This window comes from Triticum urartu, chromosome 4A, assembly GCF_056163025.1.
Source record: "Triticum urartu cultivar PI428250 chromosome 4A, HENAU_Tu73, whole genome shotgun sequence".
In the NCBI taxonomy this organism is placed as follows: Eukaryota; Viridiplantae; Streptophyta; class Magnoliopsida; order Poales; family Poaceae; genus Triticum; species Triticum urartu.
In genome coordinates, this window is record NC_141876.1 from 107,184,136 (window position 1) to 107,256,224 (window position 72,089).

General features: G+C 43.4%; 3 protein-coding genes and 1 pseudogene across 4 annotated transcripts in view; 3 read left to right on the plus strand and 1 right to left on the minus strand.

The window, feature by feature from the left end:
• Nucleotides 1-2,900, plus strand: part of LOC125550947 (calmodulin-interacting protein 111-like) — a 6,537-nt gene extending 3,637 nt beyond the window's left edge. Inside the window, exons 6-11 of the mRNA XM_048714081.2 lie at nucleotides 1-377; nucleotides 779-1,205; nucleotides 1,692-1,772; nucleotides 1,897-2,087; nucleotides 2,180-2,397; nucleotides 2,487-2,900. The exon at nucleotides 1-377 is cut by the window's left edge and continues 81 nt beyond it. Of these exons, the coding sequence (XP_048570038.1) occupies nucleotides 1-377; nucleotides 779-1,205; nucleotides 1,692-1,772; nucleotides 1,897-2,087; nucleotides 2,180-2,350 (1,247 nt within the window). The 3' untranslated portion in view covers nucleotides 2,351-2,397; nucleotides 2,487-2,900. The remainder of the gene's footprint in view (nucleotides 378-778; nucleotides 1,206-1,691; nucleotides 1,773-1,896; nucleotides 2,088-2,179; nucleotides 2,398-2,486) is intronic.
• Nucleotides 2,901-12,105: 9,205 nt separating this feature from the next.
• On the minus strand, nucleotides 12,106-13,038 carry LOC147975007 (uncharacterized). Its single transcript, XM_087520231.1, has one exon. The coding sequence runs from the start codon at nucleotides 13,036-13,038 to the stop codon at nucleotides 12,106-12,108; it is 933 nt and encodes a 310-aa protein (XP_087376357.1).
• Nucleotides 13,039-14,602: 1,564 nt separating this feature from the next.
• LOC125550948 (large ribosomal subunit protein uL16z-like) lies at nucleotides 14,603-17,606 on the plus strand (annotated as a pseudogene). The gene is made up of 4 exons (XR_015600463.1): nucleotides 14,603-14,754; nucleotides 16,043-16,544; nucleotides 16,658-16,739; nucleotides 17,245-17,606. The product of XR_015600463.1 is annotated as a large ribosomal subunit protein uL16z-like (transcript).
• Nucleotides 17,607-28,233: 10,627 nt separating this feature from the next.
• On the plus strand, nucleotides 28,234-33,234 carry LOC125553649 (auxin-responsive protein IAA27-like). Its single transcript, XM_087517934.1, has 5 exons — nucleotides 28,234-28,937; nucleotides 30,435-30,796; nucleotides 32,257-32,374; nucleotides 32,711-32,775; nucleotides 32,865-33,234. Exons 1-5 carry the CDS (start codon nucleotides 28,456-28,458, stop codon nucleotides 32,918-32,920), a joined length of 1,083 nt encoding a protein of 360 aa, XP_087374060.1. The 5' UTR covers nucleotides 28,234-28,455; the 3' UTR covers nucleotides 32,921-33,234.
• The last annotated feature ends 38,855 nt before the right edge of the window (nucleotides 33,235-72,089 follow it).

The following is a 72,089-nucleotide window of genomic DNA, read 5'->3' on the forward strand; positions in this document are numbered from 1 at the left end:
TTGAGTGCCTTGCTTTTGCCACTCATGGATTCGTGGGTGCTGATCTAGCTGCACTCTGCAACGAGGCTGCATTGAGTGCTCTTCGCCGTTATATCAGTGTAAAAGAAAGTTCAACTCAACCACTTGGTGATCGTGCCACACATGCAGAAAAGACTAATATTCAAGAAATTGATGGCCTTTTGGGTTATGAAATAAGCTCATTATCATCATCTCTCTCAAAGTTAACCATGTCAACGGAGGATTATAGCTGGACCAATAGAGGTGATATCATAGAAAGTAGCGAGCTGAATGATAAGAAAGATGAGTTGCTATTGTTGGTGATTAAAGATGACTTTGAACAAGCTAAAATGAAAGTTAGACCAAGTGCAATGCGTGAGGTATCATTTTTACGCACCTTATATGTTCATTTAGTGTTTCTTTTTTCAGATTTCTTCTCTTATTACTTGCTGTGGTTTCTTTCATAATAGTTCTTATCTTGTAAGAAACATTTCTTCTCTCTCTTTTTTTTCCCTTTTTCTTTTCATATGTTTGTGTCAATATCCGCGTCATGAATTCCAACCGACGAGAAGTGAAAACTAGACTAAAACATGCACAGTTCAGGATGATATGAAGTTCTGTTATAATGATCCAGTTTAATGTTAGGTGCTCTTGATTTGGTTGGTTGAGATGCTCTGTGATGTGTTATTATCTTGTGAGAAATAAACATCAACATCAGTAAAATATGTGTGATCTGTAGAACATAGCACAATGATGATACCTCCCATCATTTCCTGTACAGGTAATGCTAGAGCTTCCGAAGGTACAATGGGAGGATGTTGGTGGTCAAGCCAGGATTAAGAAGCAGTTAATTGAAGCCATCCAGTTGCCACAGAAATGCCCAGACGCATTTGAACGCTTAGGGATCCGCCCTCCTAGAGGATTGTTAATGATTGGACCACCAGGTTGCAGTAAGACATTGATGGCTCGCGCCGTAGCTTCTGAAGCAAAAATGAATTTCCTTGCAGTTAAGGGTCCTGAGCTTTTCAGCAAATGGGTCGGTGACTCTGAGAAGGCAGTGAGATCATTATTTGCGAAGGCGAAGGATAATGCGCCTGCAATATTATTTTTTGATGAAATAGATGGGCTTGCAGTAACTCGTGGCCATGGAAATAATGGCATATCTGTTGCTGATAGGGTACTCAGTCAGCTGCTACAGGAAATGGATGGTAAGCCTTAGTACTTCCTTAGGGACTGTTGGTTGATTTCCCTACTTCCTTTGGGAGTAGGTTACTCTTGTGATTATTAGGCCGTCGCTACACAAACCAAGCAGTCAAGCATGCAAATTAGATTAGATCTGACGTCTCTACGATTTCTTTAGGTTCTACTGGTTGATTCCACACATGTGGTTCATTCTTGATACAAGTAACAGAATAATCTTATATAAGAAGCCTAGGTTACATACATTAAAATGGATGTTATTGCTGCACCCAAGGTGTTCACATAACTGAGCACCTAACATTAATGGGCTAACGGTAATTACTAGTCAAAATTGAGGCCCTGGTATCTTACTGTGTTATTAGTTACTTGGTTCTGTGCTATTTGCTTGTCTTTCCATTCTTAGTTGGAAATGCTGATAACCTACGATTTGGACTCATGTTAAATATCTTTGCTGGTTAGGTTTTAGCCATTTATAATTACTCTGATTGCAACAGGTTTGGACCAAAAGATTGGTGTCACTGTTATTGCAGCTACGAATCGTCCTGACAAAATCGACATTGCACTTCTGAGACCAGGTCATCCATCTTAACTACACGGACTATGCACATGTATTTTATGGCCTTTGTTCCTTGCTTGGGTTACATATGAAATGCTTTCTGTATTATGTTGGTTCAACTAAATGAATGATGTATGCACTAGGTCGTTTCGATAGACTGCTTGATGTTCAGCCACCAGATGAAGCTGACCGTGAAGATATTTTCCGGATTCATACACGCAGCATTCCCTGCAGTCACGATGTTAATCTAAACGAACTCGCTAGACTCACAGAAGGCTACACCGGTGCTGACATAAAGCTCGTCTGCAGGGAAGCCGCTGTAGCTGCTCTTGATGTATGCTACCTGCTCTTTGCCCATTCTGGTACATGATGAGTAGATGTATTTTCACTAGAAGCTTGCTGATAGACTATTTGCATTTCCACCAGGAGAACTTTGACATCCCAGAAGTAGCAACTACACACTTCAAGTCGGCAATCGACCGAGTAAGTCCATCAGATATGAAGTTTTACCAAGAACTCGCGGCACGATTCCGCCGACTCGTTGATGACACAGATAAAGCAACAATGCCCGGAACACATACCGAACCTGCCATTTAGTGGCCCATAAGATTCTTCTGTCTGTACATAGCAGAGAGCAGTTCACTGTAAGCCATCCCTCATCTTCTCCATACTACCTCGAGTCATTGAATTCTAACGTGTTGTTTTTGTACTTTATTGGTTCCGCTAATACCAGAAGCTGTATGCACAAGACTGCAATCCTCATTTTTGGTAGTGCCAGCTATGATATGGGATCGGCAAGAGAAATGGGCGTTATTGCTTGGTCTGCAGTCGTTTTCTCTTCACTTGGTTATTGTATCTAAGCCTGATGTTCACAATGATTCTACTGATCTGCTCCGAAGAATCCATGTTGGCCTTGCCAAACAAAAGGAAAAAGGAATCCATGCTGACAGTTGTACTATGATCTTCTCCAGCATTTCATGCAGCTGATTTCTTTTTTGTATTTTTGGTTCTGGTGAAAGCTAGTAGTGCATGTCATGAGTTTCATCCTTTTCATGGATCTCCATCTGATCTAGCAGTACTAATTTTGTAGTGGTAGCTCTTGAAATAGAGGATACTGATCACTAAACAATTGCCTGTGCAATTTCAATAGTCGAGTACCCGTGGAGTGTATAGAATTTTTTGCTGTAGAGATTGCTAGATGCTGGTCGTCACACCTATTCAAATTTGTGCACATTTAGACCTGTTCCAAATGAAACTTTTTTAGGGAAATGTTCCAAATGAAACTGAGCCCACCAGTAATGGCATTGAGTGGTCTTTCGCACGTGAAGTTTTGGCAGGGGGAGTTTGGAATCCCTGCTCGAGATCCCGTGATCGCGGGATGAAAAGGCTAGAATCCTCTGCATTTTGGTTCAAACAAATGGAACAGAAGGAAATATGAAGCAAGTTTCCTTTGATCTCTATTTTAAAGGACAAGAAACACGTGAATTTTACAATTCACTTGCACCTCCTTTTCAAATTACTACGCATTTAGAGTTATTGATTTACGCATCACACATGAACTACTCCCTCCATTCCACAATGTAGTGCTTCCTCTATCCACGTGCTTTAATTTTGATCGTAAATTTAACTACCAAGACCGATTGCGGTGGGAGCAAAAATTATATCAGTGAATTCGTACTCGAAAGAAGTTTTCAATTATATAATTTTTCTTCCGCTGTAGTTGGTCTCGTTGGTTAAATTTATGGTTAAAGTTGGACCTCGGGAAGCGCGGGCGCACTGTATTTTGGAATGGAGGGAGTAATATTTATGGGGCTGGAGACTTTGCCAAAGCATGCACATCTTAGGCCCTGTTTGGTTCATAAGTCCTAGGACTTTTTCTAGTCCCAACTAAAAGGTCTCTAGTCCCTAAAAAGTCCATCCTTGTTTGTTTGCAGAGACTAAAAAGTCACTAGTCTCTTTCTAGAGGTTACTAGAAGAACACCCGTGCGTTGCAACGGGGCCATATTAACTTTAAGAGTTCAATATTAATCATGTTAATAATACATTTAATATTCTCATACATATCAAGTGACACTGGCGACCTTTTTTGTCAATTAGCAACGGGCTCAGTTGCAACGGGCTCTTTATACATATCAGACAACTCGCTACTACTTAAACTACAACTATGGCTATCAATATTTTTTTGTCAATTTAGCTCAGCAATAGTGCCTGGCTTAATAGACTGCTTTGCATTCACCCCCTCAGAAGACAGAGAGAACCAACTCAACATGACAGAAGATTAACAGAAATTTCATTTGTATGGCATGAACATATAGCAGGAACAGCAACACATAGATCAGCAGAGAGCAGAGCACAACATGCACACACTCGGGCCATCTATATCATACACACACAGCAACGCACACACGCATCACGCTGGCATACACATACAGAAAAGCAGGCACACACGCATCATGCGCATTGGCCGGTGGGACGCACGCAGAGCAAGTACGTACGCACGGAGAGCAAGCTAGCAAGCACGCACGCGTCCAACCCCGCCGCTGCATGCGCTGGCAGAAGGTGAGGCAGCAAGGGAGACTGCACATTGAAGCTGTCCATGTAAGGCTGGAGGTGCTGGGCCGGCGACGGCGGTGTCGGGATGGCTCTTGATTCGTTCCCGGTGGCGTGGAGCTTGGGGTGGCAACGTGGTGATAGCTAGTGCTCGGGGATGGGGGTTTGGGGCGGGGGCAGTCGACCCGATGGCTGGCGAAGTTAACGGGCTCGGGCGGCTGAAAATTCGGCGGGTGGCGGCGGCACAACGCGAGGATGGGACAGGCGGAAAACCTAGCGGGCGTTCAACTACCAATACCCACGCCTTTTTTAGGGGAATTGCTTGTGAAAATAACATGCGACGACGACTTAGCGAGCGGATCCCCTTAAAAAAGACATAGCGAGCAGATTCCCTTAAAACTGGTAGGAATGGATACGATTGATGACGTTGATAAATAGTGGTGAATGTTGGCCTAATTTACTATTATCATGCATGGAAACGAATCATCAAGAAAAAGAATACTTCCTATTACTACACTCATAGGAAGCTTCCTAATCTCTGCTATCAAACCGTTTCTGCCCAAACAAGGAAGGAAAGTTATGGACGTGATTCGGAAGGAAACAAACGTTATGAAGATTAATTAATTTAGATTTGATCTTTAGAGATTGATTGTGATTGATTCTTTTACATAAAGACATTACTAAATAATTTGCGTCAGTATGGAAAGTTCTGATCCGTTCATTTTTTTCGTTGTGTGAGAGGGTGAAGTGAAAATAAACCGATGAAGTGGGGGAGGCGACGAAAAAAATCTACGACGGTTAACCTACGAAAAAAACCGGACGAAAGTGGTGGGACAAAAAAACCTGGAAGCGAGACTACCAAGTGGTGGCGATAGCTAGTGCTCGGGATGGGGGTTTGGGGCGGGGGCAGTCGACCCGATGGCTGGCGAAGTTAACGGGCTCGGGCGGCTGGAAATTCGGTGGGTGGCGGCGGCACAGCGCGAGGATGGGACAGGCGAAAAACCTAGCGGGCGTTCAACTACCAATACCCACGCCTTTTTTTAGGGGAATTGCTTGTGAAAATAACGTGCGACGACGACTTAGCGAGCGGATCCCTTTAAAAAAGACATAGCGAGCAGATTCCCTTAAAACTGGTAGGAATGGATACGATTGATGACGTTGATAAATAGTGGTGAATGTTGGCTTAATTTACTATCATCATGCATGGAAACGAATCATCAAGAAAAAGAATACTTCCTATTACTACATTCATAGGAAGCTTCCTAATCTCTGCTACCAAACCGTTTCTGCCCAAATAAGGAAAGAAAGTTATGGACGTGATTCGGAAGGAAACAAACGTTATGAAGATTAATTAATTCAGATTTGATCTTTAGAGATTGATTGTGATTGATTCTTTTACATAAAGACATTACTAAATAATTTGCGTCAGTATGGAAAGTTCTGATCCGTTCAGTTTTTTCGTTGTGTGAGCGGGTGAAGTGAAAATAAACCGATGAAGTGGGGGAGGCGACGAAAAAAATCTACGACGGTTAACCTACGAAAAAAACCCGGACGAAAGTGGTGGGACGAAAAAAACCCTGAAAGTGAGACTACCAACTGCTCCATTAGGAATAGAGATTAAATGACCATATTGCCCCTAGTATATAGAAAAATAACAATCAAACAACACCATAGGGTGGCGGGCCATTAAATGCATGGAGGGGCATTGTTAGAAAAGTTCCAAAAAGTCCCAAAAAAGACTCTCCTTGAGAGTCTTCTTCAATTAGTCCCAAATGTCTAGTTTAGTTCCTAAAAAGTCCCTCCCGTTTGGTAAAAAAGTCTTTAAAAGGGACTTTTTTTAGTCCCTATACAAAGAAGTCCCTGGAAACAAACACCCCCTTATACTCGGGAATTCATTGATAGTGACTTTTGAACTTCAGGGAATGTTTGGGGTTTGACTTTGAGTTGACCATCTTTATCGGAATTCATGTGTTTTTTCCTATTCCTTTGAACCAGTTCAGGGCCTTTGATTCAAAGAAAATCCATCGAACTAGTCAGTCAACAAAGTTGTCCTGAGCAAAGATGTGCCAGTCTTAATGTTTATTCGCATGCCATCCTTGGAAGCAAATCCAGTACTCCCTTCATTTCACAATATAATGTAATCATGCTTTTCGAGATTTAAATTTGACCATAAATTTAACCAACGAAACCGACTGCAGCGGGGGCAAAAAATATATCACTGAATTCGCAGTCGGTCTCGTTGATTAAATGTATGGTCAAACTTAGTTCTTGAAAAACGGGGATGCACTACATTGTGAAATGAAGGGAATACTTTTCATAGAGGCAACAATTTCGGCATATGAAACACCAACAACCCTGAACATCTCCTTTCTAAGGGCCAGTTCTTTTGGGCGGCTTAAAAAATAAGCTGCTTCTCCCCAGCTTAAAAAATAAGCCGCTCCCAAAATTCATGGAGGCTTCTAGATTAGTAATCCCATAACTAGTTCAGAAGCCCCAATAAATAAGGAAGGGGGCTTATGACAAAAACTAGGGAGGAGGCGGCTTAATTTTTAAGCCGCCAAAAGAACTAGCCCTAAATCAAGGATGCAAAAGCACTTGATATCTCAAAAATTATCAGCGGATGTGAAAAATCTTAGGGATGTGGAACTTGTGAGGACGATTCCATCTTAAAAAAAGAGGGTTTAATTGAGCATCGAGGAACAAAAGAATTTAGTCTAAAATACTAAAAAGAAGATTGGTTTTTTTCATTCTTCAAGAACTTCATATCTTGCCGAGATCTTCACCCCTAAGAAAAGTTTTCCCAACACGGGAAGGAAGTCTCTTCTAAATTGGATTTGTTATTGTAAGGGGATTTTTAAGTATTTATCTAAAAGGAGGAACAAACGAGAATAAGAGAAATTTGTTACATTAATCCTCTCATACCTACTAATTGGTGTACTTGAGATGTATTTCCTCTGGCTCCTGAAAAAGACATTAAATAGACCGGATTAGAAGGATCTGTTATCCGAAAATTTGAATTTATTTCTTGTTTCAAATATTCACTTGTCGCATACCATATCTTAACAGATTGGCGTAATTTTTCTACCGCGTGTACAGCCCCATAATAATAGTGTTTCTCCAAAAGAAAACTCTGTTGTTCCGCGTCTTGGACTGAGGCAATCCTTCTCTTCTCACTTCAAGATTGATCATCTCGAGCTATCCGTTGAGGGTGGAAATTTAAAAATAAATATGTAAGATCAATGACTTAGGACTTAGATGTGCAATACTTATGCACATCTAGATGTGCTTTAGCAAAACTGAATTTTGATATGGGTTGCAAACGTCATTAGCCATTTGCAGGCGACATGTGTCATGTTAATTCTGTTGGGTTTTGTCCTGGTCACCACGAAATCACTAATTAAGGAGTACTCATTGCAAAGAACACTCCACTTTCCCAGGTTGCGACAAGTGGCGCACATGTAGCGCGCCACTTGTCGCAACTTGGGAGTTTTCCCTTTTTTCATAGATTCGTTTATTCAAAACGTTTTATCTCTTAAACCGTGCATCCAAATCTCGAACCGTTTTTACCACTGGATTCCTCGCGTCGAGATCTTCAAAACTAGATCTCATGTTGATAGGTTTTGACGAACTTTTTTTTTCACGAAAAAATCAGACGAAAAAAACCGGGTGAAAAAACCGAACATGGAGCACGGTTTTTTCCCTTTCCAAAAGAGGCACGCCCGTGCCTCTCGCGAAATCACAACCGTGCCTCTCGTGAAAACAAAACCGTGACTCTCGTGGAAGAAGAAAAAACAGAAAACGTGTTTTTTTTCGTTTCCGAGAGGCACGGCCGTGACTCTCGCGAAGGCACAACCGTGCCTCTCGCGAAAGCAAAACCGTGACTCTCGCAAAAGAAAAAAAAACAGAAAACACGTATTTTTTCCCCTAGAGGCACGGCCGTGACTTTCGCGAAAGCACAACCGTGCCTCTCGCGGAAGCAAAACCGTGACTCTCACGGAAAAAAACAGAAAATGTGTTTTGTTTTTTCCTTTCCTAGAGGCACGGTCGTGACTTTCGCGAAAGCACAACCGTGCCTCTCACGGAAGCAAAACCGTGACTCTCACGAAAGAAAAAAAAACAGAAAACACGTTTTGTTTTTCCCTTTTCCGAGAGGCACGGCCGTGACTCTTGCAAAAGCACAACCGTGCCTCTCGCGGAAGTAAAACCGTGACTCGCGAAAGAAAAAAAACCGAAAACGTATATTTTTTTTGTTTCCGAAAGTCATGGCCGTGACTCTCGTAAAGCACAACCGTGCCTCTCGCGGAAGAAAAACCGTGACTTTCGCGAAAGGAAAATAAAAGAAAACGCATTTTTTTCGCGCAAAAAATATTTTTTTTTCAATTTTTTTGATCGAAAAGCTAAGAAAGACCGGGGAAAAACCAAAACGTCAAAAAACCCGGGAAAAAACCCGTTTAAAAAGCCGAAAACGTGTGCGAAAAAAAAACAAAATCCGAAGGAAGCGTCCAGAGCGCAACACATGGCGAATGGCTGAGAGCGCGCCAAATGGCGCTGATCGTTGCGATGCTCCCGAAGGAGCGCTCGTTAACTTTTTTTTTGAGGGGTGAAAACCAGGTTTATTCATGAAAATCCACATGGTGTGGGATACATCTGAGGTCATGGGGTGCACCAAGCCATACATGGCGACCCGGTCCTCTCGTAAAAGAAAACTTGGCTAGGCGGTGTGCTTCTACATTAATAGCACGACTCTCGAAAACAAAATTACAAATAAAAGGTGATGATCTAAGGTTTATCTCTCTGATAATTGCTCCATAAGTTCCTCTTGCTCCGATGTTGATATCCGAGACCACTTGTTGACAATCGGAGGCGACCACGAAGCTTTGGATTCCCAGGTCTTCTGCTAGAGCCAAGGCCTCTCGACACGCCATTGCTTCTAGAGTTGGTGGATCTGTGATTCCTTGAACGACAAGTGCGGAGCTACCCATATAGTTCCCATGTTCATCTCTGCATATCGCTGCCGCCGAACCTCCCCTGGTTCCTAGCACTCCGCCGTCCACATGGATTTTGTAGTGTCCCGGCGGTGGCTTACGAGGTCGGGTGTGTATCTGTCTTGCAGTAACACTCCTTACCACAGTTTGCTGCATCTTCTCCTTGACTATGCCAAGCTCAGCCATGTACCGTGTGATGAAATCATGGGTCGCCTGGAGCGACTGGAAAATAGCTTCGTGTATTGCCTTGCGCCTGCGTGCCATATAGACCATAATGCCACCGATACAAGTGCAAATTCATCACGTGATAACAACTCCATCAACGTAAATAACCATTGCTTTGCTTGTGGCTCAACTGTAGCTATTATTTTATGCGTGATTTCCTCATCAATAAGAGCCCACACGCTCCTAGAGGAGGTGCACTCGATCAGTGAGTGACGCCAGGAATCCCAAACTCCACATAGACCGCACTGCGGCGAGTCAGTCATGTGGCGATGAGCACGGACGTCATTGGTCGGTAGCGATTGCTTAGATAGTCTCCAAAGAAACATCCGTACCTTGCCCGGTACTTCCGTTTTCCACAATGTTTTCCAGGCACCTTCTTCGGCCCTCGAGCTGGAAGGACCCGGGATTTCTTCCAACCACGCTTCTCTCCTGTTTCTGATGGCTACTAGCATCTTATAGGCTGATTTAACACTGAAAGTACCATTTTTCTCATGAAACCAAGCCCAAAAATCTATGATGTTTCGAGTGCATATTGGCATACCGAGGATAACTGTAGCATCCATAGGCATGAAAGTTTGTTGGACAAGCTGTCTATTCCATGATGCGGTCACAGTAGTTATGAGCTCTGACACATGTGTTGGTGAATTTGGCGAGATACTCCCGTAGGGACGCATCATCTCCTCTCTGGGTAGCCAGTTATCGGTCCATATGTTTGTGTCTGCTCCATTGCCAATTCTCTTTATCAATCCTTGCTTAAGAACATCCCTTCCCTCTATGATGGCCCGCCATACCTGGCTCGAATGGCTGCCCAATTCAGCCTGGAGTATATCGGAAGACGGGTAGTATACACTTTTCAATACTCGAGCACTCAACGACTCTGGGTCTTGCAACAAGCGCCACGCCTGCCTGGCGAGCATGGATAAGTTGAAAAGTTCAAAATCTTTGAAACCCAGACCTCCCATTCCCTTGGGTTGTGTCATCGTTTTCCAGGAGACCCAGTGTGGTTTACGTTTTCCATCCTTTGCACCCCACCAAAACTTTCGAATGAGCATATTCAAGTGTTCACATAAGCCTCTAGGTAATTTGAAGCATGACATGGAAAATACGGGGACAGCCTGCGCAACAGCTTTGACAAGAACTTCCTTACCAGCCGAGGACATAGTACGTTCAATCCATCCTTGAACCTTGCTCCAGAGTCGGTCCTTGAGATATTTGAAGGCACCGTTCTTTGAGCTTCCTATGTCTGATGGCATACCCAAGTACTTCTCGTTTAGTGTTTCATTGGGAACGTGGAGTGTATCTTTGATCTCCTGTCTGACCGCATCAGGAACCCCCTTACTGAAATAGATTGAAGATTTGGAGTAGTTGATGCGCTGCCCAGTCGCTTGGCAATAAGTGTCCAAGACATGGTGCACCTCAGTTGCCCCCACATTGTTTGCTTTGAAAAACAGCAGGCTGTCATCAGCGAATAGAAGATGGCTTACCGGTGGCGCCGTAGGGGCTACCTGTAGTCCACCCAGGTTGGATGACTCACTTTTAGATTTTAACAGGCACGAAAGGCCCTCCGCTGCCAACAAAAACAAATATGGAGAGATTGGGTCCCCTTGTCTGATTCCTCTTGATGGAATAAATTGTTGTAACTTCTTCCCATTGAACAAAACAGAGAACTTGACTGTGGTGACCAAGCTCATTACAATATCAACCCACCTGTTTGTGAAACCAATCTTTAACATTATGGCCCTCAGATAAGACCACTCCACCCTATTATAAGCTTTCATCATATCAAGTTTGAGAGCACACGACTGATGTTTCTTGGCCTTGTTCCTCTTCATAAAATGTAAACATTCATGCGCTGTGATGATGTTGTCTGTAATCAGCCTGCCGGGAACAAAAGCTGATTGCTCCTCTGATATTATTTCAGGTAGAACTACCTTGAGCCTGTTAGATATAACCTTGGAAGCAATCTTGTACAAGACATTACATAGACTGATTGGGCGAAACTGAGATAGTAGGGTTGGATTTTTTTACCTTTGGTATGAGTACCAAAATTGTGTCATTTATACACTCCGCCGACTCCGTACCCTCCACTATCCTCAGGACCGCCTTGGTAACCTCATCCCCACAAATGTCCCAATGGTGTTGGAAAAAATGCGCTGGGTATCCGTCGGGACCAGGTGCTTTCATTGGGTACATCTGAAACAGAGCCGTTTTCACCTCCTTGCTTGTATATGGGGCATTTAACATGTCATTCATAGCTTGAGTTACTTTTGTTGGGACCGTACTCAATACCTGCTCCATATCGTGTACCCCCTCTGATGTATAGAGATTTTGATAGAAGGCTGTGGTCATGTTCTCCATCTCTATAACATTTTCCGTGACCTGGCCATCCGGACGCTGGAGGGACTTTATTTGGTTTTTTCTCCTTCTTCTACTTGCCCGGAGATGAAAGAAATGTGTATTTTTATCGCCATGCATCAGCCACTCCAACCGGGCACGTTGCCTCCAAAGTATCTCTTCTCTGTGATAAAGCTCGGTCAATCTATCAATTAATTTAATCTCCCAATGATTTGGCCCGAATCTGTTTGGGATCGCTCATAACTCTTGTAGTTGTGCCTTTAGCTGCTGAATCTCACGTCGCACATTCCCGAAGTGGCTACGGTCCCACTGGCCAAGGTCCTGTGCTAATGAATGCATCTTGTCGCTTATCTCCCTCACCGAATCTCCCGCGCTACTCTGCCATGCGTGTTGGATAACAGGGGACAGAGTCGGGTCCCGTTCCCACGCCACCTCATATTTAAACGAGCGCGGGACCCGGCTGCATGCGCCATGCACGTAGCTCACGATGAGCGGGGCGTGGTCACTCGAGGCCGCTGTTCCATGCTCCAATGTTGCTGACGGGAAAGCAATCGTCCAGGCCGGGTTGGCAACCCCTCTGTCCAGACGGACACGTGTATATGTTCCGCCTGTTACCTTTCTCTCAAACGTCCAGTCCGTGCCAATATATCCAGTGTCCGCGAGGCCACATGTATCTAAAGCATCCCTGAAAGCCGCCATCTGTGCTTGGCTTCTGCTCCCTACACCGTCATGTTCGTGAGCGTGCAACACCTCATTGAAGTCGCCTAGGACTAGCCAGGGTATATCGCTTGAGCCAACGATTCCCCTGAGCATATCCCAGGTTTTGTATCTTTCACTGACCTGTGCTTCACCATAGACAAAAGTCACCCTCGTTTTAACATCTACAAGTTCATCAATAATTGCATCAATGTGATACTGAGAATAGCCAACAACTTCAAGCTTTATTTCATCATTCCAGAAAATTCCTAAACCACCACTCCTTCCCGAACTACTAACAGCATAACTTTTATTAAAACCTAAAGAACCAGCCATATTCTCAACTCTGGATCCCTCTATATGAGTCTCAAGAATGCATAATACAGAGGGGGCATATTGCTTCATTAGTTCACGAAGCTCTTGAACTGCGGCGGGTTTGCCAGCCCCGCGGCAGTTCCAGCAGAGTAGACTCATTGCGCTAGGCGCGACCCCACTGGGAGGCCCGCCAAACGCGCATCATTGTTCTTGCTCGTAGCTGTGTTCTTTCCGCTGTTTTTCTCACTGGATATGGAGTTGGTCTTGTTCCTCTTTGCCTCTTGCTTGGATGACGGACTCGGTGGGATTTCGATGGAGGACGACGCAGCAGGGTTGATTGAGTTGTCCACGGGTGCTGGTAGCAGCAGGACAGGATCCGCCACTACAGCCCCCCTCTTTCTGTTTCTGTCTCCTTCCTCCATATATGTGTCCCTCTCCTGCGTCCCATCCTTCTCACTGGTGGCTGACATATTATGGTCGTTTGCACGACCCCTTCCTCTTCCCGCACGGCCAGAACCCCGTCCACCTCCTCGGCCAGTCCTATTTCCAGAGTTGTCACCATTGGTTCTTCCTTCTCCAGGTCCACTGCCCGGGCCCCTGAACCATGATGCTTTCAGATCTTTAAAAACCAATGCCTTTGGATCGTGAACTCCATCCCCACACTCTTTGAACAGGTGACCCATGTATCCGCACACGGCGCACCAGTCAGGGAGACGTTCATACTTCACCTTGTATATTTCCCTATGTATAGCATCTTTCTTCTTCACCACCAATGAAACAACATTCTTGAGAGGCTTTGTTACATCAACCTTCACCCGCACCCGTGCAAAATTGCCCTCAAAATCTTGGGACCGTGGCTCAGCATAGATGAACTCTCCCACTGTTGACGCCAAGGCCTTGATTTTTGAGAAGAAACCATCCGGAAAATCATGAATCTGAATCCACATGTCAACCTTGTTTAGCTCAATGGTTGACGGTTTTGTGAACCCGTCGTATGCCTCCAACACCACTGCTTTACCCTTGAAACTCCATGGACCATCCTCCATCACGCACTCCCAGTCACCTAAGCACTCAAATTGCATTGTGTACAGGTTATCTTCAAGCGGCCTAATCTTCACTTCTTTTGCCAAGTCCCAAGCCACCCGCATATTTCTGTAAAACCAATATTGACTATAGGTCTTCTTAGTATGAACCCTAGCGATGGCCATCCAACGGGTCGCCTCGACTGGCAACTCATCGTCCTCGATCACCACATCCTGGAGTTCGTCCTCCTTCAGGCCCAGCTCGTCCATCATGGCTTCCAGATCTGTCACGCCGCTACCCGATCCCGAAGTAGCTTTCTCCATCTTCCCTTGCCCGAGGGATTTGGTTCCGCGGGCGGTATGGTCCCTAAAACAACCTTGCCCCCGCCAGTCTAGAGGTCCGTAGAGCCCCTAGCGTCGGCAAAGAGGGAAGGAGAGGGGAGCGAGGGACTCTACGGTGGCGCGATCGATCGCCGCCGCCGAGAGGAGCCGAAAACCCTAACGAGAGGGGAGCACGAAAACGCTAAAAAAACTTGTTTGCCTCATGGCACGCGGAAATCCGCTGCCGCACCTGGTAGGAGCGCTCGACTAGTTGCTCCTTGGTCACCAGGAGAGGATTAAATTACTCTGGTCACTGGGCCCGTAAACAGGTCTTTTTTAACACGTTACCCGGCCCAGCCAAACGAGGCGTGGGGCCCCAGGTCCACCGCGGAAGCCACGCCACCCCACGTCCATCCGCATATAAGCCCTCCCCGGCTCCAACCCTACTGCTCCTGTGTTTCCTCTCGCCGCCGCCGTCGCCTCCTCCTCTCCCGCCTGCGTCGCATCGCCACCGCCTTCGCCATGGGGAGACGTAAGATCGCTCGATCCGTCCCATCTCCGTTCCCTACCTCCCTTTTCTTGTAATAATCTCGCTACGTTTCGATCCGTGCGATGTGTGGACGCGGCTGTGAGGTAGGGTTTTGTCTCCCGTGCCTTGGTCTTGCCTGATCTAGCGGTCTAGCCCTGTGTGAGATGTCGACGCGCGCGAGTTCCCTTGAGATGGTATCATGTTAGGGTTACGTCTCTGCCCACCGCTGTCGAGTTTTCGGTGTTTGGCATCTCTGCGCCTATGCGTTTCGGGTAAAATTGGATGGATGCCGTGGTTATTCCCTTTAGACTTGGCAATGCTGGTTCTATTTGCATTTGACACCTTGTAGGTAAGTTGATGCTCTGGTCCTAGAGTTTTTCCCCGTGTTGTATGATGTAGATTGTGTGGCTTTGATCGGCTGTTGTCTATACAAATCTTTTTTGCTATCATCAATATCGTGTTAATGTTGAGCTCTAACCTCTTCAGAACTAGGGCAACAGTATTGTCTAAAAGCTGTTCGTTTGGCATGGTTTCCAGGGAATTTTACTCTCCTAATCATTTCTGTTTCATGTGTATATTGTGATTGCCAATTTGTAACCATGCTACTCTGCAATACCTCTGATTTTTCTTGCATGGGTCTTGTTGTAATAATATGTTAATGTGTTTATAGGTTTCAGATGTGACGTATGATGTTGTTACTAAAAAATGTTAGTTGTACACTGTCTGTTTATTAGGATCCACATCATTTTCTGTGGACTTCGTTAAAACCAGAATTATTGTTGTGGAGTATATGATGGTGTTTATCTATGTCACCCCATTCCATTTTTGTTGCTTGATTTGTGTTAATGTTGGTATTAACTATTACCTTCTGTATACATTTCATTGGTTAAGGCTGTAGGTTCACTGTAATTTGTAGAGAATCTTTGTATGATTTAAATTTGGCCACACAGCCACAACTTTCCCTTTGGGTTATGTAAGAAGTAAATTTCTACCTGTGCTGCTTTCATGGAAAGCCATGACTGCAATATTTTCTATTTCTGCTGCCACCTTACATATTATAAACTGTGTGCTGATTTTCTGAGAAGTTTTGGTTAGTGAAAGCATTTCTGAGGTGTCATTCAAGTTGACTTGTTCCTCTCTGATTGCACCTAGCTAATGTATTTTGTTGATTGATATGAGCTTTACCTCTTCTATTATTCAAATTTTTGTTTCCTGATTCAATGCTGATAATTGAGACCCCTCCATGTGTATTTGGTTTCTAATAATTTTGGTGCTTTGTTCCTCTGATCAGGACCTGCTAGGTGCTACCGCCAGATAAAAAACAAGCCATACCCCAAGTCAAGGTACTGTCGTGGTGTACCTGACCCGAAGATCAGGATCTATGATGTTGGGATGAAGAAGAAGGGAGTGGATGAGTTCCCCTCCTGCGTCCACCTGGTCAGCTGGGAAAAGGAGAATGTCTCTAGCGAGGCTCTTGAGGCTGCCCGTATTGCTTGCAACAAGTACATGACGAAGAATGCTGGAAAGGATGCGTTCCACCTGAGGGTCAGGGTCCATCCATACCATGTCCTTCGTATCAACAAGATGCTTTCATGTGCCGGGGCTGATAGGCTCCAGACTGGAATGAGGGGTGCTTTTGGGAAGCCTCTGGGTACCTGTGCTCGTGTGGACATTGGCCAAGTACTCCTATCTGTGCGCTGCAAGGAGAGCAATGCTGTTCATGCTGATGAAGCCCTCCGCCGTGCCAAGTTCAAGTTCCCTGGCCGTCAAAAGATCATTTGCAGCAGGAAGTGGTATGTCACCTGTCTTATCAAATTATACTGGTTGTTTCATTGTGTTATGGAAAGTCGGAAATTCTATGAGATGACTAGATTGAAGCATTGCTAATCTGCACTTGATTTTCCAGGGGCTTTACCAAGTTCAACAAGGCTGATTACATCAAGTACAAGAGTGAGGGAAGAATCGTGCCTGATGGTGTCAATGCTAAGGTGATACATTTTTTCCCACTGAAACATCTTAATGTTTGCTTCAGTTCTGTTCTACTAGACTATACAATTCGCAAAACTTAAAATGTAATGTTGGTTGCTTAATTCCATTCCACATTTTTACTGCTTGTTACAGTCAAGTCTGAGCTCCAGTTTATTGTTGTGTGTATCATAATATAAATATTCTGATTCCTAATAATAATCTATCAGTGGTACTAAGTTGGTCAAATTTGTTCCATGTTAACATGATGCTTACTTAAGGGTTAATATCAAGTTAAACCTGAATGACCATATGTTTTTTTTAATAACTATCTTTATATTCCTATATACTGCTTGTCATAGTTCTCTTGCATCATATTCTGAACTTGTATAATTCTATGTATTGTTTGCTGGTATATTTTCGTTCCATGTACTTTCATATTGAATTGCTTGTCTATTGTTGGTTCTTATACTTGTAACATTTATCTCACACAGTCTCGTACTGATTCTTCTTCCAACTCTTGTGCAGCTGCTTGGTGTCCATGGCCCCATTGCTAAACGGCGCCCCTGGGCAGGCGATCCTGGCTTGAGGCAGTTGAAGCATGCACAGACCATTTCCTTCGCTAGATGGAACTCATGAGTTTTGTTTTTGCTTTAGCCAGTATATTTCCCCATGCTTGAACGAGTGTTAAGTAAAGATGGCAGCTGGCTGCAGTATAATCTACTTCTGTAGTTCTTTACTGTAGACCGTTTCTCATGGTGGAGGTTGACATATCTGCAGTTGTCCTGTTTTAGCACTTTCTTGAGATTGTTATCTACAAGTGCTGGAATTTTCTGGATCATCTATGAATGATGTATAACTTTTGCCTATGCAAAATCACCTTTCATTGATGTGTGGCTAGTTATGCTTGTTTGTTTGTTCTGTTCTACTTGAGGCATTCAAGTAAATATTGGTAATGCTGCTCAAATTGCACCTAATCTGCTTATAACAGTTTAGTGTTCAAGGGAATGTTGCTACTGCGTTCAGTTGCATTTAACCTAGTTTGATTGTATTTCCACAATGTTCTCCATTGTCTCCCAATTTTCCTTGGCCTTGACAATCAAGCCGTGCCTTGGTGGAGCGCTGGTGCGACAGTCAGGGCGGTTCTGCGCACTTGCGGCAATCTCACGGCAGTTCCATGTGGTGGGCTTCTTCTCCACTAATAAATTTACATGTTCAACTTGCTTTGAAAAAATGGTTTCTATGTAATAAGTTGTTAATATTCAACAACCCTGTGTAAAAAATGATCACATAAATCTAAACAGTTAACCTTCCATCTATAAGGTAGAGCGGTGGCTACTCCTCCAATGCTAAAGTAATTGTGCACCATTCACATAGTACATGTAGCGGCTTCAATATATGGAACTTTGTTTACCCACTTTGAATTGAGGATCCGTTTCCCTCGTTCTCCCTTTAGGGCCAGAAGTCCTATATTAATCGAAGTGCCTCAAATCATTGCTATTTGACTCTGGACTGGTTCTAAATAAGTCGAGGTATTTCAAATAGTTTGTTGACATAGACAAAGGGAAAACCTTTGAACAAATTTCTGTGTTGATCTTGGACATATAAGAATTTTAAATCAAATCTCTTTAGAAAGATGATCTTTTGTCTCATAGTAGTCTGCTTCGTTATCTGGTTAGCCATACACTTCACATAGCGATTCACATGGCATCATCAAATGATATAGATCTTAACGAACGTTTTAGCGGGCGAGGGCTTCAGTGGGGTCATGCGTCATTTCTCCTTTTTATCCTTTGTGTGCTTGCTTTGTTCGTAACTTTGTTAGATGTGCTCATGAGCACCATGTATCTAGCTTGGCCGTGTGGGGTTTCATCCTAAGCTCCTTCTTGGTTTGACAGTTCATAAAACGGGACAAAAGCCTATCTTCCAAGAGTTTTCAAATGCATGTTGTATACATCTAAAAAAAGATCATGTTGTATAGAGAGGATGGCATATTACTTAAATTCGACTTTGAGCGCATTGAACACAGGTACCGTAACATGGCCAACAAAATCAATTACTCTACCTCACTTAAGATGAGTTTGCACAACATCATCATGCTAAGAACAAGATCCAGGCATCCAGCAGTGAAAAAAGAGAAGAAAAACGAGATCCAGCAAATAAATGGGCGATATACACAGGTTACAAAGGAAAGTAGGGTGCTTAAGTACAGATTCACCATCATCATTTTCTGGTTCCCATAACAAGATCAATTGTTTTCTTTACAGCTTCCGGAAACCTCTAGAGAGCTACTACAATCAATCCAGAGTCTAGCGGGTTCATGAACATTAGAAAGAGATGATCAGCAAAAGGAAAATCATATATTTCTCACCTTTTCAAGAGCAGAAACCAGAATATATTTCTCAATTCAGTTCTGTTGAGAAGTCTGTCTGTACCATACCAACATACGTGAACCAATTCAACCGTCCCCTTTTCTTCTTCTGTCTAGCTATAAGTCCAGTATTTTCCAATCATTGTTGTGTGAGGTTAGTCAATCGGTGCTTTCATTGGTGGCAGGACTCAAGTCGCATGCTCACCCAGGTTCAGAATTCTATGCAGGGTTCAGAATGTTACCTACTATACCATCATTGCCCTTTCATATACACACGGACTATAAAAACTTTTGGAAACTGCTCACATCCTAGGCCTCATTAGGTTTGGAGGATTTTTATAAGAAAAACATAGGAACAAGGATTTCATAGGAAAATTTCCTATATATGCATTCAGTTTGTAGGAAATGCGTACAGGAATTTCATAGGAATAATATTCATTTTTTGTATTTTTGGAGAAAACTACACATCTACTCAAAGCTTATTTTTACGCGTAGGAATAAGGCAAGTCAATTACTCAATTCCTCCAAACCGAACGAGCCCCTACTAATTTTCATATGATTTCTTCCATTGAGTTTTGCTCTGTTGAGGCTGTTTGTATCACCGGACGAAGTTGGAATGAACACATCTGTTTGAGCGCCAACTAATTTTGAACAGAGAAAATAAGAAATTTCTGGCACCAGCAGGGGCAAGGTGGATGCATCCTTGGTCTGCCCGGATGTACGTATCATGTATGTATAATCTCGCCGTCATCATCAGAAACACACAGATCTGATCTGAATCCGTGGGCCTTTCCCCTCCCGCGGCCAGTGCAGGCCAAGGGAAGAAAGGCTGCCACGAATTGAAACTGGAATTCAAAGGACCCCATGCATGGAATGGAACCGGTAGGGCAGTCAAGGCGGCCATGATCAGATCAGGAGCCGTGGTGAGTGGTGACCGCCAGTTTTGGGAGCGATTGCGAGGCGGAGGAGATGCAGCAGCTGCCCGAAAGACGTAGTACGCCGCACGGGGCAAAAGCTCGCCCGGCCCGGTTCTTCTTTTCTGGTGGCAGCTGGAGCCTGGCTAGCTAGAGTAGAGGGTTGGGTTGTGTGGAGCTGTGATGATGAGCGGTGGATCTCGGTGGCCCGTGCGCGCGTCCCGGCCGGTCGTGAAGTAGGGCCGTACGTGGTGATTAAGATCGAACGTAGATCGCACTATATATGGTATATGTGTATGTATATTTGTACCCCTGTGCATCGTCTTCGAAGCTTTGCACGATGCAAATAGTATTTTTTTTCTAGAATACACAGAACGTGCGTATCATATATTAAAGACGATGCAAATTATTGATTGATGGACAAAAGCATGTATTGTTTTTCTAGAGTACGCACATATATTAAAGACAATGCAAAATTGTTGATGATGGACAAAAGCATGTACGTATTGCCGTATTGGTTTATAGAGCATGCATGTCACATGTTTTCTGCCACACGCCCTTCCTTCTCTTCAGAGTTTTCTTTTCATATTAGTACATGTCTCATTCATATAATAAAGATCAAGTTACAAGTCACGTAAACACCGATACACCGACTCTTCTCTTCAGAGTTGAGAGGCGGTATTCCTTGTTTAGTTAACTCATAAACCTAGCTAAGTTCGAATGATACGCCTCGTGTTTTCATGACTAATTAGCTATATTTTGTTTCATATTTTTTTAACACAGTACAATCAAAGTCGCTCACATACATAAGCATACAATCCTTATGAACGCACACCTTATCCCTATAAGCACCTCGGAGAGACTAATAAGCCAACATAACATCTTGAGACTAATTAGCTGTGTTTTGTTTCATATACACAGAGCACGGACGGAAATGCACACAAATAAGATTGGGATATACGTACGTATATGCACCAGGAATTTTGTAGTGCATGCAAGACTATACGGTGCCACTTGGAGCTAAAGCAATGCACGGCGGGGGTGGCAAAAAGAAAAGTAGGCCGACCCGACTAGCGTCTCTTCCGGATCTAAACACCGCAATGATGCCAAACATGCCTTTCGCCTTTCTCTTTCGCTTGTGCGTTTGTGTGTGCTGCTGCTGTGGGGTTGGAAACTTGGGATATGGCCTAGCTGCATGCTCCATACATCCATGCCTCCAAACACAGGTACACGTCTTCTCCGGCCGTATGTCCACCTTCAGCTGCCTGGAGGTATACTTCCTGCAGGACGAGGCGCTGGCACTAGAGTTTCCATGTCACCTTTTGGCTGGTTTCTGTACAGATAGGAATTTATTGATAGGGCTCAAGACGCTTAAGGTTTAGCGTTGAGAGTTTTTACGGTACATCATACTACCGGATATAATGGGTGGTATTGAGTTGATCCAATGGCTAGCACAATTCAGCTTAGAATTTGTTTGAGGATAGATCGGTAATTTCCCAACAGGATTAAATTTCTCCTTCATTATCCTAATAATTAATCTAGTTAGTTAACTGAGATAGTCGCAGCTGTATGACGCACTAACGAAGTTCCTTCCGCCGGTGCAGTTGTATGTCCTTCGTCGGTCATCCCGCCGCCTTCCCCCACCAGTTGCACATCCCTGCCTACCGTCGCGCCAAGGCCCAAGAACGAGTCCAAGAGTACCCTGCATACAGGGCGCTGCCTTGAACCTAGAACCGGCGGATCCCTCGTCTGCATGACTAGTAGCACCTTCGTCTTCTTGCCTTCTCTTCTTTTCCCCACACAGACTGCACATCGGTTTTCCCCCTAGTACGTGCATGTGTCCATGCCCCCGGCGACGGCTGGACCGAGGTCGCCGAGCTGCTGTGCAGGGAGATGGTGGTGGGGAGATGAACACGATGGAGGAACGGATAGGGGCGGCGAGGGAAGGGGAGGCGTGAGAGGTCAATACATGGTGTTGCATGGGTGCGGGCGAAGGACGGCAATGGCAGGGCGCCAGACGACGCTGGCTGTAACCCGCCCATTGTAGTGCCGAGAAGATGCGACGCTGGAGAAGAGATGACATGGAATTCCAAATCTCCCCTTCGTCTTAATTCTGGATAGAGCCTGCTGCTGCGGGTGTTTATGACCATGAACTACCCAAAATGCCCCTGAGGCCGAAATATACTACCCGAATTCTGGTGTAGTATTACGACTTCTGGGCCATTGGATCATAAAAATAAACGGCCCAAAATAGTTTGATGTACCGTAAAAGGTCTCTTAGCGTTTCACATGGGATAGCTAGCTAGCTTTTGGTAAACATGTTTCCAGCGAGTTAAAGTCACCTTTTTGCCTGTGTCATGCCAAAATATTTTTCTCTAACTCTAGAGATTATGTGGATAGAACCTATATAGTAGTGCAAGCAATTTTAACATGCTCCCTCTTACCCCTCCTCAACGGCTCAGATTAATTTTATACTCTTACCTCATGTGAAAAGGGGAGGTAAGAGGGAGCACGCTAAAAAACCTCAGTGTGAGCAACTTAATTAGTTGCGGCAAACTGCAATTTACTCCTTTTATTTTTGCCGTGGCCTTTGATTACTTTTAGTAGCAACTTTCAAACATTTTTAATTATGCGAAGGGTCCTATTAGGACATTCGACGATAGAGGAGTATGCACGCAGTGCAAAATGGGATAAAAGCCTGCATAAAACCATTACTTGGCGACGGTGAACATGTGCAAATACTACTACTCCAAATAGTAGCACATTAATACAGAAAGGCTAGCCTTTATGCCACCTTTTTGTCTAATTTCTGGCTTTACCCTTTTATCATAGCCTAATGCATGCCCTAATGGCCCAGCTTTTGTCCTTTGGATCTGCAACATTAAGAAAGTAAGGCAGGCGAGAAAGACGATAAAAGGAACAAAACAAAGGAGAGAAAAAAGGGGGTCACAAAAGGTGGCGAGGAAAGGAAAACAAAGTGATCATCATCATGTTTTCTTGTACGCATGTCGCCTCGTTAATAGGCTCACTCATCATCATCCTCTCATCTCTGGCTCAATTAGCTTAAAACGGGACATGAAGTTAATTACCCAGGTGCTGTGTACATCCTCTTCAAATTTTGCTCATGGTTAAGTACGCATGCGTGACTCAAGCTTTAACTAGTTCATGTGTTTTCCATGATAGCAGAAAGATTTGGCATTATCATCATCGTTATCAGCAAGAGATTAGAGTTCCCAGTTGTGATCAATGCATGCCCATAATTAACCAGGTTCATGCATGTACGCTTCTCGGCGCCTCGAGAAGTAGTTTCTTGACCAGACGTTTGTTGACTAAAATTATGCTTCCAAATGATCACGATCGCCAGAGGTGTATACGATTATGAAGATCGATGCTACTCCCTTCATTTTTATATACAAGGTCACAAACTCAAATTACAGGTACCAAAGTGAAATTTAATACATACTTTATAATCCAACTTCTGTGGACACGACCGGTTGAAATAACCAGAGTGAAATTTCATAGGGACCTACGGCTATGGGTATTGTGCTTAGTGTGGAACTTCTGATGACCAGAGTGGGATAATGACAAGATGTGCCTAAACACATCAATATCATCGACAAAGACAAGCTTTAGCACCTCTTGCACCACCCCCTTATTCCACGCGAAATCTCACAACCAAGGCAAAAATGTGTCGGACGGTCCGGATCTGCTTTATTTTAGTCTCAGACAACCTTCCGAAATTCCAAGCCGCTACTACAACTACCACTAATAATTCACCAACATATTTTCTTGCTGGCCAACATAATATTAATATAATGTACTGAAATTAGGTTATCACCTTGTCGTCCTAGAGCAACCATTTCTTGAGAATGCCTACCCAGCAGACTCTAAAAATTTTAAATGGTGGGGGTGCCCTCGAGCCAATGCATCCATGGATGATCTTGATGTATTTTTTTAAATTTATCTATATTGCTAGATCCAAGTCCTTTTCGGATAAAAATGTTAAGCCATTTCGTAGCAGTGGGCAGACACAGTGACCGTCCACAAAGTAGGATTGCCCGTCCATGTTTGGCTAGACAGTGGGTAGGGCTAGCCTGATGCAGCGTGAAATGCACACGTATGCCTGTGCATGTTTGTGCCTTTCTAGGTAGCTTAGGATTATCATGGCTCAACTGGCATCATTTTGACACGACCGTCTCGAATCCAGGTGATTGCATGCTCGACGCCCCTTTAACTGTGTCGTCGTGTCAATCCATAGTTCTACATAACATAGGGCACCACACGAATGTGCGTGCGTACGTGCATGCATCATTGATTCATGGAGTGACCGAGTGAGCTGGACTAGCAGGCAGAGACCTAAATCCTTTCTCCCCATTTTGCTAGGGGTAGATCGGTGATCGTATAGGTGCCCCGATCCACGGCTAGCTATAGCAGCATGGCTTTGTGAATGCTTAACTATATAGAATCGAATGGTGAAATATTACACCCTCTGTTCGTGAACACAAGATGTTTTGGATATTATAAATTACATACGGACTGAAATGAATGAATCAACAAATTAAAATGCATCTATATACATCTGATTCATAAAAAGGTAGAACATCTTATATTTGTGAATAAAGGGAGTATTTGATTAAACCATGATAATGAAAAATAATCATCATTTGCTATATAAAGATGATTCACCTTGCAGTGCTTTCAGTTGTGAGTCGTAGCACAATGCATGAACACCACAGTAACATGATAAGGAGCATAAATAAGACATGCAGAGCTGAATGAAATGTTTTCCTAGGGTTTGCTAGAGAGGAGGTGATCAGGAGACGACTAGCTTGTCCCCTCTACCCATCGACGGCGTCGCGGGTTCCCCTGGCACCCGTCTGCCATTGCGGCAGCGGGAGGATGGAGGAACCCCTAGTCGAGTTTCCCGGTCAGTGTCTCGTAGGATCTTGGAGTTTGTCTTCATCGGTGAAGTTGGGGCAGCGTCGACAATGCGAATAATGGTTTCTAGACTTTCTCTATATCAATGTTGTTCCTCGGAGTGACATCAACGAGTTGCGGGATGGTGAAGATTGTCGGACACTCAGTCTAGCGAGGTTAGCTTTTGTTCACGACAGTGACAAACCTACAAAGGGGATGACATTGCACTTGTTTTTGTTCTACATTTCCATTTTTGCCCGATGAAGCTCGGCAAGATATGGCTCCGTCGGGTAACTTGTGAGGTTTGTGTCCACCTTCTCTCTCCGGCTGGAGTTGGCATTATCTTCTCGCCCTCTTTGGTGTTGGATTCTCCTTTACGGCAATTCTTTCAGTTTGGGATTGCCAGTGTCTTCTGATTTACATTGAGAACATCCTGACCAATCCTTCTACAAACTTCTGAGTTTCGACAAGGTTGCTCCGATGAGATGGAGGCCGAGAGGTGTCAACGAGTATTTCTCATGCCGCGTCACGCATCGCAAGTGGATGCAGAAGGAGGACAATGCTCATATCTTCAAAGACTGCCTGTAATTTTTTATTCTTCTTGTAAGGAAGTTCTTATAAGATTTTGTTTTATTTAATAGCCTTCGGCCTTTCTGAAAAAAAAACATGAAAGCGGTGATTATCCTTGTTTCAGATGGCACAACGTATACCTCCTAGCTGTATGATTTGCAGCAGTTTCGATCTCCATATATCCTCTAAATCTTGATTATTCCTGCCACGATTCTTTTCACAAGATAAAGTGTAATTTAGGCAGATACCGACCGGCCGTGTTTGGAGGCAAAGATCTCATCCTAATCAAATCTCATCTCAAGAATTAAGTAACCAAAAGGAACACGTGCAATAATCACTGCACCGTATCCAAACCAAGGATCACAAAGGACAATTGATCTTCGAGAACCTAGAACAATATTTTCATATAAGATCGCAATCAGATTACTGCAGGATTAAGCATGACAAGACAAACTTGCGTGGATGCATGCATGCATGCATATTGGGGGTTCGAGCATCAAGAACCATCGGCCAACTACAGTTACTATATTGGGAGTATATATATTTTTCCTTTAAAAAGAGGAGTTATTTTTTGTTTTTGTAGTAGAATGATATGTTCTTGGTAGGCGGTGATTTGAAGTTGATGCGGCTAGCTAGTGCGTATTATGTTGTGTGTGTGTGTGTGTGTGTGGGGGGGGGGGGGGGGGGGGGTGTTGTACGTGTTCCTTTTGGAATTTCCCGGTGCATGCAAAGTAGGGTTGCGAAGCAATAATTAAAGGGAGCGGACAGCAAGTACTGCACCGTGCATGGTGGAGGAGATGATGGTCTCATCCCCACCATGCACCAGCTAGCCAGCCGCACATCCATGCCAAACAAGAAAAATACAAGGTTAGATCCTCCATAGAATGACTTGTCTCAGAGGACATACATGCATGTTTTTTTTTGCGGGTTACATACATGCATGTATGCAAAGGCAAACTGGGACGGATTGTGTATTTCAAATATATGCATTAAAAAAAAACAGAAATGTATCTATAGTATTGTAGGTTCACAGTTTTAACATTGCGTATCCAGAGTTTCTTAAACATTTTTGCTATTAGTTTTTTAGAACATTTTGCTATTAATTAGGTTGATTTTTCCTGTTTAATCAGTCATGATTTTCCTTTCCTCTTTGTTCATTTTTTTTTCATGTGCGTGTGTGTGTGTGCATAGGTTATATGTGTGTGTATGCGCGCACACTCGCGACAACACCATCGCCGTGAGGTGCAATCTATCCGAGTAAAATGCATAGAATCATCATAATCGTTAACTCACAGAAAACCACCACTTTACAAAACATGTCAGAAAAAAAGCTATAGTTAACAGTGGCGAGAAACACTGCCAAAATCTGAATCTCGTTTTGACATGGTAAATCGCCATCGGGACAAAGGTAATACAAAACATTGACTGGTGGATGTTAAAATGGGCAGTGGCAACTTAAAAGAAGAAACCCTAGTGAATCCCTCTACCTCCAGATCCCCAATCCCCCCGGACCTCCATGACCATCGCCTCCTCCAACTGCTCCATCTCCTCCCCTATCGTCCCCTCTTCGCCTGCCACCGGCACCAAGCGCGAGACTGGTTGCTCCATGTCCTCCCCCATCGCCCCCTCCTCGCCCACCCTTGGCACCAAGCGTGAAATTTTGTCTCCCCGCCGACGCCCTGCCCCTAGATGTCGAGGCGGAGGCGCCCAAGGCGGCCGACCACGGCGCAGACACACCCTGACGCCCAAGGAATCCTACCACGGCGGCAATGCCTTCCTACCCATGGATGTCCAGGCCCAGCCTGACATAGCTAGCCACGACACTGCCGAGGCGCTGCCCTTGACCTGAGGCGCCACCCATGGCCAACCATGATGCGACCACTGAGGCGTCGCCCAAGGCCAACCACTTTGGTGACGTCGTCATGGTGGACGCCGAGGTGCAGCCAACGCAGGAGTCAACATTTGTTAGTTGCCACGGGAAGGGAGTGGTCAAACCGTCAAAGAGAGAAAGAAGATGACTAACGAGTGGGACCCACATTTTTTAAACGGCCGTCAGTCAATGTTTTGTATCCCTTTGTCACGTGAGCAATTTGCCACATCAAAATGTGACTCGAAATTTTGGTCAACATTTTTTGCCACTGTCAACGATAACGCTCGACTCATTCTGCCATTTTGTAAAGTGGTGGTTTTTCTGTGAGTTGTGACATAATTGTGGTGGTATTTATCTTCAATGTGGCGAGAGATGATTAATGTGGCTTTGTTGTTTGAACAACCTTGAGTATGAGAAATGTATACACATAAGTTCTACACAATAAGTGTGCAAATTATATTATTTCCCAAATTCCACTATTATATGCTTGTTTTTCCATATTCTAAAATGTGTAGTTTATGTACGTTTTTTTTGACATAGTTTGTTTTATTTCTTTTATTTTGTTTCCTTTTAGGGCAATGTTTTTGTAAATGCTTAAAACATTATATTTTCAAAGTACTCGATACTACTTTAGGCACTCAGCTGGTGCACAAAGTCCGCTCTAAGAAGTGCATGTGATGGCTATACATCTAGGTACACAAAACAACATCATGAAACTACTACTACACTAGCATGGGTACATAGATATGGCATTGATCATATCTCTTGCACATGATACTCCCATCTTTTTACAAAATCTTGTATGAAATCATTGCCCCGCCCTTCTCCCTAGCCATAGCTTGCACCTCTATATATCTGCCTACATATATGTACACCATCTATCTATCCATACCATATCAACCACTACCACTGCACCATCTCTTATATTCTCCCGACATATTAATTCTCTCCTCCACCCATAACACCATCTTTCTGCTCACCAACTCACTCACTCAGCTCGCCGCTCTTCTTCTCACATCTGTTGCCTCTGTCTCATCAATCTCATTTGCTTCTAGCTACCATCTGTCTGTCTTCGTTGGTTAGTTTGCTCCACCGCCATGATGAATCTTATATCGTTTGAGACGCCTCCTCCTCTTGGTAGGCAAGAGAGCACCGCTGCCACTGCAGCCACCGGCATGAAGGTGGCGAAGGAAGCGAGCTCTAGTGGCGCATGCTTCCACGGTAGCAATCTAGACCTCAGCCTCGGCATCTCCTTGTCTCCCGGAGGTAACTGCAGCGCCGCCAGCTGCGGTGGCACCGCCATGGCACGCTACAACGGTCCTCAAGGTGGCGGCGATGTCGATCGAGTGCAGAGCAGTGACATGGTCATCGCTGGTACCGCCACTGCGAACACGCTTAGCGCAGGGCGTGCTGGTAATTGCCATGGCATTGTGCCTAGCAGCAGCTGGGCGGCGGTGTTCATGCCGAGCCCGACCGGCTTCATGCACCCCTGGAGCCTCGCCGCCCGGCAGCAGAAGGCGGCCGCGGAGCAGGACCGGAGCATTGCGCAGGCGTCGGTGGCAACAACATATGGGACAAGGTGAGCCAAATGTTATGTGCTGATAGTTAATTGAGCAACACACATATATGCATATGCATCTACATGCATATTACCTACTCAGTTTTAGCAGCCACTCCTACTCCTGCATGTTTTTTCACCATCATGGCATCCAACGGCTCTAGCTAGCTAAAAATGTGTCAGCTGTCAAAATATGGATTTCCTGTCGTGTAATGAGTTTATAATGCTAACTACTACCTCCTTCCTGGTTTATTGGTCTTCTTTATAATTTGTGTCAAATTTTGATCAAAGATTTAACTAACGAAGTGTTAATACATGTCAAGAAAAAATATATCATTGGACTCGTATTTGAATATAGTTTTCAATGATATAATTTTTGGTGACATGCATGAATATTTTGTTAGTTAAATTTATGGTTAAAATTTGGCATGGAATACAATGGGGACCAATTTAAACAGGACGGAGGTAGTAAGTTTCAGCACTCAGCAATCATGAATTAAACAAACAAGTATATACGAGGGAAAAGTGCGGGATTAATTCACGTTCTCTACGTACATAGGCACAAATGATTGCAATCATGAACATTTTGAACCCCTACCACTCCACTAGAGCGCATTGATTAGTATTTTTCAGGTCCTCGTGTGCTTAGAACTGCGTTTAGAAATGATTGCGAATAGATTCTTGTACGCATTGTATATGTGTGTGCACCAAATGGAGTCCTTGACATCTAGGGTTTCTAATACAGGGAAAACATGTATATATAACCTCCTGATGGACGTACGTGGGTTAATTCTCACAATGCTTTTGCCGGCCGGCCATACGCGGCCGGATAGATACCGTTAGCGAGTAACGTACATAGAGAAGATCTCCTCTGCTCTGCAAGGAATTAAGCGAGAATATTCAGCGCAGGCCGGCCCAGGCAGGGGAGCAGCAATGATGAGTGCAGCATGGCTCTGCTTGATTGTGCATGCAGCGCAGTGCAGTCTTTCCCCCATCCTCCCACAGAAAAGAGAGAAAGAAAGAAAGAGAACTAGTGCAGTCTTTTCCATAAAAACGACTTTCGTGTGTCCGTCCGTGGATGTGTTGCTCCCAATAATTGGGCGGCTGGACGTGCTAGACTGTTGCCATGTGGCCAGATGACCATATGAAATTCATGTCATCTCATTTATAATTTTAGCATCTTCACCTTTGGACTATTATAGTGAGAATAACATAGTTATGACCGTGCATGCCACATAGGTAAAAAAGATGACGTGACAGATAATTAAAAGGAGAGAAACAAACGGAGTAACATCCGCGTACTCCTCTTTGGTCTTAACGTCTTGGCTTCCCAGACCAATAAATCTGGACGAAGTAATCAACAAACACGTTCATCTTAAATACTCTAGGAAAATAATTAACCACAGGCAAGTAAATTGCATTGCATTCATGCATGTATTATTGCACACATTTGCACCTGATCTGCACAACGTATTCATGGGCGCCTAATATTTGCATTCAATTCTTTGTCATCAGCAGCGATGCTAGTGTGGTCTCAGTGCCTTCGGCAGCTGTGGGCTGGCCGCCGGTGCACACCACCCGGCGCCACCTCGTCACCGCCACGCACGTGCTAAAACCCGACGCCGGCGTGAAGCAGGCCGACGGCCCAAAGAACACGAAGATACCCGCCGCGGCCTCGCCAGCCGATGATGATAAGGAGGTGGCTGGGGCGCCGAGGAGCTGTACGGTCACCGCAGAACCGCAGCGGCTGCAGGCAAACATGTTCGCCAAGGTGCACATGGATGGCTGCCTGATCGTTAGGAAGATCAACCTGAGAGCTCACCGCAGCTACGACTCCCTCTCGCGGGCGCTCACCAAGATGACAAGAAACTTCTTCTGCCGTGAGTACCGCTCTCCATTATTATTTTCCCCAACAAGATACTGCTCTCAAATAGTATATCTAGGGCACACATCATGTATCCTAATTAGTGTACATCTAAGTAACTCAATCAAACATAAAAAAGAAAAAAGAAAAAAGAAAAAATACACGCATGAATCTCCGTCTAAAACGAAGGACATAAAGGATGTAGATATGTAATATTTAGGGCACATCTAGATGTGTTTTAGCAAAACCAAAAATATAATTAGTCACAGAAGCCTTCTGCCCCTCGATCTCGGCAAAGAGATTATGAATTCGCCTCCTCTCTGCTTGCCTCTTCGAAAAGAAATCCTAATGTCTCGGCTCCGGCCAGTAGATAGGTAGGCTTTTTTTTTCTTGGCATGAATGACTCTCGAATGGATGGGGAAACTTCTTAGAGTCAGTCTTCTGGGCTTTGATTCTCCTCAAGTTCGTCCATAGGGACGGATTAAACAGAGCTTTTAAGTAGATTCCTGCCATCTCCTTGGAGCGGCGAGGTTATGGTTTCTCGTCATGCATACGCAACGACGAGATTTGGTGTTAGGTTCATTAGATCGATTCAAGGGCTTAATTGTGATGATTGTGGCTCCGAGGCACTGGTTCTTAGGGACACATGCACGAAGACTTCCTGACCGTTATCGACAAGGTCTGTCTGGCTCCGGTATGGGAGCAACGATAGAGGCTTGTCGGCGGCTTTGTTCCAACAGTGGTGGTTTGGTGGTCAATGGAGATAGATATAATTTTTATTATGTTTGAGGGGATTTCTACTTCTAGTGAATCTTTACAGTTCCTTTCGCATTTTTTGTATATTTTCCTACCGTTGAAAATAGGGCCTCGATTTAAAGAAACTTGACGGTTGGTTGACGACGTTAAATAAAACCCATTTTCCATGATAAAACGAGGTACCATTTTGATTTTTATTTCTTTGATGAGGGCGGTAACATATTGAGTATGTTGTGACTTTGACCAGAGTTCAACAAATTTATAACAAGCTCATTAAGCCCAAATGGGAGGTTAGCATTGTCCATGTCGTTCACCTCGTGTGGCCAATTGGGCCCTTGTCCTCCTGGGTCTAAGGCAATTCATCTTAACCGGGCTATCGCTCACCTACCATGTGAACACCATGGGCTTCACGGGGCCCTAGGTCAATGTACTCTTCCAGTTAGAATTCGTTGTGAAATTAGCATGAGTTTTATTTAGATGGAAATTAAATTGACTTTCACAACACTTAACTATTCCCCTCCTCCCCCGCCCCCCACCCGGTAAAAAAGCCATTTCTAAACCTCGTTAAATAAACTATTTTTAAACATGTATTTCTCATTGGAAACACATGGCATGTTAGAATTGTGCAGTATTGTCTCTCTTTTGCTATGAGTGCGATGTCTTTTCATGTTTTTATGTATCAATTATATTGAATTCTTGGATTGGATTGCGTAAATGCAGCTGCAGATTATCAGAGTTTGGATTCTGCAGAAGGCGATTATGCAAATAGTGACGACTTCATATTTCTATATGAAGACTTTGAAGGCGACCGGATGCTTGTTGGGGATGTCCCATGGGAGTAAGTATTGTTCTTCATACATCCTTCTGCGCCATGAATTAACATCGCAAGAGGATATTGTTAATTGTTGTTTTTGGAAAACTTTTAGTTTTTCACTGATATTCTCAAAAGTAAAAAAGAACAACCATCCCCGTATCATAGATGCCCTAATAGTGCGCGATCAAAACAAATAGGTGGCATAACCGACTACATATTATTATTGCTTTTTATGGTGAATTTTGTAAGAAATCAGAGCCGAAATATGAAGAGCACTTGTGCCGAATTTTTTCCTGAACATGCAACTTTAGAAAGTTGTTAGAAAAACTAAAGCAATTATGCATTTGTCGTTTCTTTCAGGTTGTTTCTTGCGACGGCTAAAAAATTATGCATTGCTCGTCATCCAACATCAAGTGATACCAAAGGTACATTTAGAAGAAGTCATTTCTTATATATTGAAATGTTCAATGTGAGCATGCCCATGAGATAGTTTGTTGCTACTCATCAATTTTAGGTCATGACGAAGCAGCAAAATTAGACGTAAGTGTGAAGCTAGCTACGAATAACTGAACGCCCCACCCCGGAAGCAACTTGATTTGAGGCCCTTTCTGGATAATGAAAAAGAAGAACTCTCCCAACTCGTCATCTAAGAATAGACACACTAAACTTGATCAGCGACATATACGTGCACATTGTATATGCACATCTCTCGATCTGCGGTGTAGCACATGTGTATGGGTATTATTGTACGCCTATGCTAGTTAGATGTGAACAACTTGTTGTGGTGTATCAATGTCAGCACCTCTATGATGTTGTGCATATAATTTTGGAACGTTGTGTAAGAATTAATGTTGGAATGCATGTGATGGATAATGTTTCAGCTAGCTATTGCTCATAGGGTCATCAAACTTGATACAATTTGCATAACCACATTTATGCTTATGGAGTTACCTTTTATCCTTTTCTATTTGGGGTTTCATGGCATGAACATCAAGTTTTCACCTAAAGGGAACGAGTCATTACACTATATTCATCGAGATGGTTATACCCCCCCTCGAGATGCACACACTTAGTTGCACCATTAAAGGATGTACGTGCCATTAGTTGCATTTAAACTTGTCTATCTCCTTACATCCCCACAATCCATGTAAAACCCTTGTGCACCCTACACCTTTAGTTTTTTTTATAGTTCTCTAGATTTTGGCATGCTTGCAATGCTTGGTATCCTCACCTTCTAGTGACCCATTTATCATCTCACCTAGAATTGTTGATTCAAGCGACAACCTAATAATGCTCAATGCCCCTTATATTGATTGGATATAGCTTAGTTGGTCATGGCTTGACACCTGAGATACAAAATCCATTATGATTGAGAAGATATTGTGGCAGGATGATCCTCGTGAATTTTAACCAACATTACTATCGTCGATGCTTCATGACGAGGTCAAGAATGCCCCTAGGTCATTGATGATGATTCTTTGCTAGACTACTAGGAAAAAGAATATGTATTGGCTGCCTTGAAGCAAGTCAACCAAGTATGTCATTATGGATTAATTTCTTTAGATAAAGGATAAGATGATTTGCCTTGATATATAGTATATACGTCAACTGATGGTCATAGGTTCACTTGTTTCCTTTGAATAGTTTAGGACTATCTCAAAAATATTCTTGGTTAGTAAAAATGTTTTATGCTGGTTTATAGTAGGAGGGTTAATCAAGAATATGCTTTTTTAATTTATATAAGTATATAAAAAAATTAGTTGGTGGTCGAGCGATGCCAACTTTTAGTTGTGAACATATGGGTCAATGTGAGGATTGGTAATACAAGAATAATATTAATGATGGAAATGATTCTTGCCATCCAACGGATCCAACTACTAGATCTTTACTGAATCGACCATGATTGTCCATGTATTCTAGTTCTTCGCTTTGTTCCTTGTCATCTCTTTCCCGGTAACCTCTTCTCCAACTCTACCTCATTGTCCTATCCATGAAGGTATGCTTCTCCTCCACTTCATAGTGGTTCCTCCCAAGGTTGTTAGAATCGTGATTCTGTTATACGGTTCTACGACTTTACGATCCAAACTACCCCCTATGATTCTATGATTTTAGTTCATAGAATCTACGTTTCTACGATCCCGATAGTGAAGATTCTACGATTTGCGATCCTACCATCAGAGCTCCGATCCGATTCAAAATCGCAATTCTGACAACCTTGGTTCCTCCTCTTTCGGTGTCCTTCCTACACCACTCCTCTTGCATTGCCTAGACACCCTAGATTGATATCATAAACTCACTTCCATAGTGGAGCTCACTTCCATGGTGGTGCTCCAGATGGATTAATCAAGCTTTATCATACTTCGTGACGTATGGAGTTCCATCGAGCCAAAATTATCCTATGGCAAGCTGTGGTGATGTGACTATCATAGAGATGTGGAGGATGTTGGGCTAGAATTTTTGAAAATTTTATGTTTCAAAGGTTAGGTGGATGTGTTGCAAGCACATGTTTTCTTGTTGCGTACACATGAGAAGTGTGTTGCAACAATGGTTTTGAGTGTGTATTGCAAAATAATACTTCTTATTGCAATGGTGCATTTTCATTCTTGCATCGGTATTTTTATTTTTGCTTACATGTTTTCATGTGCATATCTTGTGACCTATTTTGAAATGATATTTCTTAACGAATGGGAATGTGTTCCGTACATTTGTTGTAACGCCTGGGTAATCATGCTACAGTAATCCCACGTTAACAATGTCACGTCACCTCTGTCACTGTAGTTAATCTCGGGTTAGTTCAAAACCGATTCAAATTCAAATTTAAAATACAGTTAAATAATAAAAGTTTTCAAACATTAAAATAAAAATGTTTGATTTGTACTAAATATTACCTAGATAATTATGATGTAGAAGACACAATTTTATAAAATTCCTAAATAAATTAAAATGTTTTAAAACAGGAAAGTAAATAAATAAAAAGAAAACAAACTAACAAAAAAAAGAGGAAAGGAACCCCCCATCTGGGCCTCGGCCCAGCAGGCCGATGGGCCGCCAGACCGGCCCACCCCGGTCCCCCATAACCCCCTCCACTCCTAACCCTACCCACCGACGCCCCACTCCCCCCACGTCGCTCGTTCCCCTCGCCTCCCGTGATCTAGATCGGGATCGTCCCAATCTCGCCGCCTGACGTCGCCCGACGCCGCCCCGCCATTTGTCGGACCTTCCCGTTGTGCTGCCCGACCCCGACTCTCCCTCACCGGCTCCGTCACCCGCCACCTCGCGCTCCCATCCCCCTCTCCTTCGACGGATCTGCTCGCTCCCGAGGACGCTGTCCCCATCGTCGGAGCATGCCGCCATCAATCCCTCCACGAGCACGTTGTTGCACGTCTACAGGGCCCGGTGAGCGCGCCCTCGATCCCCGTTTCACCCCGTCTCTATGTCGTTCGCCGCACCACGTCCGTTGCTGCGCGTCCGCAGCCACCTGCCCGTGCCACGTTCGTCGTGTCCGCCGCTCCACGCCACCTTCCCGCGCCTGAGGCCGTCATGGCCGTGCTTTGCCCGCGCCCGTGCTTGCCCCTTTGCTCGTCTCCCGCCATCGCTGATGTTGCTTGCCGCCCGCACGCGCCCCGCCGCCTCCGGCCACCATCATCGTTGCGCCGCTGCTTCCTTGCTCCCCTCACCACTCCTACGCGCCGCCCCGGCCGTGCCCTCACGCTGGCCGTGGTTGCCGAAGCCCCACCACTGCCGCGGCACCTCTCCCGCTGCATGCTACTTGCCGCGGCTCGCCCGCCTGCTGCCGCTGGCCGCTTCTACTTGCTGCGTCCACGCGCCCGCAGCGCTTGCCCGCACAGCCGCCGCCCTCCCGTTCGTCGCTCCGGTCCGCTGGCCGTGCGCCGTGGCTGCCGACTTGCCCGCGCGTGCCTGGGTCCAGGCGACCCGGCGACCGTGCCCAGAACCGCTGACCGCTGACCGGCGCCCGCTATGGCCCTCTGGGCCACTGACTAGGGGCCCCGCGCCCCCGAAACGAGAACGATTAATAAAAAAAGAATTAAAAAAATAAATAGTAAAAATAAAATTAATTAATTAATAACTTAATAACTTAATTAAATCTGTTTAAATCAACTAATTAAGATTAATTGACCTAACAACTAGTTAATCTAATTAACTCCTGTTAATTAGTCAAACAGTCGCTGACAAGTGGGACCCACCTGTCAGGTTGACCAGGTCAACGGTCAACTGTTGACGTCATGCTAACGTCAGCGTGCACTGTTCTGGATAATGTTGATTTAAAATAATTAAATAAATCCTAAAATGATTTAAATCTTTTAAAATTAATATAAAATAAACCGTAGCCCGGATGGGAAAACTTTGTACATGAAAGTTGCTCAGAACGACGAGACGAATCTGGATTCACAGCCCGTTTGTTCGCCACGCACCCCTAGCATAGCTAACACACAACTTTCCCCCTCCGGTTCATCTGTCTGGAAACGCGAAACACCGGGGATATTTCCCGGATGTTTGCCCCCTTCACCGGCATCACCTCATACCGCGTTAGGGCACCCCTAGCACCGCTACTTGTCATGTCATGCATCACTATGCATCTGTTTGCATTATATTCATTTTTTCTTCCCCCTCTTCTCTCGCTAGACACCGAGACCGACGCCGCTGCTACCCAGTACGACTACGGTGTTGACGATCCCTCTCTCTTGCCAGAGCAACCAGGCAAGCCCTCCCTTGATCACCAGATATCGCCTACTCTTCTCTCTACTGCTTGCATTAGAGTAGTGTAGCATGTTAATGCTTTCCGTTATTCCTATTCTGATGCATAGCCTGTCATTGTTGCTATAGTTGTTGATACCTTACCTGCAATCCTAAATGCTTAGTATAGGATGCTAGTTTATCATCAGTGGCCCTACATTCTTGTCCGTCTGCCATGCTATACTATCAGGCCGTGATCACTTGGGAGGTGATCACGGGTATATTCTTATATATATTATATGTGATACATGTGGTGACTAAAGTCGAGTCGGCTCGTAGAGTACCCGCAGGTGATTCCGATGTGGGGGCTGAAGGGGCAGGTGGTTTCATCTAGGTAGTGGTGGGCCTGGGTTCCCGACGGCCCCCAACTGTTACTTTGTGGCGGAGCGACATGGCAGGTTGAGACCACCTAGGTGAGAGGTGGGCCTGGCCCTGCTCGGCGTTCGCGGTTACTTCAAATTAACACGCTTACCGAGATCTTGGTATTTGATTCGAGTCTTGCCACTGGCCTATACGCACTAACCAACTATGCGGGAACAGTTATGGGCACTCGACGTCGTGGTATCGGTCAAAGCCTTCGTGACGTTAGCGACTGAGCGGCGCGCGTCGGGTTGGACCGCGTAACGCAACTTCCTTTGTAATGGAGGTTGCTAGGTCTGCTCTCTGGCCGCCCTCGCAATGTGCAGGTCTGCAATGGGCGATGGGCCCAGACCCCTGCATCATAGGATTTAGACCGGCGTGCTGACCTCTCTGTTGTGCCTAGGTAGGGCTGCGACGTGTTGATCTTCCGAGGCCGGGCATGACCCAGGAAAGTGTGTCCGGACAAAGGGGATTAAGCGTGTTTGGAAGTGTGTCCGGACAAAGGGGATTAAGCGTGTTTGGAAATGTGGTGCACCCCTGCAGGGAAGTTAATCTATTCGAGTAGCCGTGATCTTCGGTAACAGGACAACTTGGAGTTGTACCTTGACCTTATGACAACTAGAACCGGATACTTGATAAAACACACCCTTCCAAGTGACAGATACAACCGGTGATCGCTCTCTCACAGGGCGACGAGGGGAGGATCATCGGTTAGGATTATGCTATGCGATGTTACTTGGTGAACTTACCATCTACTCTCTTCTTCTGCTGCAAGATGGAGGTTACCAGAAGCGTAGTCTTCGATAGGACTAGCTATACCCCTCTTAATTCTGGCATTCTGCAGTTCAGTCCACATATGTTACCCCTTTTCCATTTGATACCAATGCATACATGTGTAGTGTAGCTCCTTGCTTGCGAGTACTTTGGATGAGTACTCACGGTTGCTTTGTTCCCCCCTTTTCCCCCTTTCTATACTCGATTGCTGCGACCAGGGGATGGAGCCCAGGAGCCCGACGCCACTGTCAATGACGACTGCTACTACTCGGGAGGTGCCTACTACTACGTGCAGCCCGCTGACGACGACTAGGTGTAGTTTAGGAGGATCCCAGGCAGGAGGCCTGCGCCTCTTTCGATCTGTATCCCAGTTTGTGCCAGCCTTCTTAAGGCGGACTTGTTTAACTTATGTCTGTACTCAGATATTGTTGCTTCAGCTGACTCGTCTATGATCGAGCTCTTGTATTCGAGCCCTCGAGGTCCCTGGCTTATAATATGATACTTGTATGACTTATTTTATTTGTAGAGTTGTGTTGTGATATCTTCCCGTGAGTCCCTGATCTTCATCATACACGTTTGCGTGTATGATTAGTGTACAGTCAAATCGAGGGCGTCACAAGTTGGTATCATAGCCGAATGCCTGTAGGAATCCCCTTCCAAACTCCTTGGCCGAAGTTGAGTCTAGTCATTGCAAAACTTGTACTAACATGGTTGTGTGGCTTACGGGCCCACGTCGCCATTGGGTGGTAGTAGGATCTTTTATTCCTCGACCTATACTCTGGGACTCTGACATCTCTTCTATTCGGGTTAAACGATTTTGCTAACTCTAAAACTAGGATCTCGTAACTACTTCCTCCCGTAGAGCCCTTTCATTCCAGATGATGGCCTGATTCATTAGAAGACCCCGATGATACTCTCCGCTGTTATCCCAAGAACTTGGGTTCATCGCGTTTGCAATTCCCCTTCCACCGCCAACCCTTATGGATAACTACATGCACTTGCCATTGAAAGCACAAGTGCTCCCTAGGTGGTTTTGATAATTGATGACAACATATCTCTTGTTGGACTAACACTTCTATCTAGCATGTTTCAGATAAGTTCAACAATGGAGTGGCATGGACTAAAGGTTGTGGGAACTCCTTCAAGATGCTAAGGACAAAGGATTGGCTCAAGCTCAAAAGCTCAAGACTCTTCATTTTATATTTTAGTGATCCAAGATCACATTGAGTCCATAGGAAAAGCCAATACTATTAAGGAGGGATGAGGTGTTGCTTAATGAGCCTCTTGCTTCATGTGCTTAATGATATGCTCCAAAATCCTCAACTACTTTCCCATATCCACATATGACCTAAACCCTAAGCCAAACTCGGTCCTACCGATTCTTCCTATCCGGCGCCACCGAGTTTCACTTGTCATTAGCCACTGCCAAACCCTAGCAATTCGGTTCTACCGATAAGGATCTCGGTCTCACCGAGATGGGCTTGCAAACTCTCTGTTACCCATTGCAATATTCTCGGTCCCACCGAGTTTGTGTAATCGGTCCCACCGAGATTGCAATGTAAACTCAGTGTTTCCCCTTTGTAACTTTTCGGTCTCACCGAGTTCCACTCGGTCTCACCGAAAGAGCAAATCGGTCCCACCGAGTTTACCTGACCAACTCTCTGGTTAGCTAATTACCAAATTCGGTCTCACCGAGTTTGTGTAATCGGTCTCACCGAGATTACGTTATGCCCAAACCCTAACCGAATCGGTCCTACCAAGTTGCATGTCGGTCCCACCGAAATTCCTAACGGTCACTAGGTTTACATTTTCGGTCCGACCGAGTTTATTGATTCGGTCCCACCGAGATTGGAAAACTATGTAACGGTTGGATTTTGTGTGGAGGCTATATATACCCCTCCACCTCTTTCTCATTTAGTGAGAGAGCCATCAGAACACACACATCATTCCAACTCATATGTTCTGAGAGAGAACCACCTACTCATGTGTTGAGACCAAGACATTCCATTCCTACCATAAGAATCTTGATCTCTAGGCTTCCCAAGTTGCTTTCCACTCAAATCTTCTTTCCACAAAATCCAAATCCTATGAGAGAGACTTGAGTGTTGGGGAGACTATCATTTGAAGCACAAGAGCAAGGAGTTCATTACCTACACACCATTTGTTACTTCTTGGAGAGTGGTGTCTCCTAGATTGGCTAGGTGTCACTTGGGAGCCTCCGACAAGATTGTGGAGTTGAACCAAGGAGTTTGTAAGGGAAAGGAGATTGCCTACTTCGTGAAGATCTACCGCTAGTGAGGCAAGTCCTTCGTGGGCGATGGCCATGGTGGGATAGACAAGGTTGCTTCTTCGTGGACCCTTTGTGGGTGGTTGCTTCTTCGTGGACCCTTTGTGGGTGGTTGCTTCTTCATGGACCCTTCGTGGGTGGAGCCCTTCGTGGACTCGCGCAACCGTTGCCCTTGGGTGGAGCCTTGTGTGGACTCGCGCAACCGTTACCCTTCGTGGGTTGAAGTCTCCATCAACGTGGATGTAGGATAGCACCACCTATCCGAACCACGGGAAAAACATCCGTGTCTCCAATTGCGTTTGATCTTTCCAAACCCTTCCCTTTACATTCTTGCAAGTTGCATGTTTTATATTCCGCTGCTCATATACTCTTTGCATGCTTGCTTGATATGTATTGTGTGTGTTGAAATTGTGCGTAAACTCCACTTAAACCTAAAAAGATTAAAAATTGCTACTTTTGCACTAAGTGTCTAATCACCCCCCCTCTAGACACATCTACTTCTAGATCCTACAAGTGGTATCAGAGCTTTGGTCTCCATTGCCTTGGTTTAATCACCATTGGAGGAAGATGGATGTGTCTACTCTAGGGAGTCTTAGACATAGAGTGCCTATTCTTGATGGAAAGTATTTTCATGAGTGGAAAAATGAGATGCTTGTAATCTTCAATCAATATCATTTGAACAAGTATATTACTAGCCCTTGTGCACCCCATATTGATCCCTTGCATCCTACCCTAGATGAAGATATTGACATGATTCGCAATCTTAGAACTATTGAGCTCATCATTAGAGGTTTGCCCAAAGATTTGATTGCTAGTTTGCCTACTCAAAATTGCGCCTATACTATATGGAAATTTCTTGAGGAACGGTTTCCCAATCACTCCTTGAAAACTTTGGATGAAATTCTCCATAAATCTATTACCTTGAGTAAGATGAACTCCAGTGATCCTAGTTTTGGTAAATGTCTTCTTGAACTTGCCAATCTTAAGCATGCTAAAGGAGATGTTGGAATCATTAATGATATCATACTCAAAGCTATAAGAATTCATAAAAGTAACCACTTTGATCATTTATCTAATGAATTACCCTCTCTAGGAAATAATGAGTCACAAGACCATGATGAACATGAATATTATGATGATGATGATAGTGACTCCGATCTTGATAATGCAATGAGACATTTTGGTCTTATGGCAAATCTTCGGGGATATGAATCAGGAGGAAAGGAATGGGTTCTTGATAGTGGATGCACTGATCATATGACCGGAGATGAAGAGATGTTTCGTGAGCTTGCTGAAAACAACGGCCCTCGGAAATATGTCACCTTTGGTGATAATTCAAAGGGTAAAGTGGTTGGCCTTGGTAAGGTGGCCATCTCACATGATAGTTCCATTCAAAATGTCATGCTCGTTGAATCTCTTGGCTATAACTTACTTTCTGTATCTAGACTTGCTGATTTCGGTTTGAATGTCCTATTTACTGAGGTAGATTGCCAAGTATTTCGTCGAGACAATCATAAAATGGTCTTTACGGGTATGCGTAGAGGTGATCTTTACATCGTCGATTTCTCTAAAAAGGCACAACCTAAAACTTGCTTTGTTGCTAAATCCTCAAAAGGTTGGTTGTGGCATAGACGACTAGGTCACGTTGGCATGAGAAACCTTGACAAGCTTATTAAAGGAAATCATATCCTTGGAGTTAACGATGTCATATTTTATAAGGATAGACTTTGCAATGCTTGTCAAGCAGGTAAACAGGTTGGAGGAAGACATCCTGTGAAGAACATCATGACCACAAGGAGGCCACTCGAGCTGCTTCACATGGATCTTTTTGGTCCCAATGCCTACAAGAGTCTCGGTGGAAATTCCTTTGGTCTAGTTATAGTTGATGATTTTTCAAGATTTACGTGGGTGTTCTTCCTCAATGACAAATCGCAGGTCCAGAAGATCTTCAGAAACTTCGCTAGGAAAGCCCAAAATCAGTTTGATGTGAAGATCAAGAAGGTTCGGAGTGACAACGGAACGAAGTTCAAGAACGCAAATGTGGACACCTTTCTTGACGAAGAAGGGATTTCACACGAGTTCTCGGCTACATACACACCTCAACAAAATGGAGTTGTTGAGAGGAAGAACCGGACGCTCATCGAAATGGCAAGGACAATGCTTGATGAATACAAGACGCCAAAGCACTTTTGGGCAGAAGCGGTTGAGACAGCTTGTCACGCAACAAATCGCTTATATCTTCACAAGCTACTCGGCAAGACAGCATACGAGCTCCTCACCGGTAACAAGCCTCAATTTGGATACTTTCGAGTATTCGGCTCAAAGTGCTACATTCTTGATAAGCATCGTCGTTCAAAGTTTGCTCCTAAATCTCATGAAGGTTTTCTACTTGGTTATGGCTCAAACTCTCACACTTACCGTGTCTACAACAATTTCACCCGAAAGGTTGAAGAGACGGTAGATGTGAAGTTTGATGAATCTAATGGCTCGCAAGTAGAGCAATTGCCAATTGATGTAGGAGACAAAGACCCTTCAGAAGCAATTCAAGATTTGTCCATTGGCAAAATTCGTCCAACGGAGGTGAAGGAGAGTACCTCATCCGTCCAAGTGGAAGCTTCTACTTCACAACAAGGTGAACCAAGAATCGACACGGAAGCATCCACAAGTGGGACACACCAAGATGAAGAAAACGAGGAAGTACGTCAAGATGAACATCAACAACCTCCTTCTCCACCACGACAAGAGAACGACGACGCCAACAATGAAGAAGGCCAAGAAGAAGAACAAGATGAAGAAGATGTTCAACAAAGACCCAAGAAAAAGCTCTCACGAGTTCGAGCAAGAATTGCCAAAGATCATCCCGTCGAGCAAATCCTCAATGATATACAAACCGGGAGAATCACTCGCTCAAAAACTCGTTTAGCTAACTTTTGTGAAAACTATTCATTCATCTCTAGCATTGAACCAATGAAGTTTGAAGAAGCATTGGAAGATCCGGATTGGATAAATGCTATGCATGAAGAGCTACATAATTTTGAGAGAAACCAAGTTTGGACATTGGTTGAGAAGCCCGACAACAACCACAACATCATTGGTACCAAATGGGTGTTTCGCAATAAGCAAGATGAAGATGGACAAGTGGTTCGCAACAAAGCACGTCTCGTCGCCCAAGGATACACACAAGTCGAAGGTATGGACTATGGTGAGACATATGCTCCCGTTGCTAGACTTGAGTCCATTCGCATCTTACTTGCCTATGCTAATCACCATAATATCACCTTGTACCAAATGGACATTAAAAGTGCTTTTCTAAATGGAGAAATAGAGGAGGAATTTTATGTCAAACAACCTCCCGGCTTTGTCAATCCTAAGAAACCAAATCATGTTTACAAACTTCACAAAGCTCTTTATGGTCTTAAACAAGCTCCTAGAGCATGGTATAAATGCTTGACCAAGTTCCTCATTACAGGTGGTTTTGAAATTGGTAAAATTGATTCTACTCTTTTTACTAAAATGGTTAATGGAGAACTATTTGTATGCCAAATTTATGTTGATCACATCATATTTGGTTCAACTAACCCTCTCTTTAGTGAAAAGTTTGGAAAGCTAATGTCAGAGAAGTTTGAGATGTCTATGATGAGTGAACTCAAATTCTTTCTCGGGTTGCAAATCAAGCAAACTAAGTAAGGTACATTTGTCTCTCAAACAAAGTACACCAAGGACTTATTCAAGAAGTTCAATATGAAAGAATGCAAAGGTATGTCTACACCCATGCCCACTAGTGGACATAATGATTTGACCAAAGATGGTGAACCTGTTGATCAAAAGGTTTATCGCTCTATGATTGGTTCATTGTTATACCTATGTGCTTCACGTCCCGATATTATGCTAAGTGTGTGCATGTGTGCTCGATATCAAGCTGCTCCTAAAGATTGTCATCTTAAGGCTGTGAAAAGGATAGTGAGATATTTAATCCATACACCAAATTTTGGCATTTGGTATCCTAAGAGGTCTTCTTTTGATCTTGTTGGCTATTCCGACTCAGATTATGCCGGAGAAAAGGTTGATAGAAAGTCCACTTCGGGTACCTGTCAATTTCTTGGTAGATCTCTTGTGTCTTGGTCTTCCAAGAAACAAAACTCGGTATCCTTATCCACCGCCGAAGCGGAATACATTGCCGCTGGTTCATGTTGCGCTCAATTACTTTGGATGACCCAAACTCTTAAAGATTATGGAATTTATGTGAGACATGTTCCACTACTTTGTGACAATGAAAGTGCTATCAAAATTGGTCATAATCCTGTACAACATTCTCGAACTAAGCATATTGAAGTTCGTCATCATTTCATTCGAGATCATGTTGCTAAGGGTGACATCAATCTTAAGCATGTTCGCACCGATAAGCAATTAGCGGATATATTCACTAAACCGCTTGATGAGAAAGTGTTTTGCAGGTTGAGAGGAGAATTGAACATCATTGATGCCTCGAACTTGGAGTAGAAACTCCATTGGATACATGCAAGACATGAGCTTATGACTAATCCATGATATATCTCTTATGATAACTATCTTATGTCTTGGATATATTTGCACCTTGCATGTTGTCTAACCCATGTAGGTGCTTGGTTGAATCTAATTCCATGAGATTGCGACTCACTCATATATTGAGCAATCTCTACATCACCAAGACTCTACACAATAGTGGTTGAAGACAAGGAAGCATAAAACCATTCAAACATATCCTTTGACAAATTCTATGTTAAGCTTCATGATTGTCATTTTTGGATACACAAGTGCTCTTCCTTGCAAGAACTAACCCATGTAGGTAGATGAACTCAAACTCCAAGTGGTGCTCCCAACTCTTGATGAACTACATCAACCTTGAGCACCCACACAAGTTCAACTACATGAGCAAGAACCACACCACCACCCAAGGTATGTCATTCCATCTTAGAGAAGCTTTACTCCAAGACATGAGTCAAAGCAACTCAACAAGATGTGAATACATCAAGATGCTTAAACGAAAAATGGTAACCCCATTTTGAGCTTAAACGATGAGTATGACCTATGATCAAGTGTCCTCACTTGACTCCTAAGTCAATATACTCTAACATAGGTGACTATGTCACCGCCCAATTCTAGATGAAGTTCTCTTGTGTCCTTTTCTGAGTTATTGCATTTGTTCCTTGCATATGTGTTTCCTTCTCTCTCAAACAAAACAAAAAAACTTCATCTAGAAACTTTCACTTTTTCCTGTTTGTTTTTGTTCTGCATATTTCTGCATCAAATTTCTTGCAAATCCTTCAGCTAATTCATTGCAAATCTTTGTGAGATCTTACTTGACTAGTGAGCTGAGGTGACAAGTGTTTTTCTCTGTGTAAACTCGGTTTCACCGACTTGCAAATTTCGGTCCAACCGAATCTTTTCGGTACCACCGAAATGTGCCACTCGGTGCCACCGACTTTGCAATCAGAAAAACAGTTTGCCACTTGTTCTACATTTCTTATGATCCAGCTCCACTCAATGAATCTTGTCCTCCACAAGCATCACAATTTTATCCTCTGCTTTGTGCTGAATCTCAAGGACCAAACCCATTCGACGGATTCCAGGAAAAACCTTCTTGGAAATTGATGTCAAAGGGGGAGAGAGAGATCACATCAAAGCTTGTAGGAAAGAGAGATCACACCAAAAGAGAAAAAGTATTAAGGGGGAGAGAAAGTCTCAAGGATCCCAGATGTTGTTAAGGGGGAGAGAGAGATCTCCAGGGAGAGAAAAATACTCAAGGATCCCAGATGCTTGATGTTCAAGAGGAGAGATGCCACATGTCTTTTTGGGGGAAAGACATGTTCATATGAACTCATTTGAATTAAGTTCTATTCAGCTCTGATTTTCTGTTTCCTATCTTCTCCCAATATCCCATGTAAGATTCAGGGGGAGCAAGACACCTAAGGGAAAAGAAATCAGCCAAATTCATTGCATATCTTTATTCTTGGGGACATGTTGAATCCAATGTTATCACTCTCTACATGTCATCCCAGTCTTGGCATTCTTGTGGTTTCTTTTGTTTGCTCTGGCTAGTGGACGTACCTGTGTTATCTAACCTTGTTTGCAGGTTCATTCCATCCTAAGCCAACTCGAGACCACAAGGTAAGTATATGCATCAAAATCATGAGTATGAGGAGTTCTTGCTTATGTACATACTGTTTGCAAGAAGGACTCATGAGCATGAAGGTATTTTTCTTAATAATCTTTTGCTCTGATGCATATGGCCAAGATACATGTAACACATTGCCTACTCTGTCATGGTTATGCTCTCACATGCCTCTATATTTCATATTTACATGAGTGCATACATGTAGGGGGAGCCTATGCTTGCTACATGTTCTTCCAAAGCTTTACTTGCTGTTCTGTATATCTTTATCTAAAGCTTTGATGTATGTTGCCATCAATTACCAAAAAGGGGGAGATTGAAAGCACAAGTGCTCCCTAGGTGGTTTTGATAATTGATGACAACATATCTCTTGTTGGACTAACACTTCTATCTAGCATGTTTCAGATAAGTTCAACAATGGAGTGGCATGGACTAAAGGTTGTGGGAACTCCTTCAAGACGCTAAGGACAAAGGATTGGCTCAAGCTCAAAAGCTCAAGACTCTTCATTTTATATTTTAGTGATCCAAGATCACATTGAGTCCATAGGAAAAGCCAATACTATTAAGGAGGGATGAGGTGTTGCTTAATGAGCCTCTTGCCTCATGTGCTTAATGATATGCTCCAAAATCCTCAACTACTTTCCCATATCCACATATGACCTAAACCCTAAGCCAAACTCGGTCCTACCGATTCTTCCTATCCGGCGCCACCGAGTTTCACTTGTCATTAGCCACTGCCAAACCCTAGCAATTCGGTTCTACCGATAAGGATCTCGGTCTCACCGAGATGGGCTTGCAAACTCTCTGTTACCCATTGCAATATTCTCGGTCCCACCGAGTTTGTGTAATCGGTCCCACCGAGATTGCAATGTAAACTCAGTGTTTCCCCTTTGTAACTTTTCGGTCTCACCGAGTTCCACTCGGTCTCACCGAAAGAGCAAATCGGTCCCACTGAGTTTACCTGACCAAATCTCTGGTTAGCTAATTACCAAATTCGGTCTCACCGAGTTTGTGTAATCGGTCTCACCGAGATTACGTTATGCCCAAACCCTAACCGAATCGGTCCTACCGAGTTGCATGTCGGTCCCACCGAAATTCCTAACGGTCACTAGGTTTACATTTTCGGTCCGACCGAGTTTATTGATTCGGTCCCACCGAGATTGGAAAACTATGTAACGGTTGGATTTTGTGTGGAGGCTATATATACCCCTCCACCTCTTTCTCATTTAGTGAGAGAGCCATCAGAACACACACATCATTCCAACTCATATGTTCTGAGAGAGAACCACCTACTCATGTGTTGAGACCAAGACATTCCATTCCTACCATAAGAATCTTGATCTCTAGGCTTCCCAAGTTGCTTTCCACTCAAATCTTCTTTCCACAAAATCCAAATCCTATGAGAGAGACTTGAGTGTTGGGGAGACTATCATTTGAAGCACAAGAGCAAGGAGTTCATTACCTACACACCATTTGTTACTTCTTGGAGAGTGGTGTCTCCTAGATTGGCTAGGTGTCACTTGGGAGCCTCCGACAAGATTGTGGAGTTGAACCAAGGAGTTTGTAAGGGCAAGGAGATCGCCTACTTCGTGAAGATCTACCGCTAGTGAGGCAAGTCCTTCGTGGGCGATGGCCATGGTGGGATAGACAAGGTTGCTTCTTCGTGGACCCTTTGTGGGTGGTTGCTTCTTCATGGACCCTTTGTGGGTGGTTGCTTCTTCGTGGACCCTTCATGGGTGGAGCCCTTCATGGACTCGCGCAACCGTTGCCCTTGGGTGGAGCCCTGTGTGGACTCGCGCAACCGTTACCCTTCGTGGGTTGAAGTCTCCATCAATGTGGATGTAGGATAGCACCACCTATCCGAACCACGGGAAAAACATCCGTGTCTCCAATTGCGTTTGATCTTTCCAAACCCTTCCCTTTACATTCTTGCAAGTTGCATGTTTTACATTCCGCTGCTCATATACTCTTTGCATGCTTGCTTGATATGTATTGTGTGTGTTGAAATTGTGCCTAAACTCCACTTAAACCTAAAAAGATTAAAAATTGCTACTTTAGCACTAAGTGTCTAATCACCCCCCCCCTCTAGACACATCTACTTCTAGATCCTACAGCCATTCTTACATTCATCCCCAGTTGGTCTTGTTATTAGAAGATACCCTGTAATACTTGTCGGTGTTCCAAGAATCCCTTATGCCACTGCCTTGCGGTTCCTTGCCGCAAAAATATCCCTACGATTTGTTTCTTCACACTTATCGAGGAACCGTTCATTACTAGTTGTTCATAGGATTCACTAGATACATTGAAATACTACCCGATCTTCCAGTAATCCTCTGCAAACTATTGATTTGCAAATACGTGTCTGCTTGCAGTCTGGACAATTCCATTTGTCTAGCAATAACCATTAAAATCCTTGTGATTGACATTCTGATCATGTTGATTCAACATGTGTGTGAATGCATGCAATCATCAGTTATTCCCTGAAAATTATCCTTCCGGCTCAGACGTCCTTTTTAAACGTGAGCTGGTTCTCGACCAATCAAATTGTCATCGATTTTACCCCTAAGTCTATTCTACTTAGGCATTCTTAATCAGACCGTTGGCTTCTAATCCCTTGATTTGGAAATCACAATTCCTTTGGATTTGAGCTTTGGTTTAGTCAGTTGTTTCTATAATTCAATGTGATAACCCACAAGTATAGGGGATCAATTGTAGCCTCTTTCGATAAGTAAGAGTGTCGAACCCAACGAGGAGCTAAAGGCAGAACAAATATTCCCTCAAGTTCTATCGACCACCGATACAACTCTACGCACGCTTGACGTTCGCTTTACCTAGAACAAGTATGAAACTAGAAGTACTTTGTAGGTGTTGTTGGCTAGGTTTGCAAGATAATAAAGATTACGTAAATAAAAGGTAGGGGCTGTTTAGGTAAGGATGCAACTAAGTTAGTTTTAGTAAAGAGCTTTTTGTTACGAGAAAGTTATTTGTCCCTAGGCAATCAATAACTAGACCGGTAATCATTATTGCAATTTTATTTGAGGGAGAGGCATAAGCTAAGATACTTTCTCTACTCAGATCATATGCACTTATGATTGGAACTCTAGCAAGCATCCGCAACTACTAAAGATCATTAAGGTAAAACCCAACCATAGCATTAAAGTATCAAGTCCTCTTTATCCCATACGCAACAACCCCCTTACTCGGGTTTGTGTTTCAGTCACTCACGCAACCCACTATAAGTGAATCATGAACGTATTGCAACATCCTATAGCGGGGATCCCTCACTCTTGCGCGACACGGAGAGCACCATAGGACAGAACCAATAATAAAACATGCAACTCAAACTAATCTTGATCATCAAATAGCCCATAGGACAAAACGGATCTACTCAAACATCATAGGATAGCCATACATCATTGGGAAATAATATATAGTGTTGAGCACCATGTTTAAGTAGAGATTACAGCGGGTAAGATAGAGGTTACACCGCTGCATAGAGGGGGGAAGAGTTGGTGATGATGGCGGTGAAGTTGTTGGTGAAGATTGCGGTGATGATGATGGCCCCCGGTGGCACTCCGGTGCCACCGAAAGCGAGGGGGGGGAGAGCCCCCCTCCTTCTTCTTCTTCCTTGACCTCCTCCCTAGATGGGAGAAGGGTTTCCCCTCTGGTCCATGGCTTCCATGGCGTGGGAGGGGCGAGAGCCCCTCTGAGATTGGATCTGTCTCTCTGTCTCTCTCTATTTCTGTGTTCTCAGATTCTTCCCTTTCACCGTTTCTTATATTCCCGGAGATCCGTAACTCCGATTGGGCTGAAATTTTAACACGATCTCTATCCGGATATTAGCTTTCTTGCGGCGAAAGAAGGGCACCAACCGCCTTACGGGGTGGCCACGAGGGTCAGGGGCGCCCCCCCTGCCTCGTGGGCCCCTCAAGCATCGTCTCACGTTGATTTCACTTCCCAAAATTCACATGTATTCCAAAAAAAATCTTCGTCCGTTTTTATTCCATTTGGACTCCGTTTGATATGGATTTTCTGCGAAACAAAAAACATGCAACAAACAGGAACTGACACTGGGCACTGGAACAATATGTTAGTCCCAAAAATAGTATAAAAAGTTGCCAAAAGTATATGAAAGTTGTAGAATATTGGCATGGAACAATTAAAAAATATAGATATGACGGAGACGTATCAGCATCCCCAAGCTTAATTCCTGCTCGTCCTCGAGTAGGTAAATGATAAAAAAAGATAATTATTGATGTGGAATGCTACCTAGCATAATCTTGATCATGTAATCTAATCACGACATGAATATTAAGATACGAGTGATTCGAAGCAATAGTCTATCATTTGACATAAAAACAATAATACTTCAAGCCTACTAATAAATCAATCATGTCTTTTCAAAATAACATGGCCAAATAAAGTTATCCCTACAAAATCATATAGTCTGGCTATGCTCCATCTTCACCACACAAAATATTCACATCATGCACAACCCCGATGACAAGCCAAGCAATTGTTTCATACTTTTGACGTTCTCAAACCTTTTCAACTTTCACGCAATACATGAGCGTGAGCCATGGACATAGCACTATAGGTGAATAGAATATGATGGTGGAGAAGACAAAAAGGAGAAGATAGTCTCACATCAACTAGGCGTATCAACGGGCTATGGAGATGCCCATCAATATATATCAATGTGAGTGAGTAGGGATTGCCATGCAACGGATGCACTAAGAGCTATAAGTGTATGAAAGCTCAGACTGAAAACTAAGTGGGTGTGCATCCAACTTGCTTGCTCATGAAGACCTCAGGCATTTGAGGAAGCCCATCATCGGAATATACAAGCAAAGTTCTATAATGAAAATTCCCACTAGTATATGAAAGTGATAACTCAAGAGACTCTCTATATGAAGAACATGGTGCTACTTTGAAGCATAAGTGTGGTAAAAGGATAGTAACATTGCCCCTTCTCTCTTTTTCTCTCATTTTTTGGGCCTTCTCTTTTTTTGGCCTTTCTCTTTTTCTCTCTCTTTTTTCGTTCGGAGTCTCATCCCGACTTGTGGGGGAATCATAGTCTCCATCATCCTTTCCTCACTGGGGCAATGCTCTAATAATGATGATCATCACACTTTTATTTACTTACAACTCGATATTACAACTCGATACTAGAACAAAGATATGACTCTATATGAATGCCTCCAGCGATGTACCGGGATGTGCAATAATCTAGCGTAGCAATGACATCAAAAAACGGACAAGCCATGAAAACATCACGCTAGCTATCTTACGATCATGCAAAGCAATATGACAATGAATGCTCAAGTCATGTATATGATGATGATGGAAGTTGCATGGCAATATATCTCAGAATGGCTATGGAAATGCCATGATAGGTAGGTATGGTGGCTGTTTTGAGGAAGGTATATGGTGGGTTTATGGTACCGGAGAAAGTTGCGCGGTACTAGAGAGGCTAGCAATGGTGGAAGGGTGAGAGTGCGTATAATCCATGGACTCAACATTAGTCATAAAGAACTCACATACTTATTGCAAAAGTCTATTAGCTATCGAAACAAAGTACTACGTGCATGCTCCTAGGGGGATAGATTGGTAGGAAAAGATCATCGTTCGTCCCCGACCGCCACTCATAAGGAAGACAATCAATAAATAAATCATGCTCCGACTTCGTTACATAACGGTTCACCATACGTGCATGCTACGGGAATCACAAACCTCAACACAAGTATTTCTACAATCCACAACTACTCACTAGCATGACTCTAATATCACCATCTTTATATCGCAAAACTATTGCAAGGAATCAAACATATCATATTCAGTGATCTACAAGTTTTATGTAGGATTTTATGACTAACCATGTGAATGACCAATTCCTGTCATCTCTCTAAATAGATATAAGTGAAGCAAGAGAGTTTAATTCTTTCTACAAAAGATATGCCCGTGCTCTAAAAAATATAAGTGAAGCAAAAGAGCATTCTACAAATGGCGGTTTTCTATGTAAAAAGAAACAGGCAATCCAAACTTCAAATGATATAAGTGAAGCACATGAAGCATTCTATAAAGCCATACTCAAAAGATATAAGTGAAGTGCAATGAGAATTCTATAAATCAACCAAGTACTATCTCATACCAGCATGGTGCATAAAAGAAAAAAATGAAAACTAAATGCAAAAGACGCTCCAAGATTTACACATATCACATGAATGAAACGAATCCGAAAACATACCGATATTTGATTAAGAAAGAGGGGATGCCTTCCGGGGCATCCCCAAGCTTAGACGCTTGAGTCTCCTTGAATATTTACTTGGGGTGCCTCGGGCAGCCCCAAGATTTAGCTCTTGCCTCTCTTCCTTCTTATCACATCGAGACCTTCTCGATCATCGAACACTTCATCCACACAAAACTTCAACAGAAAACTCGGTAAGATCCGTTAGTATAATAAAGCAAATCACTACTCTAAGTACTGTTTCAAACCAATTCATATTTTGTTTTTTCATTGTGTCTACTGTAATATAACTTTTTCATGGCTTAATCCACTGATATAAATCGATAGTTTCATCAAAACGAGCAAACTATGCATCAAAAACAGAATCTGTCTAAAACAGAACAGTCTGTAATAATCTGAACATTCACCATACTTATGATACTTTAAAAATTCTGCCAAAATTAGGAAAAAAAATATAAATACAGTGCAAAAAGAATCAGAACCATTTGACGTTCTAGTAAAAAATGTAAAATCGCGCACTACAGCCAAAGTTTCTGTCCTGCACCATACAAACCATCAAGCAAATGTAAACATCATAAAGGCAAACCTTGTCACATTATTTTTTATAATACAATGGAATTGTACAAGGGGATAATTATTTTTGTTGAGAAGTTTCTGTAATCAAGATTCACAAAGTTTCTGTGAGCATGAACAAAGTTCAAGGCTAGCTCCCACTTCAACAATGCTCGTCTTTCTCACTTTCGCTTTCCTTTTTGAAAAAGTTTTGGGTTCCCCTCTTTATTTTTGTTGTTTTTAAACTATATAAAGCACTCAACAGAAATAAATGACTCTCTAAAACTTCTGGGTTGTCTCCCTGGCAGCGCTTTCTTTAAAGCCATTAAGCTAGGCATATAGTGCTCAAGTAGTGAATCCACCCAGATCCCAAGGTATATCAAAGCCCATTTTAATTAACAATGATTTGTAATTTAGTAATGAGCACAAAGTAACATATATCATCTAACAACGAAGTCTAACTCTCTTCATATGCATCGGCATGTCATAAAAGAACAATTCATGCACACATAGTAAAGGCCAATGCATAGTATAAATAGTTTCTTGCAATTTTATCGTATTGGAAACATAGAGAGGTGGAGATATAGTTCCTATCTCATAATAATTGCAAGTAGGAGCAGTAAGCACATGCATATTATATCTATCAAAGTCATCATGTGTAGTAGTAAAAGGCAACCCATCAATATAATCCTTAATAAGCACAAACTTCTCAGATATAGTGTAGTTTGGAGAATTCAAAAAGATAATAGGACTATCACGTGTGGGTGCAATAGCAACAATTTCATGTTTAACATAAGGAACTATAGCAAGTTCATCTCCATAAGCATAATTCATATTGGCATCTTGGCCACAAGCATAGCAAGCATAATCAAAAAGGGATATTTCAAAAGAATCAACAGGATCATAGCAATTATCATAGCATTCATCCTTCAGTAAGCATGAAGGGGAATTAAACAATGTATGAGTTGAAGAGTTACTCTCATTAGAAGGTGGGCACGTGTGATCAATCTGCTCTTCCTCCTTTTGTTCTTCACTCTCCTCCTCATCCTTTTCATCCAATGAGCTCACAGTTTCATCAACTTCTTCTTCCATAGATTCCTGCAAAATATTAGTCTCTTGTTGGACAGCAGAGACTTTCTCAATAAGCGCATTAATATAGGAATTATATTCATAATTATCATAGCAATATTTTAGGATAGCTAAATTTTTAGGCCTATAAACATCATCATCAAAAGCTTCATTCTTTTCAAACAAAGATTCAATTTCATAAGCACCCTTAAAAGCAACAAATTCTTCTATTTGTTCCACATCATAGTAATCATATATACCTCTAGCATAAGAAGCCAAGGTTTCATTATCATTAAATTCACATGAAAAGGGAAGGTGTGGAGCCTTCACCCTAGAGCAACAAGTACAATCATATCTCAAGCATAGTTGCCTAGCATACCAGTTCCATATATGAATTTGATCCCATAATTGTTTCCCTTTTTGTGTCAAGCAGTAATCCCTAAAGTATTCACGTTGATCCAACGTTACTCCCATTACATAATTGAATGGGGTTTTCTCAGGATTATTAAAGTAGTACATAATATCTTTCACATAACCAACATCGAGGGTTTTAGGAGGTTCCCCATCTCCATGAGTAGAAAGTACACCTAATGTTTTTGGTATTTCATGTTCCATATCCGTAACTAAAGATAAAAAAACAACTAAGAACAACAAATAAAAATTACTTAGTGATAAAGCAAACAAGCACACATGAGAATATTCACCCCACGCTATTGCTCCCCGGCAACGACGCCAGAAAAAGGTCTTGATAACCCACAAGTATAGGGGATCAATTGTAGCCTCTTTCGATAAGTAAGAGTGTCGAACCCAACGAGGAGCTAAAGGCAGAACAAATATTCCCTCAAGTTCTATCGACCACGGATACAACTCTACGCACGCTTGACGTTCGCTTTACCTAGAACAAGTATGAAAATAGAAGTACTTTGTAGGTGTTGTTGGATAGGTTTGCAAGATAGTAAAGATTACGTAAATAAAAGGTAGGGGCTGTTTAGGTAAAGACACAACTAAGTTAGTTTTAGTAAAGAGCTTTTTGTTACGAGAAAGTTATTTGTCCCTAGGCAATTGATAACTAGACGGTAATCATTATTGCAATTTTATTTGAGGGAGAGACATAAGCTAACATACTTTCTCTACTCGGATCATATGCACTTATGATTGGAACTCTAGCAAGCATCCGCAACTACTAAAGATCATTAAGGTAAGACCCAACCATAGCATTAAAGGATCAAGTCCTCTTTATCCCATACGCAACAACCCCCTTACTCGGGTTTGTGTTTCAGTCACTCACGCAACCCACTATAAGCGAATCATAAACGTATTGCAACACCCTATAGCGGGGATCCCTCATGCTTGCGCGACACGGAGAGCACCATAGGACAGAACCAATAATAAAACATGCAACTCAAACCAATCTTGATCATCAAATAGCCCATATGACAAAACAGATCTACTCAAACATCATAGGATAGCCATACATCATTGGGAAATAATATATAGCGTTGAGCACCATGTTTAAGTAGAGATTACAACGGGTAAGAGAGAGGTTACACCGCTGCATAGAGGGGGGAAGAGTTGGTGATGATGGCGGTGAAGTTGTTGGTGAAGATTGCGGTGATGATGATGGCCCCCGGTGGCACTCCGGTGCCACCGAAAGCGAGGGGGAGAGAGCCCCCCTCCTCCTTCTTATTCCTTGACCTCCTCCCTAGATGGGAGAAGGGTTTCCCCTCTGGTCCATGGCCTCCATGGCATGGGAGGGACGAGAGCCCCTCCGATATTGGATCTGTCTCTCTGTCTCTCTCTATTTCTGCGTTTTCAGATTCTTCCCTTTCACCGTTTCTTATATTCCCGGAGATCTGTAACTCCGATTGGGCTGAGATTTTAACACGGTCCGGATATTAGCTTTCTTGCAGCGAAAGAAGGACACCAACTGCCTTACAGGGTGGCCACGAGGGTCAGGGGAGCGCCCCCTGCCTCGTGGGCCCCTCGAGCATCGTCTCGGGTTGATTTCACTTCCCAAAATTCACATATATTCCAAAAAAAATCTCTGTCTGTTTTTATTCCGTTTGGACTCCGTTTGATATGGATTTTTAGCGAAACAAAAAACATGCAACAAACAGGAACTGGCACTGGGCACTGGATCAATATGTTAGTCCCAAAAGTAGTATAAAAAGTTGCCAAAAGTATATGAAAGTTGTAGAATATTGGCATGGAACAATCAAAAATTATAGATACGACAGAGACGTATCACAATGCCTTTGCATTGTTTCTTCCATTGGTTGTGTGCCAGTGCTCACATCAGCTCCGTTGTGGATCGCCATATCCATTGTTGGATTATTATCCGACAGTGTCCTTCATAACTTATCACCTTGTGAGTTCTTTCTCCGATACATAATGCCTTTGGTAAATTGTATCCTCTCCTCTTTTCAACCCTGCTCTGCTTTCGAGCTTCTGTTTATTACTCCTGAAGGTTGTGTTATATGTTCCTAAGATGCCCCTATGGGTTGAGCCTATGCCTTCCCCAAACCGTATGAACCCGAAAGTTTTCGCGAGCCATATTCTTCTGATGTTTCGCCAGATAAAATTTCTACACTACAGTTTCATCAAAAGCGAGAAGTAATACGAAAGGTCATGCATTGAAGAAGTGGGAGTCGGCCTTGAGCCTTTGCGTTCATGCCCATGGACCCGATGTGGAACTTATCATCGAAGCTTCTTGTAATAATAATAATCCCCTTGTTATAAGTTCGTCTTGTATCTATGTTTAGTCCTTTTCAACCATGGTTCCGACCATGATTGTTCTTCTTTGATCCCATTTCTCGGACAAGTTAAAGCACTTGTCTTCTACAAATCAATATGCTTGCCCAACCTCTATTATGATCTACCTTCGAGTATTACCCCTGGTATCTCGAGGATATCATGCCATTGCACTACATCTTATGAAACTTTTGATGAAGTACTACCTTTCCCTATCATTGTCACTTCATGGGTGCCGGGTTGTTTGTCACTTCTTGCTACCTCTTGAGCACTGCGTTGGATTTCCTTGAAGAGGAAAGGATGATGCAGCAAAGTAGCATAAGTATTTCCCTTAGTTTTTGAGAACCAAGGTATCAATCCAGTAGGAGGTTACGTGTGAGTCCCTCATACCTACATAAAACAAATAGCTCCTCGGAACCAACGCGATAAGGGGTTGTCAATCCCTTCACGGTCACTTACTAGAGTGAGATCTGATAGATATGATAAGATAATATTTTTGGTATTTTTGCGATAAAGATGCAAAGTAAAATAAAAGCAAAGTAAAAAGCAAAGGAAATAACAAAGTATTGGAAGATTAATATGATGAAGGTAGACCCAGGGGGCATAGGTTTCACTAGTGGCTTCTCTCAAGAGCATAAGTATTTTACGGTGTGTGAACGAATTACTGTTGAGCAATTGGTAGAATTGAGCATAGTTATGAGAATATCTAGGTATGATCATGTATATAGGCATCACGTCCGAGACAAGTAGACCGACTCCTGCCTGCATCTACTACTATTACTCCACTCATCGACCGCTATCCAGCATGCATCTAGAGTATTAAGTTCATGAAAACAGAGTAACGGCTTAAGCAAGATGACATGATGTAGAAGGATAAATTCATGCAATATGATAAAACCCCATCTTGTTATCCTCGATGGAAACAATACAATACGTGCCTTGCTGCCCCTACTGTCACTGGGAAAGGACACCGCAAGATTGAACCCAAAGCTAAGCACTTCTCACATTGCAAGAAAGATCAATCTAGTAGGACAAATCAAACTGATAATTCAAAGAGACGATAACCAATCATACATAAAAGAATTCAGAGAAGATTCAAATATTGTTCATAGATAATCTTGATCATAAACCCACAATTCATCGGTCTCAACAAACACACCACAAAAAGAAGATTACATCGAATAGATCTCCATAAGAGAGGGGGAGAACATTGTATTGATATCCAAAAGGAGAGAAGAAGCCATCTAGCTAATAACTATGGACCCGAAGGTCTGAGGTAAACTACTCACAGTTCATCGGAGAGGCTATGGTGTTGATGTAGAAGCCCTCCGTGATGGATGCCCCCTCCGACGGAGCTCCGGAACAGGCCCCGAGATGGGATCTCGTGGATACAGAAAGTTGCAGCGGTGGAATTAGGGTTTTGGCTCCGTATCTGATCGTTTGGGGGTACGTAGGTATATATAGGAGGAAGGAGTACGTCGGTGGAGCAACAAGGGGCCCACGAGGGTGGATGGCACGCCTGGGGGGGTAGGCGCTCCCTACCTCGTGGCATCCTCCTTTATTTCTTGACGTAGGGTCCAAGTCTCCTGGATCATGTTCGGTGAGAAAATCACGTTCCCGAAGGTTTCATTCCGTTTGGACTCCGTTTGATATTCCTTTTCTTCGAAACCCTAAAATAGGCACACAAAAAACAGCAATTCTGGGCTGGGCCTCCGGTTAATAGGTTAGTCCCAAAAATAATATTAAAGTGGATAATAAAGCCCATTAATGTCCAAAACAGTAGATAATATAGCATGGAGCAATCAAAAATTATAGATACGTTGGAGACGTATCAAGCATCCCCAAGCTTAATTCCTGCTCGTCCTCAAGTAGGTAAATGATAAAAAAGATAATTTTTGATGTGGAGTGCTACTTGGCATAATTTTAATGTAATTCTTCTTAATTTTGGTATCAATATTCAGATTCGAAAGATTCAAGATAAAAGTTCGTATTAACATAAAAATTATAATACTTCAAGCATACTAACTAAGCAATTATGTCTTCTCAAAATAACATGGCCAAAGAAAGTTCATCCCTACAAAATCATATAGTTTAGTCATGCTCCATTTTCTTCACACAAGAATGCTCTCATCATGCACAACCCCGATTACAAGCCAAGCAATTGTTTCATACTTTCGTAATCTCAAACCTATAAACTTTCACGCAATATATGAGCGCGAGCCATGGATATAGCACTATGGGTGGAATAGAATATGATGGGGGTTATGTGGAGAAGACAAAAAGGAGAAAGTCTCACATCAATGAGGCTAATCAATGGGCTATGAAGATGCCCATCGATTGATGTTAATGCAAGGAGTAGGGATTGCCATGCAACGGATGCACTAGAGCTATAAATGTATGAAAGCTGAACAAAAGAAACTAAGTGGGTGTGCATCCAATTTGCTTGCTCACGAAGACCTAGGGCACTTGAGGAGGCCCATTGTTGGAATATACAAGAAAAGTTCTATAATGAAAAATTCCCACTAGTATATGAAAGTGACAAAAATAAAAGACTCTCTATCATGAAGATTATGGTGCTACTTTGAAGCACAAGTGTGGCAAAGGATAGTAGCATTATCCCTTTTATTTTTATTTTTTATTTGGCCTTTCTTTTTTTGGCCTTTCTTTTTTTCTTTTTTTTGGGACAATGCTCTATGAATGATGGTCATCACACTTCTATTTACTTACAACTCAAGAATTACAACTCGATACTTAGAACAAGATATGACTCTATATGAATGCATCCGGCGGTGTACCGGGATATGCAATGAACCAAGTGTGACATGTATGAAAGAATTATGAACGGTGGCTTTGCCACAAATACTATGTCAACTACATGATCATGCTAAGCAATATGACAATGATGAATGTGTCATGATAAACGGAATGGTGGAAAGTTGCATGGCAATATATCTCGGAATGGCTATGGAAATGCCATAATAGGTAGGTATGGTGGCTGTTTTGAGGAAGATATAAGGAGGTTTATGTGTGAAAGAGCGTATCATATCACGGGGTTTGGATGCACCGGCAAAGTTTGCACCAACTCTCAATGTGAGAAAGGGCAATGCATGGTACCGAAGAGGCTAGCAATGATGGAAGGGTGAGAGTGCGTATAATCCATGGACTCAACATTAGTCATAAAGAACTCACATACTTATTGCAAAAATCTACAAGTCATCAAAAACCAAGCACTACACGCATGCTCCTAGGGGGGTAGATTGGTAGGAAAAGACCATCGCTCGTCCCCGACCGCCACTCATAAGGAGGACAATCAAAGAACACCTCTTGTTTCAAACTTGTTACATAACGTTTACCATACGTGCATGCTACGGGACTTGCCAACTTCAACACAAGCATTTCTCAAATTCACGACTACTCAACTAGCATGACTTTGATATTATTACCTCCATATCTCAAAACAATCATCAAGCATCAAACTTCTCTTAGTATCCAAAACACTCATAAGATTTTTTTTTACTAATCTTGAATACCTAGCATAGTAGGATTATTTAAGCAAATTACCATGCTATTTAAGACTCTCAAAATAATCTAAGTGAAGCATGAGAGATCAATAGTTTCTATAAAACAAATCCACCACCGTGCTCTAAAAGATATAAGTGAAGTACTAGAGCAAAACTATATAACTCAAAAAGATATAAGTGAAGCACATAGAGTATTCTAACAAATTCCAAATCATGTATGGCTCTCTCAAAAGGTGTGTACAGCAAGGATGATTGTGGTAAACTAAAAAGCAAAGACTCAAATCATACAAGATGCTCCAAGCAAAACACATATCATGTGGTGAATAAAAATATAGCTCCAAGTAAAGTTACCGATAGAAGTAGACGAAAGAGGGGATGCCTTCCGGGGCATCCCCAAGCTTTGTCTTTTAGGTGTCCTTAGATTATCTTGGGGGTTCCATGGGCATCCCCAAGCTTAGGCTCTTTCCACTCCTTGTTCCATAATCCATCAAATCTTTACCCAAAACTTGAAAACTTCACAACACAAAACTTAAAGTAGAAAATCTCATGAGCTCCGTTAGCGAAAGAAAACAAAAGACCACTTCAAGGTACTATAATGAACTCATTATTTATTTATATTGGTGTTAAACCTATTGTATTCCAACTTCTCTATGGTTTATAAACTATTTTACTAGCCATAGATTCATAAAAAAAAAGCAAACAACACACAAAAAACAGAATCTGTCAAAAACAGAACAGTCTGTAGTAATCTGTAGCTAGCGCAAGATCTGGAACCCCAAAAATTCTAAAATAAATTGCTGGAAGTGAGGAATTTATCTATTAATCATCTGCAAAAATAATTAACTAAATAGCACTTTCCAGATAAAAATGACATCAGTTCTCGTGAGCGCTAAAGTTTCTGTTTTTTACAGCAAGTTCAACAAGACTTTCCCCAAGTCTTCCCAATGGTTCTACTTGGAAAAAACACTAATTAAACACAAAAAACACAACCAAAACAGAGGCTAGATAATTTATTTATTACTAAACAGGAGCAAAAAGCAAGGAATAAAAATAAAATTGGGTTGCCTCCCAACAAGCGCTATCGTTTAACGCCCCTAGCTAGGCATAAAAAGCAAGGATAGATCTAGGTATTGCCATCTTTGGTTTTAGGGAAAAAGAGAGCAAACTTGTTATCTATGGAATTAATATTTCTATTTTGACAAAGTACATGTCCATTAATGGTATAAGAAATATTAAGAATGTTATGGAAATTGGCATCTAGGCTAGCTTTTATCTCTTTAATAGATTTGTTTTGGCAAGAAAGCAAAAGAGATGTGATTTCCGCTTTCTCGTTAATGGGGTGCCCAAATATAGTTTTCATCCTCTCATAGGTATCTATGGGTCCCCTTCAAGAAAACCCCCCTCGAAAATAGAATCTAAAACTTGTTTGAACGAAGCGGGCAGCCCAACATAAAAGCTTTTTAAGTAAACCTCAATTTGATATTGGGGTACATAGCTAGCCCGGATCCTTAACAGCCTATCCCAAGCATCTTTCAAAGATTCATCAAGTAAATAATGAAAAATTCCAAAATCATCTTCATCAAAATTACTAAGGTTCTCATTGATAACTCCGGCAATTTGTTCCATAGCATTCTGATTTATGAGTTTAGATAAGATAGCAGGATTGTCGAAAGCACTAGAACTTGGGAGAGAACCCCCAACTCTTTTTGGTTCTGACATGGCGAGGGGAAAGCGAGCGAAAAGAGGCAAATATATAGAGAGAGGGAGGATAGAGAGAGAGGGCGAATAAAATGGCAAGGGTGAAGTGGGGAAGAGGAAAACGAGAGGCAAATGGCAAATAATGTAATGCGGGAGATAAAGGTATGTGATGGGTACTTGGTATGTTGACTTTTGCGTAGACGCCCCGGCAACGGCGCCAGAAATGGCTCGTTGTCGGGAGTCAAATCTTGACTTGCGCGAACCTCCCCGACAACGGCGCCAGAAATGGCTTGTTGTCGGGAGTCAAATCTTGACTTGCGTGAACCTCCCCGGCAACGGCGCTAGAAATTCTTCTTGCTACCTCTTGAGCACTGTGTTGGATTTCCTTGAAGAGGAAAGGATGATGCAGCAAAGTAGCGTAAGTATTTCCCTCTGTTTTTGAGAACCAAGGTATCAATCCAGTAGGGGGTTACCTGCGAGTCCCTCGTACCTGCACAAAACAAATAGCTCCTCGCAACCAACGCGATAGGGGGTTGTCAATCCCTTCACGGTCACTTACGAGAGTGAGATCTAATAGATATGATAAGATAATATTTTTGGTATTTTTTGATAAAGATGCAAAGTAAAATAAAAGCAAAGTAAAAAGCAAAGGAAATAACTAAGTATTGGAAGATTAATATGATGAAGATAGACCCGGGGGCCATAGGTTTCACTAGTGGCTTCTCTCAAGAGCATAAGTATTTTACGGTGTGTGAACGAATTACTGTTAAGCAATTGACAGAATTGAGCATAGTTATGAGAATATCTAGGTATGATCATGTATATAGGCATCACGTCCGAGACAAGTAGACCGACTCCTGCTTGCATCTACTACTATTACTCCACTCATCGACCGCTATCCAGCATGCATCTAGAGTATTAAGTTCATGAAAACAGAGTAACGCCTTAAGCAAGATGACATGATGTAGAGGGATAAATTCATGCAATATGATAAAACCCCATCTTGTTATCCTTGATGGCAACAATACAATACGTGCCTTGCTGCCCCTACTCTCACTGGGAAAGGACACCGCAAGATTGAACCCAAAGCTAAGCACTTCTCCCATTGCAAGAAAGATCAATCTAGTAGGCCAAACCAAACTGATAATTCGAAGAGACTTGCAAAGATAACCAATCATACATAAAAGAATTCATAGAAGATTCAAATATTGTTCATAGATAATCTTGATCATAAACCCACAATTCATCGGTCTCAACAAACACACCGCAAAAAGAAGATTACATCGAATAGATCTCCACAAGAGAGGGGGAGAACATTGTATTGAGATCCAAAAAGAGAGAAGAAGCCATCTAGCTAATAACTATGGACCCGAAGGTCTGAGGTAAACTACTCACACTTCATTGGAGAGGCTATGGTGTTGATGTAGAAGCCCTCCGTGATGGATGCCCCCTCTGGCGGAGCTCCGGAACAGGCCCCAAGATGGGATCTCGTGGATACAGAAAGTTGCGGCGGTGGAATTAGGGTTTTGGCTCCGTATCTGATCGTTTGGGGGTACGTAGGTATGTATAGGAGGAAGGAGTACGTCGGTGGAGCAACATGGGGCCCACGAGGGTGGAGGGCGCGCCTAGGGGGGGTAGGCGCGCCCCCCTACCTCGTGGCCTCCTCCTTTATTTCTTGACGTAGGGTCCAAGTCTCCTGGATCATGTTCGGTGAGAAAATCACGTTCCCGAAGTTTTCATTCTGTTTGGACTCCGTTTGATATTCCTTTTCTTCGAAACCCTAAAATAGGCAAAAAAAACAGCAATTCTGGGCTGGGCCTCTGGTTAATAGGTTAGTCCCAAAAATAATATAAAAGTGGATAATAAAGCCCAATAATGTCCAAAAGAGTAGATAATATAGCATGGAGCAATCAAAAATTATAGATACGTTGGAGACGTATCATCACTCAAGAACACCAATAAGTGAGTCTATTCCGCACTCCGATTCTATAACTCTTAAGTAATTTTTCGTTGCTTATGAGTTTAATAATCCTTCAAGCCATCCCTAGCCTGATTGACTATATCATTATCCTACTAAATTTTAACTGTGCTACTGATCCTTCTTCCCGGAGCATAATTTTTGACGATGAGCTGAACTTACGTCGATCTTCCTCGTCATATCTTTTCGCCTTGAACATCAAGCTAGATTCCGAGTTTGTGTCGTATCCGTGGTTCCAGTTAACCCTTCGCTTCACCCTTGCTTCTGCTTGATGTCGTCGCTGATCGATTACATTTGCATGGAACCTCTTGACAAATGTATCGTGATCGTCATCAACATTTTGACTCCTTACAGGATATCAATCGAATTCGTGGTGATAAGTACCATCTTCATCCCTTGGTAAATTGAGTTACCATCAACATCATCCTTACCTTCCTTTCATCACAAACTTGTTCATGTCATGGATGCAACTTACTATCCAGCTTGTATTATGTTCTACCTTGAGGTATTACCATCCTTTACGTCAAGGATGTTGTGAGAATTGTTCCACCTCTTAAGAATTCTTGATGTGGTAATACTTCTCGCAATCTCCGTTCAATTTTTTTGCCCCCCTGTTGTTGCTAACGGGAATACCGGGAAATGAACTATGATGTGTGAATTCAAAACTTCTGGCAACCCTATTGTTTCGAAGTGAATGGCCGATAGTTTTGTTATCGAATCACCATTCTAACTTTGATCGTCCTACTTGGTCCATATTTCCAGGTGCATTTTCGTTCAATATTTAATTGAGGGTGTTCTCATCGAACATACCTCATTATAAACTTCGGTGTATCCAAGGCCATCACCTTGTTCAGTTAATTGTGGAAATCCATCTTTTGGAAACCCCGATGAATTGCCGCAGAGTCCATTAGCCACTTCCGCATCCTCTCCTTGGTTTAATGATGAAATCTTGTTTCGGAACCCGCTTCCATAGTTCAATTCCCAAGAATCTTACTATGTCATCTCATCAATTTGTGTTGCACCTTTTTTTCTCAGGCATCCTAAGTCTGAGGTATCCTGACACCAATCAGATCTGGATCTCGGTCAGATATGATGGTTGGAACATATTTCCAAGAGTTATAAGATTGGTCTTTATCTAACCCAATAAGGTGATGCATGCCTAGCACACCTGGCCGGAGGACCTATTGTTATAGTTTCCATTTTAGTAAGGTTATCCATTCTTGATGCGGAGCATCCCAAGGTCATCCCCATGGACCTACCATTGTCTCATAAAGTGCCTACCGGACCCATGACTCGATCACGTGCAAGAGCCCTTGAAACCGAGGTGACATCTCTCCTCTCACAATTCCACTTCGATGCACATGAAGCATGGATACTACCTCATATGGATACTTTGTGCATACTCATGTACAATGGAGAAGCTAAGGAGCAAGGACAAGAAGAAGAGGAAGATGGACGAGAAGACGGAGAAGAAGAAGGGCTGCCGGAAAAGTCCCAGCCACCGGACGACCGGCCGGGACCGGACGTCCGGCGCCTGAAGCATCAGCCGAGTCCCAGCCAGCGGACGTCCGGTCCAGACCGGACGACCGGTGCCCCAACACCCGAAGCAAACGAGTGGACGTCCGGTCCGGACCGGACGACCGGCGCACCTGCACCCGAACCAAAGTCAGCGGAAGACCGATGTTTCCGGACGTCCGGCACCCCCATCACAGAGCGGAACCAGCGGACGACCGGAGGACACCGGACGTCCGACAGCTCCTGAGACACTGGACGACCGGTCCCCAGCAGACGTCCGGTACCTGTCTACGCACAGTGTTCGGGCCCGAGGCCCATGTACCCCTTCACTTCGCCCCCATTTGCACTTAGACTATAAATAGACCCCCCATTCATCCTAGCTAGGGTTAGCATTGGTTTAGCTCATTTGAGAGATAGAGCATTGCTCATCCATATCGGATCTACTCCACGAGAGAGACCGCGGCCCCTCTTCGGAGAAGATCCACCTTGGATTCAAGACCCCTTTCTAAGGGAAGATCCCCTTGTGGATTCAAGACCTCCTCATGGAGAAGAACCGGTTATCGTGTATCGTCCCTAGTTGTCTGTGGATTCATGTATCGTTCTATGTACTCGAGGATCTAGCCCATGTGTGACTTATTCGTGTCGGTTTAGTGATTTCCTCTTGGGTTTTCCTTCCGTTCATCCTCGTGTTCTTCGTGTTTTTCCTGGGATCCGCTCCTTTCGTGAAAGATCGGGCGATTAGGGTCTCTAGCCTACATCATCTTGGTATCATGAGCAAGGTTGATCACGATTTCGGAGCCCCCCTCTTCGTTTTTCTAGCTTGATTTTGTTGTTTTTCGTCCTAATCCAAAAATCCCCACAAAAATAGCCCCAAAATTTTTCTTGTGTTTTGTGAGTTTTGATGATGTTTTGTTGGTTTTGATCCGTGAATTTGTTGTGTTGCAAGTGGATCTAGCCTTCCCCCACCATCTCCACCTCGAAATCCCTCCCAGAATCCCCAAAATCACCGCCCGGATCTGAAATTTCGCGTTGACCCCAACCACCGGACGACCGTCACTTCACCGGACGTCCGGCGACCCAGGAAGCACTGGACGTCCGACCTTACCGGACGACCGGCGACCGGACATCCGTCCACTTATGGAAGACCACTACTTCCACCACATCATCCGCTACACCACCTCCAACTTCCGCAAACCGTTCCAATATCCCAACCCACACCACCACTTAACCGCTACCTACTCCGACGATTTTGGTCGTCTTTGGTTTTGAGAATTTGAGTTGCGGTAACGTATCCTTTTGTGTTTCGGCTATCTAGGTACGGTTCGACATCGACATCACCGCCACTCATCTTCGCCACGGACGCGTCATCAACAACGACCACCTCGACTTCGACTTGGTATTCGTGCCACCATTTTGACACCATACCGGAAGCAAGACCGGTAACTTCATCTTGATATTGGACATATCACTCTTGCCATTACATTGATAGCCATCATCGCCTTACTCCTTTGCGTTGCTTACCCATCGAGACTAGCCATTGAGTATTGCCGGCAACGAGACTTGTGCACTTTAGTGATCATAGTTCCCATAGCATACATACATACATCATTGTTGCCTATATTGGTATCATCTCTTGTGTCACAAAGTTGTCATCGCATACTCACTTGCTATCTTGGTTCGTCAAGCATTGCATGAGAAAAGAGCTCAAACATCAAAGAGCCAACCAAGCTTTTAAGCAAAGAAGAAAGATAAGCAAAGAGATTTTAAGCAAGAACCATCGCATCATACAACATTAAGATTGTCATGCTCGATCATCTTGGATCATATCATAGCAACACCTTGCATAAAACATATTTGGGATAGAAGTCGTTGCATTTTTGCTAAGTAGGTTGTGCACAAGTTCTTGTATCCGCCTATCGTGCAATTGTGCTAGTGTCTCTCTAGTGTTGTGAAACAAGAGCATTTTTGTGGATACCACATTTTGGCTCATCCTTGGTTGCACAACCCCACTTATCTTTTTGCGCGTGTGTTTCCGTGTACCGTATATGTTTGGTCTACTTGTTACATTGCATCTTGCGAATCTTCTCCAACATTATTGAATCTTGCTTACATTCACATTAAAAATTGTGCCACCATCCTAACCAAGCTCCACCATAAGCTTTTACTTGTGTAGGTGTGAGAAACCGACGAGAATTCGTACCAATTGGGCTATTTCCTTGTCCTACATTGGAGTGATCATCGATTCACTTTCAACTTCGGTCAAGGTACATTTGGTATTCGTTCTTCTCTTTATACCACTCACACTTGTCTTGGAATGATGGATAGGCCAAGTACTTCTACCAACCCACTCTTCATGGATCAATACGACGACATGAACTCCTTCGTCACCAAGAGTCACCTCTTTGGTGCACAACGTGCTTTGCATCAAGAGCAACAAGCTATGAGTGAACGCATCAACAACCTTGCCGCCGACTTGCGACTTTCCGAGCAACGTACAAAGGACTACTTCGACCACAAGCTCGGCAATCACAAGCAAGAGAATGACGCAAGGATGGACGAGATTCGCACTTTGTTGCTCAACCGCTCTTCTTCCACTTCAAGAAGGAGCCGCTCAAGTCGCCATTCCGACTCAAGTACACCAACATTGAACACTCTTCGTCGAGCCATGCGCACCGACCATCAAGCAAACCTCAATCCGCTTCGGGACACCGACTCTCAAGAGCGCCAATGACGTCAAGCCGAAGAAGCCTTTGCGCTAGCTCGAGAATGGCAACAACAATGCCAACATGAAGAGGAAGAATGCGCGCGTCTGCACCAAAATGCACAAAATGTCGAGGCTCAACGTCAAGAAAAACAACTCCGTGACGCTCAAGCACTTGAGGTGCAACAAGCTCTACGTGATGCGAGTCGAGCCGTTGCCGGCCGAGGCCGACAAGCACGTGAACAAGAGGAAGCACTTCGCGAAGAACTTCATGAACGACGATTTCAAGCTCGCCTGCATCGTCTAGTTCCCTCTCGAGCTCGACGTGTTCCTCCACAAGCTCGCCAAGACCATCAAGTTCATCAAGAGCATGAAAACAATGGGAATCCTCCGCGACAAGAGCAACACAAGGTTGACAACCCGCCGCGTCAAGAGCACCACGAGTTGGACAATCATCTACAACATGGGCGTCATCATCCCCGACCCCAACACAATGAAGAGCAACGCTATGGCAAGCTCAAGTTCACCATGCCCAAGTTTAACGGAAGCAACGATCCCGAAGAATACCTTTCATGGGCATTGAAAGTTGACAAGATCTTCCGTTTGCACAATTATGAAGAAGAGACGAAGATAGCGATGGCATCCCTTGAGTTCCAAGACTATGTCCTCATTTGGTGGGAACAAGTCATTGAACGCCGCGAGGCAAGAGGTCATCAACCCATCACTACTTGGGCACAAATGAAGGATGTAATGAGAGCACACTTCGTACCTACCTACTACAACCGCGACCTCTTCAAGAAACTCCAACAACTCAAACAAGGAACCAAGAGCGTTGAAGAATACTACAAGGAGATGGAGATTGCAATGATAAGAGCCAGTGTGACGGAAGATGATGAGAAAACTATGGCACGTTTCTTGAATGGACTCAATCATCCTATCAAGAAGATCGCCGACTTCCAACCCTACTCAAATCTTATCGAGCTCGTGCACCAAGCTACCAAAGTGGAACGCCAAGTGAAAGATGATTTCAAGTATGCCAAGTTCTCATCCAAGTCCTACAGCTTCTCCAATAACCAAGCTTCAATGACTCCAACACCGACTACAAGACCGTCTACTTCCAACATCGACAAGTTGACTTCCAAGAAAGCTTCGCCTACTACAAGCAAATTCAAGCCGAGTGCTTCATCATCATCAACCCCTACCGATGAGACCGTCAAGACGAGTTCCCTCAAGTGTTTCACTTGCGGAGGCCGAGGCCACAAGTCCTATGAGTGCACCAACAAGCACACCATGATCTTCAACGATGATGGCACTTATGATTCCATGAGCGAAGGAGAAATGGAAGCCCTTGAGCAAGTCGCGATGCACCGCCAAGTGAACAATGAAGAAGAACAAGTCTTTTGTGATGAAGACTCAAGTCCCGCACTTGTTGTCTCCAAAGTCTTGACTCTCCAACATCACCAAGAAGAAGACCAAAGATGCACCATATTCCACACCAAGGCCGGCATCAATGGACGATCCGTCAAGGTCATCATCGATGGAGGGAGTTGTCACAATCTCACAAGTGAAGAACTTTGCTCCAAGCTCCAATTGCCCAAGACAAAGCATCCACATCCATACAAAGTGCAATGGCTTAGTGACTCCAACACTATCCAAGTCAAGCACCGAGTACAAGTCTCCTTCAAAATCGGCGCCTACGAAGACACCTTGGAGTGCGACGTCATCCCAATGACCGTTTGCCATCTTCTACTTGGACGGACATGGCAATTCGATAGAGGAGTCGTCCATAATGGGCGTACAAACCACTATAGCTTCAAGATGCAAGGAAAGGAGTTTGTGTTACGACCCATGTCTCCAAGCCAAGTGATCGCCGATAAGCAAGACACCCATCATGGAGAGAATGGTGAGAGAGTGAGCCACCAAAAAGACAGTGAGCGCCACAAGCCCAAATTGAGTGCCTCCACGATGAGCGAAAACAAGAATCTAGTTCTATTTGCCACCAAACGTGAGATGAGAGAAGTGTGTGAGAACCCATCTAGTGTCCTACACTACGTCCTCGTGTGCAAGGACAATACACCAAAAACTAACACTTCTCACACTCTTCCTCTAGTGTTGTCTTCTCTTTTGCAGGAATTTCAAGATGTTTTCCCCGATGATCTCCCTCCGGGACTACCTCCACTACGAGGCATTGAGCACTGCATCGACCTCATCCCCGGAGCACCGCTTTCGAACAAAGCTCCCTACCACGTCAACCCCGAAGAAACCAATGAAATTCAAAGGCAAGTAAATCATCTCATATACCATGGTCATGTGCGTGAAAGTTTGAGCCCTTGTGCCGTAGCGGTCATTCTTGTGCCAAAACGTGATGGTAGCTTTCGCACGTGCTCCGATTGTAGACCTATCAATGCTATCACCGTTCGTTATAGGTATCCCATTCCACGCCTAGATGATATGCTAGATGAGCTTAGTGGTGCCACTCTATTTTCCAAAATTGATCTTAAGAGTGGTTACTATCAAATCCGCATACAAGAGGGTGATGAATGGAAAACCACATTCAAAACCAAGTTTGGTTTGTATGAGTGGTTAGTCATGCCTATGGGTCTCTCGGAAGCACCGGGCACTTTTATGCGCCTTATGAATCATGTCTTTCACCCTTACATTGGTATATTTGTTGTGGTTTACTTCGATGACATTCTTATGTTTAGCAAATCTATCCAAGAGCATGTCACCCATGTCTGCACCGTTTTGCAAACTCTTAGGAAAGAGCATCTCTATGCTAATATGGAGAAATGCCTTTTTGGTGTTGATAAGCTCGTTTTCTTGGGTTTTGTGGTCTCTTCTAAGGGTGTTCATGTAGATGAGTCCAAGATCAATGCTATTAAGACTTGGACGAAACCAACCAACTTGCATCAAGTGCGTAGTTTTCTTGGTCTTGCGGGTTTCTATCGTCGCTTTGTGAAGGATTTTAGCACCATTGCTTCGCCTTTGCATGCTTTGAGCAAGAAGAATGCGCCATTTATTTGGGGACCATCCCAAGATACCGCATTCAATGAGCTTAAGAATTTGCTTACTCATGCTCCCGTGCTTGCTTTACCCAACTTCGACAAGCCTTTTGAGATTCATTGCAATGCTAGCGGTAATGGCATATGAGGTGTGTTAACGCAAGAGAAGCGCCCCACAGCTTACTTTAGTGAGAAACTTTCCGGAGCGCCACTCAACTATCCCATCTATGACAAAGAGCTATATGCTTTAGTCTGCGTTTTACATGAATGGGAACATTACCTTCGTCCCCATGAGTTTATCATTCATACCGATCATCAGACCCTCAAGTATCTCAAGGGTCAAACTAAGTTGAACAAGCGTCATGCTAAATGGAGTGAA

What these genes read in the sequence shown, in the direction of transcription:
- LOC147975007 (XM_087520231.1), bottom strand. Translation starts at nt 13,038, where the DNA reads ATGAGTCTACTCTGCTGGAACTGCCGCGGGGCTGGCAAACCCGCCGCA.
- LOC125553649 (XM_087517934.1), top strand. Translation starts at nt 28,456, where the DNA reads ATGATGAATCTTATATCGTTTGAGACGCCTCCTCCTCTTGGTAGGCAA. An exon ending in GCAACAACATATGGGACAAG is followed by an intron (nt 28,938 to 30,434) that starts GTGAGCCAAATG and finishes TGTCATCAGCAG; the next exon opens with CGATGCTAGTGTGGTCTCAG. An exon ending in AACATCAAGTGATACCAAAG is followed by an intron (nt 32,776 to 32,864) that starts GTACATTTAGAA and finishes CATCAATTTTAG; the next exon opens with GTCATGACGAAGCAGCAAAA.